This window comes from Medicago sativa, chromosome 7 (assembly GCF_051527215.1).
Source record: "Medicago sativa cultivar Bolivia chromosome 7, Bolivia_mono, whole genome shotgun sequence".
In the NCBI taxonomy this organism is placed as follows: Eukaryota; Viridiplantae; Streptophyta; class Magnoliopsida; order Fabales; family Fabaceae; genus Medicago; species Medicago sativa.
This window is the reverse complement of record NC_140755.1, coordinates 48,449,687-48,514,040: the sequence shown is the minus strand read 5'-3', so window position 1 is coordinate 48,514,040 and position 64,354 is coordinate 48,449,687. Positions and strand designations below refer to the sequence as shown.

At 36.6% G+C, this 64,354-nt stretch overlaps 3 protein-coding genes and 3 pseudogenes across 5 annotated transcripts; 2 read left to right on the top strand and 4 right to left on the bottom strand.

Annotated features, from left to right (window-relative positions):
* The first annotated feature begins 1,144 nt into the window (after positions 1–1,144).
* Positions 1,145–1,669, top strand: LOC146906365 (uncharacterized). The gene is made up of 2 exons (XM_085728801.1): positions 1,145–1,426; positions 1,469–1,669. Exons 1-2 carry the CDS (start codon positions 1,145–1,147, stop codon positions 1,667–1,669), a joined length of 483 nt encoding a protein of 160 aa, XP_085584927.1.
* Positions 1,670–4,578: 2,909 nt separating this feature from the next.
* On the bottom strand, positions 4,579–8,393 carry LOC146906364 (uncharacterized; annotated as a pseudogene).
* Positions 8,394–10,068: 1,675 nt separating this feature from the next.
* Positions 10,069–10,729, top strand: LOC146906363 (uncharacterized; annotated as a pseudogene).
* A 1,032-nt stretch (positions 10,730–11,761) lies between these two features.
* On the bottom strand, positions 11,762–14,176 carry LOC146906362 (putative helicase CHR10). The gene is made up of 6 exons (XM_085722581.1): positions 14,098–14,176; positions 13,839–13,996; positions 13,606–13,734; positions 13,208–13,388; positions 12,115–12,404; positions 11,762–12,033 (listed from the first exon to the last, which is right to left on the bottom strand). The coding sequence occupies exons 1-6, from the start codon at positions 14,174–14,176 to the stop codon at positions 12,001–12,003; spliced, it is 870 nt and encodes a 289-aa protein (XP_085578707.1). The 3' UTR covers positions 11,762–12,000.
* Positions 14,177–26,568: 12,392 nt separating this feature from the next.
* LOC146906361 (uncharacterized) lies at positions 26,569–30,407 on the bottom strand (annotated as a pseudogene). Its single transcript, XR_015017505.1, has 2 exons — positions 27,217–30,407; positions 26,569–27,056 (listed from the first exon to the last, which is right to left on the bottom strand). The product of XR_015017505.1 is annotated as an uncharacterized LOC146906361 (transcript).
* A 3,843-nt stretch (positions 30,408–34,250) lies between these two features.
* Positions 34,251–42,619, bottom strand: LOC146906360 (putative helicase CHR10). Of its 2 annotated transcripts, XM_085722580.1 has the most exons (17): positions 42,239–42,619; positions 41,164–41,171; positions 40,505–40,583; positions 40,246–40,403; positions 40,005–40,133; positions 39,580–39,760; positions 38,598–38,733; positions 38,357–38,474; positions 38,191–38,280; positions 37,620–37,727; positions 37,332–37,535; positions 37,112–37,237; positions 36,256–36,917; positions 35,503–35,648; positions 35,223–35,387; positions 34,599–34,713; positions 34,251–34,517 (listed from the first exon to the last, which is right to left on the bottom strand). In XM_085722580.1, the coding sequence occupies exons 1-17, from the start codon at positions 42,423–42,425 to the stop codon at positions 34,499–34,501; spliced, it is 2,631 nt and encodes an 876-aa protein (XP_085578706.1). In that variant the 5' UTR covers positions 42,426–42,619; the 3' UTR covers positions 34,251–34,498. The 2 variants fall into 2 exon arrangements, with proteins under 2 accessions (XP_085578706.1, XP_085578705.1); XM_085722579.1 differs by lacking the exon at positions 42,239–42,619 and having other exon boundaries at positions 41,092–41,171.
* Positions 42,620–64,354: the final 21,735 nt, after the last annotated feature.

Sequence of the window (64,354 nt, the reverse complement as noted above, 5' to 3'; positions counted from 1 at the left end):
TGCGAGTTGCATTGCTCGCAGTTGCGAGTTCTGGGTTCTAGCTCGCAGATGCGGGTGTTCTTGCTCGCAGATGCGAGCGATGAATGTCAGTACGGCCAGAAACCTAAAAATCACAACTTTTCACCTATATTCATGATTCCTTCATCCAAATAGCATCTAATTATCATCTTACGTCATATCTAAGGTCTGTACACTAATTTTGCATCAATCTAACATCTGTTCTTGGTTCATTCATCAAAATTGATCCTAAACCTAATTCTCAATTCTCACCAAAACTTAACCTAATCCTGCTAAATTCATCCTATAGAATTATACCCTTAATAATATTGAAAATTAGTCTCACCCTTACCTGATAATAGCAGAATCGCAGCCCTCCTTGGTTCTTCTCTCTTTCTGACTTTTCTCCAAAAACGTACGTACTCCTTTTCCTAACTTATGTCTGTCTATTTATCTCTCCTTTTTACTCTTCTCACTACTAATTGCTCATCTCACCACGCAGCCCAATCTTTAATATTTTTATTTTATTTCTCATATCTTATTTTATTTAATAATAAAATAAGTCACACCAACATAACAACTTCACAACATCAATATACTTCACGTCATTCTAGAAAATCACATAATTTATCTATAAATCATGCAAACTATTTAAATTCTTAAATCATATAAATATATATATATATATATATATATATATAAATCCTCATTAAATTAAGTAAATAATTAAGACGGGCGTTACAGGACTTGCTTTCTTGTATGAGCAGTTGAATCTGACCTCAGACGCAAATGTTGGCTCAGTTGGTGGTTACATGAGCTTGCTTATGGTAATATATTTTGTCTTCTTTTTTTAAGTTAAACGTAAATGTATAGTTTCTTGTATGACATGTATATATTTTGTCTCTTTGTTTTGCAGGGATGGGTTATAGCTCACTTCAGACATGTGGTTATGAGGTCCATATATCTAGATTACGACCGGGAGGACCCGTATGTGGGTAGATGGAAACCACAAAGGGGGTTTAAACATGCTGATCACTTCAGAGGTTTGTTGGATTCGATGGAGCATTGTCATGTCACCTAGAGGCCGTACGAGCACCGACGAGACGTGATGCCTTTTCATGACGCGTGCTGGTACTCCGGATGGATCATGGCGGGCAGACAGAGGATGGTGCGTCACTTGCCGGAGCGGGTGCTGACGCAGTACGGACATGCTCAGAAGGTTCCCCGACCTCTTACTACGGTTATGCCTCTTGCCCCAGCAGATGTGGCTGCTGCCTTCTTAGAGTTTGCTCTGCATGTCGTTCCCCACCAGCAGAGGGGTCGCCAGGTCCCGGACGGCGAGCCTTGGAAGCATTCGGATAGGTACGTTAGGTGGTTCTACCGTGTGTCCCATCCTCTCATCGTCAACCCTGCTCTAGAGCTTGATATTGTCATGCTGAGACCTGTCTAATAGGATATTCTTGTTGACCAGGAGTGGGCCAGACATCCTCCTGATCCATTGCAGGTCATCAGCAGCATGCAAGGCAGAGTGGAGCATGCGATGCAGATTCCAGAGGTGGTTTCTAATCCACTCTTCTTTGGCATTTTGGAGGGCCTCCGTACCGACTATAGCGTGTTTGAGCAGCAGCCGGTTCCGAGGAGGAGGTCTAGGAGTCCACAGGAGGACCAGTAGTGTCTTATTTTAGGACTACATTTTATGACTTTTTGGATATTTGTAGTATTTTTATCGACTTTTTGGTATTTACATTTAGGTCTAACAGCTGGTTGTATGATATTTACATTTGCGCGGTTGCGCCTCTTTATGACATTTGCGTTAATTTTCGTTAAAATTGCATTTCTAAATTATTATTGAATGAATGCATGTTCTCTAAATTATGAGTTTTGGTTGAATCAATGAATGCATGTACTGTAAACAGGGAATGAAGGAACAAGACAGTAGCTAGTGCCACTGCCAGTCTGTTCTGGTGCCACTGCCAGTCTATTCTGGTGCGAGAAGTGCACCAGCAGCAGCGTGAGTTAACTCACGCTTGTGTTAAAGCTTGCGTGAGTTAAGTCACGCTAGTGTTAAAACTAGCGTGAGTTAAGTCACGCTACAGATCCTAGGCATGGGGCTTGCTCTGAACCATTGTTTACACTAGCGTGACTAAAGACACGCTACGTGACTTAAGTCATGTGATATTTTGTACTAGCGTAACTTAAGTCACGTTACGTGACTTAAGTTACGTACACTTTGTACTGGCGCATGTTAAGTTGCGTACATTTTTACTTTTCGGATTTTGATGACATTATGTTGTTTGTATTTTCATGACATTTTGATGAAATTGGTTCATTACTTTGTTCGTTTAATCATTGTTTGTTAAATTGAGCCAATTTTGTTTTGCCATTTGAACACATTATGCGCCAATTAAGTTATGTTATTTGCGATGACATTATGTTTGTGTTTTTAACATATTACATGACCAAAAGTTGAAGCTTCTGCCCCTGATATAGCATCAGGGCGCCTCGGTAGTTAACTACCGATGAAATATGAAACCGGCGGTAGTTAACTGAGGTTTTCCTCGGTACTTAACTGCCGAGGTTTTCCTCGGTACTTAACTGCAGCCGGTTTCATATTTCCTCGGCAGTTAACTACCGAGAGGGTATTTCGGTATTTTACTCGTGTTTCTCAGCCTAACAAGATGTGTCAACAACAATTTTCACAAATAATTAAGTTTGTTTGGATAAAACTATATAAAAAGAGATTTTTTGTTACATAGTTTGTTCAATTTTTTAAATCATATTTTCTTTCTGCTCTAAAAAAAAAATCTATTTTTTGATAAGTTGCTCTTAACAGCTTCTCATTTGAAACTGTTTTTAGATTTTTTTTTTAGATTCTGATTTTTTAAGAAAGCAGTAACAACTAACAAATGGATGCAACATTGCTTAAAAGTGATTATTTTGTTAAAAAAAGTGATTTTTTTCCTTAAAAAAAAAAATAACTATAACAAACAGGATATTAACATAATAAACCACCATATTTATTCTTCTATCTGTATGGTATCAAAAGTGAAATCTTAGTTGTTCACGACAACTCTAGATGGTTGGGTGATGGGAAGACTATCAATTTCTGGTTATATAATTGTCTTGGTGAACCTGTAGTGTTTTTTTTTTTTTTTAAAGATGGTGAATCTTTAGTTGATGAGCATTCAATCGTGATCTTCATGCCAAGGTGAGTGATTTCATTAGAAATTACTTCTGGTATATCCTGAACTGTATCCTGTTAAATTACTCGAGTCAGTTGATTGGATTTTCAAGATCGCCATCCCCAAAATTAAAAGGTCCTGATAAGATTTCTTGGAATAATTCTATTGATTGTTGATCCTACTTTGAAAGGAGCTTTTAAAATTTCAAAGACCTCGTCGGGGTGCAGATTAATATTAACTCGATTTTTAATATATTCTTCTTACTTGTGAATTGTGATAGGGTTTGCTGCTATTTCGTATAGTAGAAACACTTGCAAGTTCCATAATAGGTTTATTTCTTGGAAGACTTCCATCAACACTATCATTTCTAATGTTTCTTTGAGTGACAATTACACTAACATTGCAACTTCACCTAGCATGTCTGAATTTATGATTCTTAAAGTTTTATATATTAAGATTCATCATCATAATGCTCATAGGATCAAACAAGTGTTGTGGCTTCCACCTATATACCCATGGCAAACCTGGTAGCCTTTCTGACTCTAGTCTCACTTGGTGGGATAGCATAACAGTATCGATTAAGGACGATTTTAATCGTAATAGATTAGGTTTACCTAAGTTTAGATTTTGTTTTTGTTTGTTCCTTATTTTGTAAACTTTGCACTCTATTCCCTTCAACAAGGTTTTACCCCTTTGAGTTTTTCTGGGTAAGATTTTTAAAGAGACGGTAATGTAATAACTTTTTGTGTTATTTTGGATTTTAGCGTAGTCCCCCAAGTTTGTACATTTTATTGTTTGTTATGAATAAATATTTCAGTATGGCATAGGAACCTTATTTCTGATCTTCATGTTGAAGGGTTTTAAGATGTTGGAGATGCCAAACATTATATGTTTATACTTATGATGGAATTTAGTAGAATGATGTTCAGAAAATGCATGTTGTTAAAGGCATGAGTGTAGTGAAACTGAACACTTGGAAGAAACTGCCATTTGTAAATTATGAGTATAGTACAACTTCAAAACACTGGAAATATATATCCTATACATTGCATGCAAAAATAAACCTGTAGAAGTAACATCTGCTAATATGCACACTAAAACACCTATGAAACATCATCAATTTCTCTTAAACACATGCACAATGTCCCTGCAGTTCAAGCTGCTGTGCATGTTGTGCACTTGCCACCACCAAAGGAAGCGAAGAGAAAGGATCTTCTATTATCACTAAAAATACCATGATTAAGACGATAACCAAGAGAAAGATCAAACTGGAATAGTTGGTAACACAAATAATTCTGAATTAAAAACACTTCAAAAGATGGTGATCGTAGGCATAAAAGATTATCAACTCATGAATTTTAGATTCAAGATTTAACTAAGAAAGTAATTAATAATAAACTTTTCTATCAAATTATTTTGATATCAGCAAGACAGAAATCCACTATATTGAATCGAAATCCATTATTCTGACATTACAATTTTTTGTGAAGCAACTTATAATACAAACAAGTCAAAAAAGGTTTACAAAATTAAAAAACAAGGAAGAATAAGTAAAACTCAAGCATATTAACTAAGTATAATCTTCAGATATTTGTGTGAAACCACTTTGACATTACAAGCTCCTTGACACCTGCTCCATGGTCGGGCGAGATTGTGAACTTTCAGTCAAGCATGCAAAAGCTATCATTGCAATCGATACTAACTCCTCGACAATGGGATTCAAAGGATGAGGGAGACGTTGGTCGAACATATCTATTACTAGCTTAGCATCAGGTATAGAGCCAATGGTGTTCAATAAGGATATAACATCTCCAGGATGTTTTCCAAAAAGTATTTCCAATGCTAATACTCCAAAACTGTAAACATCACACTTCTCATTCACTTTGGTTGTGTATGCAAGTTCTGTATCAAAACAAAAATAGGAATCATGTACTAATCAAATAGAAAAATTAAACATAAGATATAGATAATTATGAAATTGTTTGGTTACAAAATTATTAGCAAGGACGAACAAAGTAAAATATTACTTGTGTATTAATAAGATGAAAGAATGGGAATTAACCTGGAGCAGCATATCCAAATGTGCATGCAAACGAGGTTGAGCTCGTTAAATTAAGATCAAGAAGCTTAGCTGTTCCAAAGTCAGAGACATGAGCCACACATTCCGAATCCAGAAGAATATTCTTGCTTGATATATCTCGATGAACAATTGGAGGCGAGCAATCATGATGCATGTAGCATAAAGCATTGGCTACATCTTTGATGACATTCACCCTGTTATTCCAATCAAACGCAATTGCTTCTTCATCATCTTTCAAAATCTTTTCCAAACTACCTTTCTCTACGAACTCATAAACCAAAAATGACAACTGAGAATGTGAGCAAAATCCATACAACTTCACAATATTACGATGTCGAATTTCGGTTAGAGCTTGGATCTCATTTGTGAATGATTTTAGATTTGGATTTTCTCCATTTGCCACTGAATGGAGCTTTTTCACAGCAACTACTTGACCTGTGTGCAACTGTGCTTTGTAGACCCTTCCGTGCCCTCCAACTCCAATCAGATGTTTCTCATCAAAATCTTCTGTGGCTTCCACAATGTTCTCAAACACAATTTTTCCATCAAAGTTCCATATTGTAAATACATTTTGCGGTACAATGATGTTCCCTCCAACCTGGTTTTCATTGGTGGTTGATCTTTGGAAAAGATGATTCGAGAATTTGAAGCAAAATAAGGCTATAACTAGAGTTCCAACAGCTACAAAAGGTAAAACTATCAATAAGACTTTCTTTGTATGATGATGATGAGATTCGATGCTTGATGTTGGGCATGGCTCTAAGCCAGAGACATTACCACACAAGCCTTTATTATTTCTCACCACTTCAATTGTAGCATTGCTGAAAGCTCGAATATTGGGGAGTGGACCCTCCAATTGGTTATAAGATATATCAACAGATGTCAAGCTTAACATTTGATCAAAGCTAGAGGGAATAAAACCAGAAAGATTATTATGTGAGATATTCAATGTTTCCAAGTATTTCAACTGTGTAAGCATTGATGGGATTGTTCCATCCAAAAAATTTCCACTGAGATCAAGGCTTCGAAGACCTTTAAATTGTCCAAATTCAAGAGGAATATTTCCTGTGAATTTGTTATGGCTCAAATTTAAGTTCAATATCTTAGGCAAATTTGCAAGTTGTTTTGTGATGAAGCCACTTAGATCATTTTCTGCAAGGTCTAAGGTCTCAAGCTCTAAGGATGATATTTCTACAGGAATGTTTCCTGAGAGATTGTTGTTGCTTATCAAGACCTTGGACAAAGATAAGTTGCTTAACTCCTTTGGAATTTTTCCTGTGAGATGGTTTGAAGATAAGTCAAGTGAACCCAAATTGGGTGCCTTTCCTATTTCTGGTGGTATATGGCCTGATATATTATTATTGGAAATATTGAAGGTTGTCAGGTTATGGAACTTTTCCCAATTGGATGAAAGGTGTCCATAAAAATTGTTTTGACTTAATTGCATGTAAACCAACTTTGGAAATACACCAAAGTCTTCTGTTATATTTCCAGACAGTTGGTTTTGTTCAAGTCTAAGTCTTATAATGCTAGAGCAGTTCTTCAAACTATTTGGAACTCGGCCAGTGAAGTGGTTATTTTGAGCAGCGAAGTATTTCAAATTCCCACCAATGCAAATGTTGTGAGGCAGCTGACCAATGAAGTCATTATCATACATTTGCAGTTCTACCAAATTGATAAGCAAATTCATTTCCTTTGGAAGCTTCCCACTGAAATTGTTTTTACCAAATGTAATATACTGTAAATCACTCCAGTTTCCAACTGTAGGTGGGATTTCACCAGAGAGAAAGTTATTGTCCAAATTAATTGAAACAACCTTTCTCAGCATTCCAATTTCACGAGGAATCGAACCAGAAAGATTGTTGTCATTCAACCATAACTCTTTTAGGTTCACCAACCCCCCAATTTCCACAGGAAAGCGACCAGATAAGTTATTGTCAAAAAGATGTAGATGATCTAGCTTCCTTAACTTTCCAATTTCACGAGGAATAAAACCAAAAAGATTGTTGTCATTCAACCTTAAATCTTTCATGTTCGCCAATCCCCCAATTTCAGCTGGAATACTACCAGATAAGTTATTTTGAAACAGGTATAAATATTCTAGCTTTTGTAACTTTCCAATTTCCTTGGGGACGTGGCCAGAAATTTGGTTGTGTACTAAATTTAGATATGTCAAGCTGTTGGCCAACTTTCCTATAGAAAATGGAATAGCCCCTGTGACATTGCATTGATCAAGAGAAAGGTATGACAAATTTACCAACTTCCAAAGTTCTTGGAGGATGGGACCATTAATGGAAATACCACATTCACCAAGATCAAGAGTCTCTAGCTTATGCAAGTTCACAATTTCTTGGACAGACACAAAACCATTAAATTTATTTAACTGAACTCTAAAGAAGGTTAAGTTGTTCAAATTCCAAAGTTCTTTTGGAATGTTACCATAAAGGTTGTTTCCTCCTAAATACAAATATGACAACAAGGTCAGATTCCCAATGGAAGTTGGGATAGTCCCTGTGAGATTTGCATTTGAGATACCAAGTTCTCTCAGATTTCTTAATTCACCTATTTCTTCAGGAATGGAACTACTAAAAAGATTATTATCCAAATATAAAGTGTGAATGCTAACCAACTGTGTTATTTCATATGGAATTGTTCCTGAGAGAAGATTGAAACTAAGATCAAGATGAGCAAAGTTTGGACAACATTCCAATATGGGCAGGAATACTTCCATTTAAGGAATTGTGACTTATGTTTAGGGTTTGGATATTTTGAAGTGATGAGAAGTTAAGACTTTCAAGCGTACCTTTCAATCCCATATTTGTGAGATTTACCTTAGAGACAGAAATGGAATCTTCATTACAAGAAATTCCAAGCCATTTGCATGAATTATTGCCACTCCATGAAGATAACAAAGCTTGGCTATTGTTGTCAAGACTTGTTTTCCACTTCAACAAAGCACTTGATTCTCTACTTTGTAAAGTTGCAGATGAAGTAGTGAAGGCACAAAAACAAGTTGAAAGCAGCAGCCAAAAGGGGAAGAGCTTTTTGGACTGAAGGTTTGAAAATAGGAACACCATGGCGGGATATGTTTATATGGTGAATACTCTAAGATACATGTGTTTGTGTAGTTTGTTTCATGCAGTATTTCACATATTTATAGAGAGAAGTTATAAAACAGGGGTATTAATGACAAAATCTACCCTTCTAAACACGACATTTATGGACTTAGTTATGATCTAGTTTGTTGGGGTTTTATTTTTTTGGTTGAAAATAGAGAATATGTTCAGTGGTGGGGATTGAAAATAGAGAAAAATGATGAAAAAAATTCGAATTAGGTGTGGATGGTTTGCAAATGGATTCCTTGCATTAACACTCTTGAAATAGTCAATCTTGATATCGGTAAAGATATGAAGTTATGCCCATTGAAAAGTTCTTGGTTGGCTACAATTGTTTGTTGTAGGGAAAATTTTGTAACTTAAATTGTTATTTTAAAATTTACCTAGATTCACACTATTATGGTTAATGATATAATTTTTATTTTATATAGGCATGGATATATGAACACTCTGAAAACTGAATATTATATTTTATGTAGGCTATTCTAACCTAATGGGCCTGACTAATGACTAATAGGCCAATTACAAATTACTAATAATAATAGTAAAACTTTACTATTTACAACACTCCCCCTTAAGCTGGTGAATGAATATCTATCATTCCCAGCTTGGAAACAATTCTTTCAAAGTTTTTGTTGTTCAGATCCTTAGTTAGAAGATCTGTAAGATTGCCTTGGGAAGAGATATATGGAGTGAAAATTAGACCACTATCTAATTTTTCTTTGATGAAGTGTCGGTCAACTTCAATATGTTTGGTTCTTTCATGTTTCACTGGATTATGAGCTATGATAATAGCAGATTTATTATCACAATAAAGTCTCATTGGTTCATCACTCTTTATCCTCAAGTCTTCTAGGATGCTTTTCAGCCATAGCAGCTCACATATCCCTTGTGCCAGTGCCCTGAACTCTGCTTCATCACTAGATCTAGATACCACAGTTTGTTTTTTACTCTTCTAAGTCACAAGATTACCACCCAGAAAAGTGCAATAGCCTGTAGTTGATCTCTTATCCACAATTGACCCTACATAGTCAGCATCAGTATATGCTTCAAGTCTCATGCTTCCATTTCGTTCAAACAATATCCCTCTACCTGGGGTTCCTTTCAAATATAGAACAATTCGGAGGGCAGCTTGTAAGTGAGTCTCCTTTGGTTGGTGCATGAATTGGCTGACTAAGCTTACAGCAAAGGCCACATCGGGTCTAGTATGTGATAAGTATATAAGTTTGCCGACTAACCTTTGATACATTTCCTTATCAACCTTAATATCCTCTTCTGCATTCCTCAACTTTACATTTGGATCAATTGGTGTACTTGCATGCTTGCATGCGGCCTTGCCAGTCTCCTGTTGAAGATCAGTAAAATATTTCTGTTGGGATATGAAAATTCCTTTCTTAGAGTGAGCCAATTCAATTCCTTGCAAATACTTCAATTTTCCCAAGGTCTTGATGTCAAATTCATTGGGCAAGTGTTGGGCTAATAGTTGTTGCTCCTCTTCATCATCACCGGAATAACAAGTTGTTCACTCTAAATTAAATCATTATATTAGAATGGCTTATAAAGTACAACCACTAATGTGTTTATATAGGCTATTCTAACCTAATGGGTCTGACTAATGACTAATAGGCCAATTACAAATTACTAATAATAATAGTAAAACTTCACTATTTACAACAAACACCTTGAAAATATTTGTGTCAGGAATTATAATGTGAATTATAGAGAGGACCGTCCATGCGCTAACCGATTCACATAGAAAAGGGGTCATGCTATACTAGATTCTTACAAGGTGTCCTTGGATCGCATTGTAGTTGATGACATCAATCTCAATCCATATAATTGTGCAGCAAATCATGTTCTCATCAAGACTTGCCGAAGCACGTGTTGAGGCAATTTGGCTATGTTCAAAGTATCCCCAGACATCGCTTTATTGTTGCACCATACAGATGGAGCATTTTTTAGATGGAACTAGTTTTTTAGGATTATGATCTGCATCTAATAACTGAAGAAGACTGTGAGCAAGTTGTGGACACTAATTGGCATGCAGATAATGGATACTTGGTGTGGTTCTACAAGGTTTCTCGTCCTTTTTTGATTCCTTGTGTTCCAAATAATCTGCTGAGGCCTGCTAATTTAGAGGTTGTGACAGGGTCAAAGAGACGGAAATTAATTCCACTGAACAGAATCCGGGGCTTGCAGTCACTCCTTTGTACATTGCTATAAAGCAGATTGTAGTTGTGACCACATCTGCCACTCAGTATCATTCATTGAGGCGTAAGCGAAGGAATGTCAGACAATATAATTCACAGGGCACAATGATGTCTACAATTTGTTGTTTTAGTAGTTTGTTTTAAGCGACCTTATGTATCTTGGTTTTAGTAATTTGTTATGACATAATGTTCTGACTTCTGATTGACTCATTGTACCCATTTTGGTATCTTGGATTTTTAAAATGAATGTCTTGTATGAAGTATTACTTTGTCACATTTTGTATCTCGTTTCCCCTGCTAGGTTGATATTTATTTACTGTGACCAGGGAAAGATGGTTGGTTATACTTGTGGACAATGGCTCCAAATTGTTGTCTGTGGACAATGGCCACTACTTGTGAACAATGGCTCCAAACTAACTGTTTGTTAATATTATGAAGACAGAGCAGAATGCTTCAAATGAGTCAGAGATCTCAATAGATTGGATAATAAGACCTGTCATTGTGTGTTTGTATTTGATTTCCTGATTTACACATCTGGTAGACATTTACCGAAGTGTCCGGTATGTAACTACCAAAGGTTCATTTTAGAATCCTAAGATCAAAATCAGGCAATCTTGAGCATAACATCCTCATCCGCACCATCTCCATCATCACATAATTGGATCGTTTTTATGTTTCTTCGAGTGGTTGATCTCCTTTTTCGATATCCATTAATTCATTAACCTCACAACCAAATACTGACATTTGTCATTAAAAAAAATCGATATATAAAGGGCAACTTTGACAATTCGGGAGTCTATGAGCAATTAAGGGGCCAATAGAGCAGTTCATTCCCCCTTCCATGTTTTCTTCTTTTTCTTTTAGACTTTATTTTTTATGATAGAAACCTTCCATGTTTTCTCCTCTATCCTCAGTCATAAGTAGAAAAATTGTTTGTCTGCAAGCGTATGTTATTCTAGAAAACCACTGGTTCCTATGCTATGTTAGTGTATTCTGTAGGTTTGGACATTCACTTTCGGGAGTTTTACAACTATGGGAGGACACCTTTGCTGCATTTTCTTTGAAGTTATGCTTTTAATCGCAATAAACACTAGTTAAACACCGATTTCAGTTGATTCTGTCATTGGATATTCAACGGCAAGAAAATCATTTCATGAGTTGCAAAAACAGATTTGATGGCATGGTCAGTCAGATTTGACACAATCATTTAGTCAGGTCTCACATGTAAATTATGTTCTAACACTTCAAAGGATTTGCAAAACATTACACTTTTTTTTTTGACAAATGCAAAACATTACACTTGTGTTGTCCGAAATTATATTATATACATACATGTGCACATATAGGGTAATAGGGAAACGTATCTTCAAGCTCTTTTTTCCATCTCAACTATCCCTCTTGTGTCTGGAAACAGCCTAGATCCTTAACGTTATCTTCGGTAATAATACCTGTAAGAAATTGATGATCAGATATCCGTTATCAAATGTTCTTAAATCTGATTTTGATCTGATAGAAAGATTACAACTTACACGTATATATTTACGTTGTACATGGAGGAATATTTTCTTAGAAGCCATTCTATGGTGTACCATTGAGAGCGACCAGATCCATCTTGATAACCAATCCGTGGCATGTGTATTAAAAAGTCCAAGGTAGTATCTAATTAGAACAAGTACAACATACACAGTTGTCTCAGTGAGAGGTGGCAGCACTAAACTTCCACACTCCATAAGCTTTGATTTAGTTCGTCGGAGCATAAACGCAGCCAATACACTTCTTAGGATTTGAAGTCTCTCCTTTACCTTTGGAGAATCATGAACTGTTATGAAGCAAAGCTGCCACAATCAGAAGACGCTAAAAGCAAGACAATAATTATGTTGCCAGTTTAATAAGTTTATTTATTCAATAATCACATGGCACTCAATTGGATGATAAACCGTCAACACTAACTGTTTGAAATTTCGCCTTCATTGTGGTCCGTCCCTAGCCGTCTAATTGCAGCATTTGGGTTACTTTCATTGCAGCCTCCAACATTTTCATCGTGTTGGGTGTGAATGGGCAGATTTATTCCCACATTGCCTAGAGATATGGCTTTCGTAGTGTTTAGAAAGCTTGGCCAGCCCTCACCTTACAAGCCAGTTTTGTAAGGTTGATTTAGGCCCAATCCAAATTTTAAGATGATATCAGAGCCTATCCTATAACTGATGTTGGGGTTCAAGCATAATCCACGCTCCGAGCTCATTGGACCCAAGCACGAAGGGGTGTTAGAAATTCGACCGTCATTGCAATCAGCCCCTAGCCACCTAATTGCGGAATTAGGAATGCCTTCATTTCCACCTCCAAAACCTTCATTGCGTTGACTGTGAAGGGGTGGATTTAGTCCCACGTTGCCTAGAGATATGGCAATAGTAGTGCTTATAAAGTTTGGGCAGCCCTCACCTTAAAAGCCGGTTTTGTAGGGTTGAGATAGGTCCAATCCAAATTTTAAGACTAGTATACAACAAATGGATCAATGTCTACAGTAAAGCAATCAGATTCTATAAGTGTGCAGCAAACTTCTAAGAGACACAACAATTAACAAGCCAGTAATGATAAATTATAGAACAAAATGATAATACTGACCTGAGGTAAGATCACTGATGTCCTTGAATGTAGAAAGGAACTGATCTAGTGTCCCAAAAACAGATGGCATGCAAAAATGCATCAACGCCCACAGTTCAGAAAGGTTGTTCTGAATAGGAGTGCCAGTCATCAACAACCGTCTCGGCATGATATAGCGATCTTTGAGAACATTAAATAAAACCTGTAAAGTTTAAAAAGTTTAACCACTACAGAGGCCGAATGACTAAATTGACTATCAAACTGTCTGAAATGCATGATTTGTTCCTATTACACCTAAAGATAGTCAAATATGATTATTGATGATCAATAAAAATGAAAAGTGAAACACAAATTTAACATTAAGAAGCAAATTCTTAATTGAATACTATAAATAGGCATTTAAGTTATTTTTTACATACACTTGACGGGTTTTTAAGCCTTTGCGCTTCATCGATGATTGCATACTGCCATGGTATTTGAGAAAGAAAATCCTTATCCATTAGTGCAATGTCATATGATGTTAACAGCACATCGAATGGCAACATGAACTGCCAAAACATTTGATTGCAATAATTATCTTCATTAGGAAATAGAACTGTTGAAAGAAAAGCCATCCAGATTCAACGACTCAATGAAAATATAACAAACTCACATTATGTGTTGGCTGCTTTGTTACATGTTCATGTGTTTTCCTACGTAAACTGCGCCTATATTCTTTATCACCAACATATTTGAAGACTTCTAGATTAGGGGCATATTTGACTATCTCAGACACCCAACCATCTGTCACACTTAACGGACATATAACCACTGTAAAAAGTAACAGGAAAGCAGGAAAATGTATAAGTGCTTATTTCAATAGAAATTTCGTGAAAACAAAACTATCCAAATCAAAGTTTTCATTCACTCACAAAATGGTCCATGTGACAACTGGCGCACTTTCAAATAGCTTAAAAATGAGATAGCTTGCAATGTCTTGCCCAATCCCATCTATCGATATTTATACACAAAGACAGTAACATAAACACATCAGGAATCATATTTTTCATTCCAAAAAATGTACTATGAGACTTGTTTTGAGTTCTTCATATGCTGAATTAGAAAAGGTCGAGACTCGGAGTTTTCAAAAGCACGTGCAATATGTATCAGTCGTTAACAATTTTAAGATAAATGCAACTTGTTGCATATGAACAAATGAGACACATGACAGTGACTATGACTAACTATTAACTATGAAGCTCAAAAGCAACATAATATAACAGAAAACTGTACATGCCTCAAACAAATTGCCCTCAGTTCATAAGAAAACATGACACAAATATATTATATGCCACTGCCAGTAAATAGAAATTTCTGGAAAGATGTGATATTTAAGAAGCGAGAAACCACTCCTCTATTAAGTACATAAATGTTGAATTTACATAATAATGATAAATAACACAGAAATTTTGTCAGATAATCATTTAAGAAGGTAAATTTTATATGACAGTAATAACAATTAGATTAAAAAATTGTCCCTTCCACATTTCATAGAGGCTCTGATACAGATTTGAATAAAGAGTATATACCTCATCCCCTGCAAATAATGGAAACATTATTATTACTAACATAATAAAAAAACTGTTTCTTCAGAAGTAATATCAAAACCACCTAGTCATAAACCTTCAAAACAGAACAACAAAAATAAAAAGAACACAACATTAGTCAAATCCCATTTTCTTTCTTCCTTTGTTACAAAGAAAATCCCACCTATGTTGTGTTGTGTGCTATACATAGCTGTCCCAAGCCCCGATAAAGGAAGAGGGTTGTGTTAGGCATTGACAGTAACCGTAAAACTTAGTCGAATCTTTATAGCATAGATCAACAGTGTAATAGTGTTGTTTTGTTACAAAGAAAGTTGTTGTGAAAGTGACTCAAAATTGGAGTTTGGAGGCCAAAAATTGATGTTTGCTGAAAGTACAAATCGGGGCCCGAATGGCAAAAATCGGGGGCCGATTTTGGCTGTCTTTGGGAGCAGTTTGGTACTGGAAAAATCGGCGCCCGAATGGTAAAAATCGGGGCCCGATTTTGCGTGCAGATTTTTTTCAGAAACGTATTTTTGGGCCAGATTTGGTACAATTTTATGGGAGTTTTCTTTTACTATAAATATAGGCATTGTATCAGTGTAAACCTTGAGAGAGAGGGGGCTGAAACAAGGGTTTAGAAAGGCAACAACAAAACTAGGGTTTGTATAGAGTTTGTCTCTTTGGAACAAATACTAGGTTTTGAGGGTTGATTCACCTTGGGAAACACTATTAGGATTGAGTCTCTTGGTTACGGGAAGAGGCTGGGATTTGGGTAGAATTAGGCGGGAGACTTATTCTTGTAATCCATCTCTTTTGTAACGTTACTCATCATATAGTGGAACGGAGGGCTGCTCTCTCCCCCAGACTAGGTCAATTTGGACCGAACTAGGTAAACAGATTCTTTGTGTTCTCTCTTCTTCTTTTCTCTTGCTGTGTTGTTTTCTACTTTTGGCTTGTGATTATAACTGTTCTATTCACTTTGATTTTTGGTTGCTTAATTATCCCTTGCTCCACACATCAAGTTGTTATTGGTGTGAGTTTCTCATCGAATCCGCAACAATTGGCGCCCACCGTGGGGCAAGGTCAAAGGATAATCTAGTACCATGGGTTCGAAGTGGGATATTGAGAAGTTTACCGGAGATAACGATTTTGGGTTATGGAAGGTAAAGATGGAAGCGGTGTTAATACAGCAAAAGTGTGAGAAAGCTTTGAAGGGTGAAGGTGCGTTACCGGTCACCATGTCACGTGCGGAGAAGACCGAGATGGTGGACAAGGCCAGGAGTGCCATTGTCTTGTGCCTCGGAGATAAAGTTTTGAGAGAAGTAGCAAAGGAACCAACCGCGGCATCAATGTGGGCAAAGTTGGAATCTTTGTATATGACAAAGTCTTTGGCTCATCGGCAATTCCTAAAGCAACAACTCTACTCATTCAAGATGGTGGAGTCAAAGGCCATCATGGAGCAACTTACGGAGTTCAACAAAATCCTTGATGACTTGGAGAATATTGAGGTGCAACTTGAGGATGAAGATAAAGCTATACTCTTGTTGTGTGCTCTACCGAAATCTTATGAATCGTTCAAAGATACCATGCTCTATGGCAAAGAAGGCACTATTACCTTGGAAGAAGTTCAATCGGCTTTGAGAACCAAGGAGTTGACCAAGTCCAAGGACTTGAGAGTTCATGAAAACGGTGAAGGCCTAAGTGTCATAAGAGGGAATGGTGGAGGTAGAGGTAACCGGAGAAAGAGTGGTAAAAAGTCAAAATCTGAATGCTTTAACTGTCACAAGATGGGTCACTTCATGAAGGATTGTCCGGAGATTAATGGTAACTCCGCACAAATTGTCACTGAGGGTTATGAGGATGCAGGTGCTCTGATGGTGTGGTGTTGTTTGGAGGATGAAGGTGATGTTAGTCACCTTGGGATTGATGCTTAGTGGAGCGGTGTTCGTCTGGAGAGACGTTAAACACTCAACATCAGCCTGGAGAGGCGGTGGTAAGAATACTCATGATCAGTCTGGAGAGGCGGAGGCAACAATACTCATGATCTACTTGTTGAGGTGGAGTTTCAAGGTTGAAGACATAGTGGGATGTACGCATTTGCTAGTTGAGGTAGAGTACGCTCAGCTTGAGGTGGAGTTGAACACACCGGTAATGGTACGACTATGGAGGACCTTGGGTGCTATGCTCTATGGTGAGCAAGGGATTTCTTCATAAGGTTGAAGAATGTATAGCACGACTTGCGGGATTACTCTAAAAAAAGGCCAAGGGTGATTGGATGCAAGGAGACCTTCAAGGAAGCGGGAAATGTCCTGTGTTGAAGATGTCATGGTGAATGCTTGTGGGACTACCTAAAATACCTAGCGTAGTTAGACTGCAAGGACCTTCGAGAAGGCGGAAGACATACCGAGGGCTGAAGGGATGGGAGGTGTATACTTGTGGATTACTCTAAAAGCCAAGGGTGATTGGGAACAAGTAGATCTTCAAGGAAGCGGGAGATGTCTCGTATTGAAGAGGTATGGTAAAGGCTTGTGGAACTACCTAAAATTCCTGGCGTAGTTGGACTGCAAGTACCTTCGAGAAGGCGGAAGACATTCCGATGGCTGAAGGGATTAGGGTGCAAACTTGTGGAGCTACTTGGTGTAGTGGGAAGCAAGGGAAAGAGCAGCAAGGTGTTGATGTTAAATGGGCATCATCACTAATTTGGAGTCAAGGTGGAGATTGTTGTGAAAGTGACTCAAAATTGGAGTTTGGAGGCCAAAAATTGATGTTTGCTGAAAGTACAAATCGGGGCCCGAATGGCAAAAATCGGGGGCCGATTTTGGCTGTCTTTGGGAGCAGTTTGGTACTGGAAAAATCGGCGCCCGAATGGTAAAAATCGGGGCCCGATTTTGCGTGCAGATTTTTTTCAGAAACGTATTTTTGGGCCAGATTTGGTACAATTTTATGGGAGTTTTCTTTTACTATAAATATAGGCATTGTATCAGTGTAAACCTTGAGAGAGAGGGGGCTGAAACAAGGGTTTAGAAAGGCAACAACAAAACTAGGGTTTGTATAGAGTTTGTCTCTTTGGAACAAACACTAGGTTTTGAGGGTTGATTCACCTTGGGAAACACTATTTGGATTGAGTCTCTTGGTTACGGGAAGAGGCTGGGATTTGGGTAGAATTAGGCGGGAGACTTATTCTTGTAATCCATCTCTTTTGTAACGTTACTCATCATATAGTGGAACGGAGGGCTGCTCTCTCCCCCAGACTAGGTCAATTTGGACCGAACTGGGTAAACAGATTCTTTGTGTTCTCTCTTCTTCTTTTCTCTTGCTGTGTTGTTTTCTACTTTTGGCTTGTGATTATAACTGTTCTATTCACTTTGATTTTTGGTTGCTTAATTATCCCTTGCTCCACACATCAAGTTGTTATTGGTGTGAGTTTCTCATCGAATCCGCAACAAAAGTGAAACAGCAACAGTTATTGTTGTCTTCAAACATCAATATACTAGGCTTTACATTCCATGAAAAATAGTTCTACCTCACCAAACATTGATTAAACCATAAGCCTATCACTCAAACTGTTCAGTTGATTGAATAGTGAAAAACTTAAAAATAATTTGGAGTGTATATTTCTTTATGTTTGGATAGCCATTTGAGAAACTGACTCTGAATGAGTTTTTTTTCTTTTTGGAAATTCGGTATCCGAAGATAGGACCCACTAATGCAGGGGACCAATCCCACCATCCACTAGCGGAGACCTAATCGAAGTCGGGTCAAAGCTCTGTATGGATTGGCCCATAACAGACATAATGTCCCCCAAAAGGACCTAGAGAGGACTCAATATGGGTTCCACATAATGTGAAATTGATTTCATTAACATTGTTTATGAGATTTTTCACTCTAAAAACAATTTTAAGTCTTTAAAATATAAACTAAAAGCACATTTACACGATCTACTTTTTATAACCTGTAGTCAAACCAAGATTTTGTGGAAAAATCAAATCTGATACAAAGTAACCAAACATAAGTAAATCACATTGTCCAAAGGAAAACCACTTTTCATGTCCCCCAAAAGACATGCCACAGCACACACTATCTCTAGTTCAACATCTATAACAAATATCAAATTGATTCTTCAAGGATAATGCCATAAGCTTCAATTTCAAGAAATATATTGACATCAAACAACCAATTTAACGCATTTATAAAAGGAGAACTAGGAAGATCACACATGTGTGACATATACTTAGGATGGCTAAAATCAAAACTAACTCTAAAATTTCATTTCATATTTTACATTAATCTTATAAATTTCAATCATTTTCGTTTAAAGTTTATTTTTCTCCTTTTGCAAGACCAAAATAATCAACACGATATATACAACCACTTTGGTCCCTATATGTGTTAGTTGTTGTAAGTATAGTTCCCAAATGTATCGAAATTGCAAACATGTCTAAAAATATCTCTTTTATTAGTTACATTTTGGTCCTCGAATCTATTTTTAGATAATCAATTTAGTCCACCTATGTGTTTTTCGTTAATCAATTTAGTCAAAAATTACTAACATAAGAAGCATTAGGGATCTGTTTGCAATTTCGATACACTTACATATTACACTGACAGTGTCTCACGCATTCATAGTCAAATGATTGTTTGCTCTGCAATCTTTCCTTCAAATTCTCGAGGTTATGGATTGGAATTCTGCTCTTTACCAAACAGTTATGCTCATTCCCAAAGTAAAATACATATATACCCCTACGCATGTTAACTCAAGTAGCGTGAGTTAAGTTGCGCTAGTTATAACTGTAACGCAACTTAAGTAGCGTAGCGTGACTTAAGTTGTGCAACGTTATTTAAGTCAGTTAACAGCAACACAGAACCTCCATTCCTCCATTTCTCAACTTTTCAAAAACGAAATTTTCACCCCCAAATCCAAATTTCACCATTCTTGTGCCATTCAACCCAAATTTCGTCCACAATATCAAGTAAGTGATTATTATACTATTTCTTTGCATTATTTTGGTTGAAATTTTCGAATTTTTGTAGAAAATGAACATTTTTAGGTTTTTAAAAAATTATCTTGCATGTTAAAGATTATGATTGTTAGTGATTATTTAACTTAGGAATTGTTGTTTAGATGTTGTTTAGGGTACAATGTGGTAGTTTAGGGTTTCGAAAATGTTAGATTACATAGTTGTTTGAAAAATGCACACTATGTGTTCGGTGAAATGTCTCAATGATAATTTTTTTGTTTTATTGGATTGTTAAGGATGTAATTAGTTAGAGTTATGTTTGTTAATGTTGATTATAGTTAATTTGACTGCAATGTGGTAGTTTATGGATTCAAATGACACTGTCGACATTATAGTGTTATTGTTGTATTGTTAAAGATTACACGTGTGTTGCTTTCGAAAATATGTGAAAATGTGTTAAATATTTTTTGATTTTTGTGCAGATATGTCTGAGCAGGACAGGCCTGATAGGCTTAGATTAGGGAGGATGGCCCCTACTAGTAGTGAACGTTGGGAGAAGCAAGCACTACAGCCTCCGGAGGGTCGAGGTTGAGGGAGAGTGGGGGCCACGAGTCTTGCTACTGTTGATGCTGCGGGGGGATCGACGTCACAGACGGGTGCATCCCAGATTGTGGACCCGCCACAGTATCAACATCAGTTTCAGGAGTTGGCTTATCTGGATCAGCATTATCAGGAGCAGGCTGGATTTCAGTCGGGTTATCACTATCAGGAGGGGGTATGAGTATCACACTCAGTTTCACGAGGGGTATCTGCCTGAGCATCAGTTTATCGAGCCTGCTCAGCAGCAGCATCCTGAGCAGCCTCCTCAGCAGTAGAATCCTGAGCAGCAGCATGCAGAGCCTGTTATGGAGGACAAGGATGGGGGCTTTCCAGGGGGGCCTTACGAGTTGTCACTTTTACCGGACTTCGGTAAACACGTGGCATGCAAGCTTTGGAACGATAAAAATGTAAGTATAAATTGCTTTATTTAATTTAATGATATTTTACTATTATGTGAAGTTTATTTTACGTATAATATGTTATGTTTATTTAATTTAAGTATAACTACGTAGAATATGTTATGTTATATATAGTTTATTATTATATCAAGTTTATGTTACGTAGAATATATATAGTTTATTATTTCATGTTTATTTTACGTAAAATATTTATAATTTATTATTTCATGTTTATTTTACATATTTAATTATATTTTTGTTGTATTTTAGTTGCAAGCAGATCGTAAGATGAAAGGCATCTCGCACGGGAGGAAACTGAAGCTTTCTGCCTTGTCCCTTCCATTGCCGGTAGATGCTAACCCTTGGTTCTGGGAACCGGTTGATGCATCGGTTCTAAGGCCCTCCTTCTGACTGGTTACGAAAACATCTCCCACGGTTTAGTGTGTGCCATGGCTGAGAGATGGCATCAGGAGACCAGCAGCTTCCATCTGCCTGTTGGGGAGATGACCATCACACTGGATGATGTCGCTTGTCTCCTAGGCATCCCGTTCGCTGGATGGCTCATTCAGGACGAGGATTTACATCATGACCATGCTATGGATATGCTGGTGACCCACCTTTTGTTTCCGGTGGAAAATGCGGTTGGGCAGGTGACTGATTTTGGTGGGGGAGGATTTATCAGAGGAGGAGGAGCAGGAGCTGAGTCGTATTAGGCCCACCTGTGTCAAGGCGTTCTTGTTGCTCTTGCTTAGCTACACCCTTTTTGCCAGCAAGAACAGCAAAATCGTTAGTCTGTTGTGGATGCTTGCGATTTGGGATTTGGCTAACATAGGCATGGTCATGGGGCGCGATGGGACTTTCTTTCTTGTATGAGCAGCTGAATCTGACCTCAGACACAAATGTTGGCTCAGTTGGTGGTTACATGAGCTTGCTTGTGGTAATATATTTTGTCTTCTTTTTTTAAGTTAAACGTAAATGCATAGTTTCTTGTATGACATGTATATATTTTGTCTCTTTGTTTTTGCACGGATGGGTTATAGCTCACTTCAGACATCTGGTTCCGAGGTCCAGATATCAAGATTACGACCGGGAGGACCCGTATGTGGGTAGATGGAAACCACAAAGGGGGTTTAAACATGCTGATCACTTCAGAGGTTTGTTGGATTCGATGGAGCATTGTCATGTCACCTGGAGGCCGTACGAGCACCGACGAGACGTGATGCCTTTTCATGACGTGTGTTGGTACTCCTGATGGATCAGGCCGGCAGACAGAGGATGGTGCGTCACTTGCCTGAACGGGTGCTGAGGCAGTACGGACATGTTCAGAAGATTCCCCGACGTCCTACTACGGTTATGCCTCTTGCCTCAGCAGATGTGGCTGCTGCCTTCTTAGAGTTTGCTCTGCATGTCGTTCCCCACCAGCAGAGGGGTCGCCAGGTCCCAGACGACGAGCCTTGGAAGCATTCGGATAGGTACGTTAGGTGGTTCTACCGTGTGTCCCATCCTCTCATCGTCAACCTTGCTCCAGAGCCTGATATTGTCATGTCGAGACCTGTCTACCAGGATATTCTTGTTGACCAGGAGTGGGCCAGACATCCTCCCGATCCATTGCAGGTCATCAGCAGCATGCGAGGCAGAGCGGAGCATGCGATGCAGATTCCAGAGGTGGTTTCTAATCCACTCTTCTTTGGCATTTTGGAGGGCCTCCGTACCGACTATAGCGTGTTTGAACAGCAACCGGTTCCGAGGAGGAGGTCTAGGAGTCCACAGGAGGACCAGTAGTGTCTTATTTTAGGACTACATTTTATGACTTTTTGGATATTTGTAGTATTTTTCTCGACTTTTTGGTATTTACATTTAGGTCTAGCAGCTGGTTGTATGATATTTACATTTGCGCGGTTGCGCCTCTTTATGACATTTGCGTTAATTTTCGTTAAAATTGCATTTCCAAATTATTATTGATTGAATGCATGTTCTCTAAATTATGAGTTTTGGTTGAATCAATGAATGCTTGTACTATAAACAGGGAATGAAGGAACAAGACAGTAGCTAGTGCCACTGCCAGTCTGTTCTGGTGCGAGAAGTGCACCAGCAGCAGCGTGAGTTAACTCACGCTTGTGTTAAAGCTTGCGTGAGTTAAATCACGCTAGTGTTAAAACTAGCGTGAGTTAAGTCACGCTACAGATCCTAGGCATGGGGCATGCTCTGAACCATTGTTTACACTAGCGTGACTAAAGACACGCTACGTGACTTAAGTCATGTGATATTTTGTACTAGCGTAACTTAAGTCACGCTACGTGACTTAAGTTACGTACACTTTGTACTGGCGCATGTTAAGTTGCGTAGGGGTATATATGTATTTTACTTTGGGAATGAGCATAATTGTTTGGGTAAAGAGCAGAATTCTATAAATTGGGAATAAAGTTTTTTTTCCAAATCAATGTGTATAGGTGAAAGAGAAAGGAAAAAAAATGGTTTTAGGCATGTTTGCTAAATATTGGCCCATTCTTTATTATTATTATTTTTTTTTTGAATCGGGAGTAATGAAAACATTATTAATTAGAGTTATAATTGAGAAAAAGAACAATTAATATTCACTGAAGAGTGAAATGAGTCAATTATTTCAAAACAATTTTTCTTTACAAGTTATTTTAAGACGGAGGGATCATATTTTAATGGAGAGACTATTTTGATTAACGAAGTGTATCTATTTTATTGTTTTAAGAACTTTTATTTCAGTTTTTTATGTTTATTTAAGTTTTCGCAACCTTTTATGTTTTCTATTGTTGGTTTGAATGACAGGTGGTATGAAGATGTTCAAAGATATAGCGCTGGAAAAAGGAGTCAAGAGCTACGTTGTTGAAGATCTCTCAGTACGGGTCATACAAGTTTACGACCTTGGGTCGCTTATTTGCAACTCTTAAGGACTAAGTTTACATGAGCTGACTCCATTGAGTGTAGTACGAGGAAGAAGGAATATGTTGATTCCCAAAGATAAGGTTGGCAGCTCTGGTGATGTAGGAAGCTACCATGTTGCGACGTAATAGACTTGGTTTATTGGATATGCATTAAAATGGGTCTAGAACATCTTGTGTTTGGAAAGATAAGGGAGTCTCAAATAGTAAACCAAAGGGATAAGGTATATTCATATGTTTAATGGTTATGGCAAAGACCATCACATGGTACTAAAAGGGCCTAAAAGATAAGAAAGAACTTGTAATATAAAAGGACAACAAGCCTTCATTTGCAAGGGTGTGCTAGTGGTGTGTTGTGTTGTGCTCAATCGAATAAAGACTAAAGGCAACAACCTCCAATCAACCCTAGCCACCAACTTAGATATTCAAACCATTCTTCTTCATCTAATATTTTCATTCATTTCATCTTGAAAGCATAGTAATTAGATCTTAAAGGTTTAGAGTCATTAGAGTAAATTATTTAGTGAGCGTTGCAAAGACTCACCTTCATCCTCAAAGGATTGTAATTTCTCTTTAGTAAACTCTGCTCTCTTTATATGATTTATAAAATTATGTTTTTATCTCTTATATTCTTCCTTTCTATTTTTGTGTTTAAGTTCATTATGAGCTAAACCATATTTGTAGTTAAGAAATGATTATGTAATAATTATTTTTGCAAGTTCAGTTTGTTACAACCTTTAAAGCTTCTTTTAAACAAATTATTTTAATGTCAATCTTTGAAAGTAAAACTTAGTTACTTTTACATTCATTGCCAAATTCCTTGAGACCAAAAGGAGATAGGAATGTACCGTCACTTGCCCGAAAGGGTTTTGAGGCAGTACGGATACGTCCAGACCGTCCCTAGACATTCGTAGGATGTTGTAGAGCTGTCACTGGCTGAGATTGTGCAGGCTTTAGTCTACTTCCACACTCACACGCTTAAGGCGGCCGATTGGGGTGAGCATGTAGAAGAGCAGACATGAGGCATGGCGAATGGCTATGTACGATGGTACACCGTTGTGTCTCACCCTTAGATTTTGCCACTTCTTCCGGGAGATATTCCGAGGCCTCCAAATGAGGAGCAGATCATTGCAGAGCAGTGGGAGTCGTACGAGGCGAGAAGCTCGCCTAATACCTATGACATGGTTAGCGGCGTTGTTGCCCATGCTGATGCGTTTTTGAGTCAGCAGGTGATGAGCATGACCCCTAAGCAGTTGTATGCGGCCTTGCATGATGTTAGGCAGCAGATCGTGCCGATCATTACCAGGAGGCGAGGCCAGAGGCCTAGGAGGAGGCACCAGCAGCATCAGCAGGACCTGGACCAGCAATAGGATTAGGACTTGTTTTTTACTTTTCGGATTTTGATGACATTATGTTTGTATTTTGATGACATTATGTTGTTTGTATTTGGATGACATTTTGATGAAATTGGTTCATTACTTTGTTCGTTTAATCATTGTTTGTTAAATTGAGCCAATTTTGTTTTTCCATTTGAACACATTATGCGCCAATTAAGTTGTGTTATTCGTGATGACATTATATTTGTGTTTTTAACATATTACAGGACCAAAAGTTGAAGCTTCTGCCCCTGATATAGCATCAGGGCGCCTCGGTAGTTAACTACCGATGAAATATGAAACCGGCGGTAGTTAACTGAGGTTTTCCTCGGTAGTTAACTGCAACCGGTTTCATATTTCCTCGGCAGTTAATTACCGAGAGGGTATTTCGGTATTTTACTCGTGTTTCTCAGCCTAACAAGATGTGTCAACAACAATTTTCACAAATAATTAAGTTTGTTTGGATAAAACTATATAAAAAGAGATTTTTTGTTACATAGTTCAATTTTTTAAATCATATTTTCTCTCTGCTCTAAAAAAAAATCTATTTTTTGATAAGTTGCTCTTAACAGCTTCTCATTTGAAGCTGTTTTTAGATTTTTTTTTAGATTCTGATTTTTTAAGAAAGCAGTAACAAACGGATGCAAACATGATATTAACATAATAAACCACCATATTTATTCCTTAAAAAAATGATTTTTTTCCTTAAAAAAAAAAACTATAACAAACAGGATATTAACATAATAAACCACCATATTTATTCTTCTATCTGTATGGTATCAAAAGTGAAATCTTAGTTGTTCACGACAACTCTAGATGGTTGGGTGATGGGAAGACAATCAATTTCTGGTTAAATAATTGTCTTGGTGAACCTTTAGTTTTTTTTTTTTTTTTTGAAAGATGGTGAACCTTTAGTTGATGAGCATTCTATTGATCTTAATGCCAAGGTGAGTGATTTCATTAGGAATTACTTCTGGTATATCCTTAACTCTATCATGTTAAATTACTCGAGTCGGTTGATTCGATTCTCAATATGATTGTTCGGAATAATTCTGTTGATATTGTTGATCCTACTTTCAAAGGAGCTTTTAAAATTTCAAAGACCTCGAGGGATTAATGTTCTTTGGGTTAAGTTTATCTAGCATAATGACATTACTTAGAGATTTATTCATAATAGGTTTATTTCTTGGAAGACTTCTATCAACACTATCATTTCTAATGTTTCTTTGAGTGACAATTACACTAACATTGCAACTTCACCTAGCATGTCTGAATTAATGATTCTTAAATTTTTATATATTAAGATTCATCATCATAATGCTCATAGGATTAAACAAGTGTTGTGACTATCAAACAAGTGAAGAGAAAGGATCTTCCATTATCACTAAAAATACCATGATTAAGACGATAACCAAGAGAAAGATCAAACTGGAATAGTTGGTAACACAAATAATTCTGAATTAAAAACACTTCAAAAGATGGTGATCGTAGGCATAAAAGATTATCAACTCATGAATTTTAGATTCAAGATTTAACTAAGAAAGTAATGATAAACTTTTCTATCAAATTATTTTGATATCAGCAAGACAGAAATCCACTATATTGAATCGAAATCCATTATTCTGACAATACAATTTTTTGTGAAGCAACTTATAATACAAACAAGTCAAAAAAGGTTTACAAAATTAAAAAACAAGGAAGAATAAGTAAAACTCAAGCATATTAACTAAGTATAATCTTCAGATATTTGTGTGAAACCACTTTGACATTACAAGCTCCTTGACACCTGCTCCATGGTCGGGCGAGATTGTGAACTTTCAGTCAAACATGCAAAAGCTATCATTGCAATCGATACTAACTCCTCGACAATGGGATTCAAAGGATGAGGGAGACGTTGGTCGAACATATCTATTACTAGCTTAGCATCAGGTATAGAGCCAATGGTGTTCAATAAGGATATAACATCTCCAGGATGTTTTCCAAAAAGTATTTCCAATGCTAACACTCCAAAACTGTAAACATCACACTTCTCATTCACTTTGGTTGTGTATGCAAGTTCTGTATCAAAACAAAAATAGGAATCATGTACTAATCAAATAGAAAAATTAAACATAAGATATAGATAATTATGAAATTGTTTGGTTACAAAATTATTAGCAAGGACGAACATAGTAAAATATTACTTATGTATTAATAAGATGAAAGAATGGGAATTAACCTGGAGCAGCATATCCAAATGTGCATGCAAACGAGGTTGAGCTCGTTAAATTAAGATCAAGAAGCTTAGCTGTTCCAAAGTCAGAGACATGAGCCACACATTCCGAATCCAGAAGAATATTCTTGCTTGATATATCTCGATGAACAATTGGAGGCGAGCAATCATGATGCATGTAGCATAAAGCATTGGCTACATCTTTGATGACATTCACCCTGTTATTCCAATCAAACGCAATTGCTTCTTCATCATCTTTCAAAATCTTTTCCAAACTACCTTTCTCTACGAACTCATAAACCAAAAATGACAACTGAGAATGTGAGCAAAATCCATACAACTTCACAATATTACGATGTCGAATTTCGGTTAGAGCTTGGATCTCATTTGTGAATGATTTTAGATTTGGATTTTCTCCATTTGCCACTGAATGGAGCTTTTTCACAGCAACTACTTGACCTGTGTGCAACTGTGCTTTGTAGACCCTTCCGTGCCCTCCAACTCCAATCAGATGTTTCTCATCAAAATCTTCTGTGGCTTCCACAATGTTCTCAAACACAATTTTTCCATCAAAGTTCCATATTGTAAATACATTTTGCGGTACAATGATGTTCCCTCCAACCTGGTTTTCATTGGTGGTTGATCTTTGGAAAAGATGATTCGAGAATTTGAAGCAAAATAAGGCTATAACTAGAGTTCCAACAGCTACAAAAGGTAAAACTATCAATAAGACTTTCTTTGTATGATGATGATGAGATTCGATGCTTGATGTTGGGCAGGGCTCTAAGCCAGAGACATTACCACACAAGCCTTTATTATTTCTCACCACTTCAATTGTAGCATTGCTGAAAGCTCGAATATTGGGGAGTGGACCCTCCAATTGGTTATAAGATATATCAACAGATGTCAAGCTTAACATTTGATCAAAGCTAGAGGGAATAAAACCAGAAAGATTATTATGTGAGATATTCAATGTTTCCAAGTATTTCAACTGTGTAAGCATTGATGGGATTGTTCCATCCAAAAAATTTCCACTGAGATCAAGGCTTCGAAGACCTTTAAATTGTCCAAATTCAAGAGGAATATTTCCTGTGAATTTGTTATGGCTCAAATTTAAGTTCAATATCTTAGGCAAATTTGCAAGTTGTTTTGTGATGAAGCCACTTAGATCATTTTCTGCAAGGTCTAAGGTCTCAAGCTCTAAGGATGATATTTCTACAGGAATGTTTCCTGAGAGATTGTTGTTGCTTATCAAGACCTTGGACAAAGATAAGTTGCTTAACTCCTTTGGAATTTTTCCTGTGAGATGGTTTGAAGATAAGTCAAGTGAACCCAAATTGGGTGCCTTTCCTATTTCTGGTGGTATATGGCCTGATATATTATTATTGGAAATATTGAAGGTTGTCAGGTTATGGAACTTTTCCCAATTGGATGAAAGGTGTCCATAAAAATTGTTTTGACTTAATTGCATGTAAACCAACTTTGGAAATACACCAAAGTCTTCTGTTATATTTCCAGACAGTTGGTTTTGTTCAAGTCTAAGTCTTATAATGCTAGAGCAGTTCTTCAAACTATTTGGAACTCGGCCAGTGAAGTGGTTATTTTGAGCAGCGAAGTATTTCAAATTCCCACCAATGCAAATGTTGTGAGGCAGCTGACCAATGAAGTCATTATCATACATTTGCAGTTCTACCAAATTGATAAGCAAATTCATTTCCTTTGGAAGCTTCCCACTGAAATTGTTTTTACCAAATGTAATATACTGTAAATCACTCCAGTTTCCAACTGTAGGTGGGATTTCACCAGAGAGAAAGTTATTGTCCAAATTAATTGAAACAACCTTTCTCAGCATTCCAATTTCACGAGGAATCGAACCAGAAAGATTGTTGTCATTCAACCATAACTCTTTTAGGTTCACCAACCCCCCAATTTCCACAGGAAAGCGACCAGATAAGTTATTGTCAAAAAGATGTAGATGATCTAGCTTCCTTAACTTTCCAATTTCACGAGGAATAAAACCAAAAAGATTGTTGTCATTCAACCTTAAATCTTTCATGTTCGCCAATCCCCCAATTTCAGCTGGAATACTACCAGATAAGTTATTTTGAAACAGGTATAAATATTCTAGCTTTTGTAACTTTCCAATTTCCTTGGGGATGTGGCCAGAAATTTGGTTGTGTACTAAATTTAGATATGTCAAGCTGTTGGCCAACTTTCCTATAGAAAATGGAATAGCCCCTGTGACATTGCATTGATCAAGAGAAAGGTATGACAAATTTACCAACTTCCAAAGTTCTTGGAGGATGGGACCATTAATGGAAATACCACATTCACCAAGATCAAGAGTCTCTAGCTTATGCAAGTTCACAATTTCTTGGACAGACACAAAACCATTAAATTTATTTAACTGAACTCTAAAGAAGGTTAAGTTGTTCAAATTCCAAAGTTCTTTTGGAATGTTACCATAAAGGTTGTTTCCTCCTAAATACAAATATGACAACAAGGTCAGATTCCCAATGGAAGTTGGGATAGTCCCTGTGAGATTTGCATTTGAGATACCAAGTTCTCTCAGATTTCTTAATTCACCTATTTCTTCAGGAATGGAACTACTAAAAAGATTATTATCCAAATATAAAGTGTGAATGCTAACCAACTGTGTTATTTCATATGGAATTGTTCCTGAGAGAAGATTGAAACTAAGATCAAGATGAGCAAAGTTTGGACAACATTCCAATATGGGCAGGAATACTTCCATTTAAGGAATTGTGACTTATGTTTAGGGTTTGGATATTTTGAAGTGATGAGAAGTTAAGACTTTCAAGCGTACCTTTCAATCCCATATTTGTGAGATTTACCTTAGAGACAGAAATGGAATCTTCATTACAAGAAATTCCAAGCCATTTGCATGAATTATTGCCACTCCATGAAGATAACAAAGCTTGGCTATTGTTGTCAAGACTTGTTTTCCACTTCAACAAAGCACTTGATTCTCTACTTTGTAAAGTTGCAGATGAAGTAGTGAAGGCACAAAAACAAGTTGAAAGCAGCAGCCAAAAGGGGAAGAGCTTTTTGGACTGAAGGTTTGAAAATAGGAACACCATGGCGGGATATGTTTATATGGTGAATACTCTAAGATACATGTGTTTGTGTAGTTTGTTTCATGCAGTATTTCACATATTTATAGAGAGAAGTTATAAAACAGGGGTATTAATGACAAAATCTACCCTTCTAAACACGACATTTATGGACTTAGTTATGATCTAGTTTGTTGGGGTTTTATTTTTTTGGTTGAAAATAGAGAATATGTTCAGTGGTGGGGATTGAAAATAGAGAAAAATGAAGTAAAAAATACGACAGATGAGGATCCAAATCCATCCAAGTACATGCTTTATACTGTTTCAGAACTGAAAGAGTCAACTGTTTCCATTGACTGCAAATCTGCAATGCAATACCGGTCTTTCTTGGCAATGTTTTCGGAAGACTTGAGCCTTGTGAAATGGGTCAATATTAACGTGATTTATGGAAAATGCTACTCCATCGGTCCCAAATTGTATGTCACTTTAGGGAAAAAAAAAATTGTCCCAAATTATATGTCACTTTACAATACCAATGAAATATTAATGTTAATTTTCCTATTATATCCTTAACTATTTATTACTCTCTTCTTTCAATTCTTTCATTTATTTTTCCTATATCATTTATTAAGGATAATTTTGTAAAACAACTCATAATATCTCTTTCCCACACAATATTTATTACTACCTCCGTCCCTAATTATAGGACCCTTTTGAAAAAATAACGGGAATTAAGATAGTGGATATTTGTATTAAATATGTTTGTAATTACTATTGGTTTTACAATTTTATCCTTTAAGAGAGATGGTTGGTTTATGTTTTCAACATGTTATTTATTGCTTATTGAAGAAAAAGATGTATAATAAATAGGGGCATGTATGTAAAAAAATAATTAATGTAGTTGGAAATAGCAAAGGGGTCTTATAAAAAGGGACAAAAAAAATTCTCAAAAGGGTCTTATAATTAGGGACGGAGGTAGTACATTTCTTAATATGTGTGAAGTGCCCAAAACGTCATACAATTTGGGACGGAGGGAGCAACAAATATTTGTGTGAAGTTCATAAGACTAATGATACAAGCTGGCCCCATCTTGACTTATGTATTTAATTTAATCCAAATATGATGAAAAAAATTCGAATTAGGTGTGGATGGTTTGCAAATTGATTCCTTGCATTAACACTCTTGAAATAGTCAATCTTGATATCGGTAAAGATATGAAGTTATGTTATGCACATTGAAAAGTTCTTGGTTGGCTACAATTGTTTGTAGGGAAAATTTTGTAACTTAAATTGTTATTTTAAAATTTACCTAGATTCACACTATTATGGTTAATAATATAATTTTTATTTTATATAGGCATGGATATATGAACACTCTGAAAACTGAATATTATATTTTATGTAGGCTATTCTAACCTAATGGGCCCGACTAATGACTAATAGGCCAATTACAAATTACTACTAATAATAGTAAAACTTCATTATTTACAACACTCCCCCTCAAGCTGGTGAATGAATATCTATCATTCCCAGCTTGGAAACAATTCTTTCAAAGTTTTTGTTGTTCAAATCCTTAGTTAGAAGATCTGTAAGATTGCCTTGGGAAGAGATATATGGAGTGAAAATTAGACCATAATAGCAGATTATGAGCTATGCTAATAGCAGATTTATTATCACAATAAAGTCTCATTGGTTCATCACTCTTTATCCTCAAGTCTTCTAGGACGCTTTTCAGCCATAGCAGCTCACATATCCCTTGTGCCATTGCCCTGAACTCTGCTTCAGCACTAGATCTAGATACCACAGTTTGTTTTTTACTCTTCTAAGTCACAAGATTACCACCCAGAAAAGTGCAATAGCCTGTAGTTGATCTCTTATCCACAATTGACCCTACATAGTCAGCATCAGTATATGCTTCAAGTCTCATGCTTCCATTTCGTTCAAACAATATCCCTCTACCTGGGGTTCCTTTCAAATATTGAACAATTCGGAGGGCAGCTTGTAAGTGAGTCTCCTTTGGTTGGTGCATGAATTGGCTGACTAAGCTTACAGCAAAGGCCACATCGGGTCTAGTATGTGATAAGTATATAAGTTTGCCGACTAACCTTTGATACATTTCCTTATCAACCTTAATATCCTCTTCTGCATTCCTCAACTTTACATTTGGATCAATTGGTGTACTTGCAGGCTTGCATGCGGCCTTGCCAATCTCCTGTTGAAGATCAGTAAAATATTTTTGTTGGGATATGAAAATTCCTTTCTTAGAGTGAGCCAATTCAATTCCTAGCAAATACTTCAATTTTCCCAAGGTCTTGATCTCAAATTCATTGGGCAAGTGTTGGGCTAATAGTTGTTGCTCCTCTTCATCATCACCGGAATAACAAGTTGTTCACTCTAAATTAAATCATTATATTAGAATAGCTTATAAAGTACAACCACCAATGTGTTTATATAGGCTATTCTAACCTAATGGGTCTGACTAATGACTAATAGGCCAATTACAAATTACTAATAATAATAGTAAAATTTCACTATTTACAACAAACACCTTGAAAATATTTGTGTCAGGAATTGTAATGTGAATTATAGAGGGGACCGTCCATGCGCTAACCGATTCACATAGAAAAGGGGTCATGCTATACTAGATTCTTACAAGGTGTCCTTGGATCGCATTGTAGTTGATGACATCAATCTCAATCCATATAATTGTGTGGCAAATCATGTTCTCATCAAGACTTGCCGAAGCACGTGTTGAGGCAATTTGGCTATGTTCAAAGTATCCCCAGACATCGCTCTATTGTTGCACCATACAGATGGAGCATTTTTTAGATGGAACTAGTTTTTTAGGATTATGATCTGCATCTAATAACTGAAGAAGACTGTGAGCAAGTTGTGGACACTAATTAGCATGCAGATAATGGATACTTGGTGTGGTTCTACAAGGAATGTCAGACAATATAATTCACAGGGCACAATGATGTCTACAATTTGTTGTTTTAGTAGTTTGTTTTAAGCGACCTTATGTATCTTGGTTTCAGTAATTTGTTATGACATAACGTTCTGATTGACTCATTGTACCCATTTTGGTATCTTGGATTTTTTAAAAAGAATATGTTTGTTATGAAGTATTACTTTGTCACATTTTGTATCTCGTTACCCCTGCTAGGTTGATATTTATTTACTGTGACCAGGGAAAGATGGTTGGTTATACTTGTGGACAATGGCTCCAAATTGTTGTCTGTGGACAATGGCCACTACTTGTGAACAATGGCTCCAAACTAATTGTTCGTTAATATTAAGACAGAGCATAACGCTTCAAATGAGTCAGAGATCTCAATAGATTGGATAATAAGACCTGTCATTGTGTGTTTTTGTGTTTGATTTCCTGATTTACACATCTGGTAGACATTTACCTTTAAAATCCTAAGATCAAAATCAGGCAATCTTGAGCATAACATCCTCATCCGCGCCATCTCCACCATCACATAATTGGATCGTTTTTATGTTTCTTCGAGTGGTTGATCTCCTTTTTCAATATCCATTAATTCATTAACCTCACAACTAAATACTAACATTTGTCATTAAAAAAAATCGATATATAAAGGCCAACTTTGACAATTCGGGAGTCTATGAGCAATTAAGTGGCCAATAGAGCAGTTCATTCGCCCTTCCATGTTTTCTTCTTTTTCTTTTAGACTTTTTTTTTTATGATAGAAACCTTCCATGTTTTCTCCTCTATCCTCAGTCATGAGTAGAAAAATTGTTTGTATGTTATTCTACAAAACCGCTAGTTCCTATGCTATGTTAGTGTATTCTGTAGGTTTGGACATTCATTTTCGGGAGTTTTACAACTATGGGAGGACACCTTTGCTGCATTTTCTTTGAAGTTATGCTTTTAATCACAATAAACACTAGTTAAACACCGATTTCAGTTGATTCTGTCGTTAGATATTCAGCAAGAAAATCATTTCATGAGTTGCAAAAACAGATTTGATGGCATGGTCAGTCAGATTTGACAGTCTCTTAGTCATGTTTCAACATGTAAATTAGGTTCCAACACTTCAAAGGATTTGCAAAACATTACACTAGTGTTGTCCGAAATTATATTATATACATACATGTGCACATATAGGGTAATAGAGAAACGTATCTTCAACCTCTTTTTTCCATCTGAACTATCCCTCTTGTGTCTGGAAACAGCCTGGATTCTTAACGTTATCTTCGGTAATAATACCTGTAAGAAATTGATGATCAGATATCTGTTATCAAATGTTCTTAAATCTGATTTTGATCTGATAGAAAGATTACAACTTACACATATATATTTACGTTGTACATGGAGGAATATTTTCTTAGAAGCCGTTCTATGGTGTACCATTGAGAGCGACCAGATCCATCTTGATAACCAATCCGTGGCATGTGTATTGATGCTTTGCAGAATGATCAAAAGAATTTAATTTGTATCAGTAGGTTTGAAACACCGACTCATCACAATTTAATTTTGAAGATAATGCTAAAACATCTCAGCCTCTCTCTATTTGATGAATTCATGCTGTAAATTGAGTAAAATGCATAAAAGTTGCTCCTTTGAATTTTAAGTAAATTGCATGAACGCTCTCAACTGAAAAAGTAAAAGTTGTTAAAAGGAATCGAACCTATAGCAACTAGGTTCTCTAAACATTTTTCTCAGCAATGAGAAATACGAAGATTCCTTTACATTAACTTGACTATTACACTCAATGTCCACACTTTTGAATATACAATTTCCTACCTATTTTTTCTCGTCTTTAACTTATATGATTGGATAAGGGATATAATACATTGTAGTAATGCAAGATCAAAGTGTCTCATTGACAACACATCAGTCATGCATGTAAGCAAGAAACAAGCTATATAATGAACAATAATAAAATATTAGATAAATGTGGAAGCATGTTACCAGAATTTTGAGCGGCTGAGAACGCTGCCTTTGATAAGCAGCTTTCCAAGTCGACAAGTGAGATATCACTTCGAGGGACTTTACGCCTTGGATTGTAGGATTGAACCACAGCTAAAGCAACCATTTTGGGAGCATTACCATCCAAATTTTGATTGTTACCGTCATCTATAAGTGAAAAGGAACAAATAAAGAACCATATACTGATTCACTATATACTAGAAATCAAACTCCAAATAAGTGTGACAACTGGCATATGTTATAATCTTTCCTATTTTCTCACCTTCAAGCCTTATAAGATGGAGATCACCAAGATGCAAATCCCCATGTTCAGAAGCCCGTTCATATGCATCACTGATGCTTGATGAAAGTTTAGATAGTGCATCAAACATTCCACCATGGCCCCAACGTCCGGAGGTGTCAACACAGCTGTAAAACCAGGTTATATATTCACAGTAAATAATGGAGTCAAAAAACTATGATAGGAAACGATTAATATATACAAAAGGGTGACTTTATTTGGTTGATGACAATATTAGGACAGAATTACAAAGAGATGTAACAATAGTGCTTGCTTTGGCCAATGATATTCTCCTATGGCTCAAAGCTAAATTGAAGAGAATGTGTCCCCTCCCTTCAGTTGCATTTCCTTTTTTCATCATAGCTATACTCAGTCATTTATACTCTTCATTTGTCAATAACAAAATTACCTTCTACTTATATGTTTCCCTCCCAATTACTATTAAGCTCTAAACTTTCATACTTGACCCTAAAACAATATTCATTTGTATTTAATTTGAATGCTGCCATCAATGCAAAAGAGATAGGAAAAATATATACCTAGACACGTATTAGTATTTAGTGCGACATTATCATTTAATCAATTTTTATGCCACACGATGAGCTAATTTCTAATGAAGAAAGCAAACCCACATGGAACAAAACTCCAACAGAAATTCATTTCTTCAAAATATAATTATTAAAAGCTTGGTGTACCAGAGCAAACTATGCAGTCGAGGAAAAATAAAAAGTTAACCTGAATATTAAAGCAGGTTCAGAGGAAGGAATGTTTGTAGGGGCTGTACAATCTCCATACACAGAATGAACAGAACCAGCATCTAATATGTTATCCCCATCTGGTGGGCTAATAGGGTCTTCAACATTCAATGAATGGTATCCAGCAGCACTCCACTTAGACAGCTTCTTTTCTTCTGCCTTCTTCCTTGCAGTCTCAAGTTTTTGACTCTTTTCCTCATCCAAGTTCCTTCTGCTTTTCAAGTCAATAACTGAGTCGCAACTTGATTTAGAAACTTCCTCAAATTTTTTAACCCAAGCAAGATATGATGCCTCATCAAGATCAAGATCACAAGAGAAAGAAGCAGAACCTCTTTCCTTAACATCAAATCCTTTTAAAAAGTTTCTTGGATTGACCTCAAATTTCCTGTCATCCTTATCAAATATTTGTTCATCACGAATAGCAATCACTTTGTCAGCCATTGCATTAATTTCTGTTAAATCCATGTCCTTGTCTTTTCCATCATTGATTTCATTGGGATCAAACATACGTAATCCAACTATGATGGATTTCAAATCACCAGTTCCAACTGAAGATAATTGTTTATCTTCTTGTTCCACAATATTATCGCCTGTAACATTTAGGCTCAGCTGCAATTTTCTTTCTGCCCTCCGCATAATTACCTACAGTGTAACATATGAGTTCATAGAGTACAAATAAATAGCCTCCATAGTCAATGTATAATATATATATATATATATATATATATATATATATATATATATATATATATATATATATATATATATATATATATATATATATATATATATATATATATATATATATATATATATATATACAAACAGAAACATACTTCCTCCACTGTATGTTCAGTAACAAGGTTTATACACAAAACATGATTCATCTGGCCAATTCTATGTGCTCTCTGCAAAGCTTGTCTGTCCACCTGAGGGTTCCAATCTTGCTCGTAGAATATAACCTATAGAATACAATGGAATATAAAAGATAAAAAAATGAATTGGTAATAAGGTTCTAGTTTCAAAAAAGAAGGGTTAAAGCTAGACATAACTCACAGTATCAGCAGCCACGAGATTCAAGCCAACTCCCCCGGCTCTTGTTGAGATCATAAAAACAAAAGCTCCGTTTTGGTTAGCTTCAAAATTCAAGCCCATATTAGCTGATGAGTTGCTGAAACTTCTTATTGCAGCAAAGCGCTCCTCAGCCCTAATTGATCCATCAAGACGCTCGTAAGAATACTTACGTAACTCCAGATAATCCTATATTAGAATAGAAGAACATTTCATCAATTAACCCATTTAAATAATACAAGGCATTCAATACATAGGTAGAAAAAAAATTACCTGCAAAATGTCAAGTGTATGTGTCATCTGAGCAAAAAGAAGAACACGATGTCCATTATGATGTAGCTTTCGAAGAAGTTGGTCAAGAATCAGTAGTTTACCACTGGCCTGACAGAGAAAAAGATGATAAATACGTTCAAAGCAAGAATGATGGTGCAATTGCAAAGCGTCTAAGGTACTTGGGCCTAGTTTGACTGGTAAGCAAGAGTTGGAGCAAGTGTTGGACCATACCCCAATACTGCCCATAATATGAAAGGTTATTGGAAATAGAAAAATATTAATGTTTCACCTTCCAAGTAGTTTTTGGTAAATAATTTGGGAATTAATATTAGTATTTAGAGGTGTAGCAATTATATTCAGGTTCATGTAGCATCTGAGTTATCTATTTCTTTAATTTTCTTTTCTCTGCACTTTCATTGCCCTTTTTATCCTCTTCTATGGGAGATGCAATACTAACAAGCAATTTAAAGTACAAGATAATACAGAAATGTACAACAGTGACTGTATGACATAACAGCCCAGGTAGGATCAGTCTAAAGTTATCTAGTAAAAACATAAGTATGGTAATTACCTGAACCAGATGTTCACCTTCTTCATAAGGTTCAGGTTCAATGCCCTGAAAAAGATAAGGATGGCTGCATGCTTTCCTTAGTTGTATCACCTAAAAGAGTGAATCATATTGACCATTAACTACAAGGTGAAAGAAAGAAAAAGAAAAGAGCAAAAGCTTTACTAACAGTATTCTGTAGTGATTGGTGATTTGATGTTCCAGAAGATAGTGCGACTAGCTTCGGAAGTTCCTTCCTCAGTATTGACATGTAGACCTTTTTTTGCAGGCTAACAAGTGGTACTAACCTGTCATAGGATGGAATTTCAATTTTCAGTGGAACAACTTTTCATGTTTTAGTTATCATAAATTACAGTTCCATTAAAATAAAAAGTCCAAGGTAGTATCTAATTAGAACAAGTACAACATACACAGTTGTCTCAGTGAGAGGTGGCAGCACTAAACTTCCACACTCCATAAGCTTTGATTTAGTTCGTCGGAGCATAAACGCAGCCAATACACTTCTTAGGATTTGAAGTCTCTCCTTTACCTTTGGAGAATCATGAACTGTTAAGAAGCAAAGCTGCCACTATCAGAAAGCGCTAAAAGCAAGACAATAATTCTGTTCCCAATTTAATAAGTTTATTTATTCAATAATCACATGGCACTCAATTGGATGATAAACCGTCCATCCGGTGGTAGCCTCTTCAAATCCTTTAGACCAATTAAACTAATACTAACTGTTTGAAATTTCGCCTTCATTGTGGTTCGTCCCTAGCCGTCTAATTGCAGCATTTGGGTTACCTTCATTGCAGCCTCCAACATTTTCATCGTGTTGGGTGTGAATGGGCAGATTTATTCCCACATTGCCTAGAGATATGGCTTTCGTAGTGTTTAGAAAGCTTGGCCAGTCCTCACCTTACAAGCCAGTTTTGTAAGGTTGATTTAGGCCCAATCCAAATTTTAAGATGATATCAGAGCCTATCCTATAACTGATGTTGGGGTTCAAGCATAATCCACGCTCCGAGCTCATTGGACCCGAGAACGAAGGGGTGTTAGAAATTCCACCTTCATTGTGATCCGCCCCTAGCCACCTAATTGCAGAATTAGGAATGCCTTCATTTCCACCTCCAAAACCTTCATTGTGTTGACTGTAAAGGGGTGGATTTAGTCCCACGTTGCCTAGAGATATGGCAATAGTAGTGCTTATAAAGTTTGGGCAGCCCTCACCTTAAAAGCCGGTTTTGTAAGGTTGAGATAGGTCCAATCCAAATTTTAAGACTAGTATACAACAAATGGATCAATGTCTACAGTAGAGCAATCAGATTCTATAAGTGTGCAGCAAACTTCTAAGAGACACAACAATTAACAAGCCAGTAATGATAAATTATAGAACAAAATGATAATACTGACCTGAGGTAAGATCACTGATGTCCTTGAATGTAGAAAGGAACTGATATAGTGTCCCAAAAACAGATGGCATGCAAAAATGCATCAACGCCCACAGTTCAGAAAGGTTGTTCTGAATAGGAGTGCCAGTCATCAACAACCGTCTTGGCATGATATAGCGATCTTTGAGAACGTTAAATAAAACCTGTAAAGTTTAAAAAGTTTAACTACTGCAGTCCAATAATCTCAGAGGCAGTATGACTAAACTGTCTTGAAGTATTGACTATCAAACTGTCTGAAATGCATGATTTGTTCCTATTACACCTAAAGATAGTCAAATATGATTGTTGATGATCAATAAAAATGAAAAGTGAAACACAAATTTAACATTAAGAAGCAAATTCTTAATTGAATACTATAAATAGGCATTTAGGTCATATTCTACATACACTTGACGGGTTTTTAAGCCTTTGCGCTTCATCAATGATTGCATACTGCCATGGTATTTGAGAAAGAAAATCCTTATCCATTAGTGCAATGTCATATGATGTTAACAGCACATCGAATGGCAACATGACCTGCCAAAACATTTGATTGCAATAATTATCAGTGAACATTCATTAGGAAATAGAACTATTGCAAGAAAAGCCGTCCAGATTTAACGACTCAATGAAAATATAACAAACTCACATTATGTGTTGGCTGCTTTGTTACATGTTCATGTGTTTTCATACGTAGACTGCGCCTATATTCTTTATCACCAACATATTTGAAAACTTCTAGTTTAGGGGCATATTTGACTATCTCAGATACCCAACCATCTGTCACACTTAAAGGACATATGACCACTATAAAAAGTAAAATGAAAGCAGGAAAATGGTTAAGTGTTTATCTCAATAGAAATTTTGTGAAAACAAAACTATCCAAATCAAAGTTTTCTTTCACTCACAAAATGGCCCATGAGACAACTGGCGCACTTTCAAATAGCTTAAAAATGAGATAGCTTGCAATGTCTTGCCCAATCCCATCTGTCGATATTTATAAACAGACGGTAACATAAACACATCAGGAATCATATTTTTCATTCCAAATAATGGACTGTGAAACTTGTTTTCGGTTCTTCATATGCTGAATTAGAAAATCTCCGACACTCGGAATTTTCAAAAGCATGTGCAGTGCTTACCAGTTAACAATTTTTAGATAAATGCAGCTTGTTGCATATGAACAAATGAGACACATGGCAGAGCATGACTAACAATTTACTATGCAGCTCAAAAGCAACATTTTTTTCTTGTTAACAAGCTCAAAAGCAACATAATGCAACAGGAAATTGTACATAACTTGAACAAAGTTCACTCGATTCATTAGAAAACATGACAGAATATTATAAGCAAGTAAATAAAAATATCTACAAATTTAAGAAGCACGAAACCACCTATCTGTAGGGTATATGTTGATTTTACATAACAATGATAATAATAACACGGAAAAAATTGTCAGATAAACATTTAAGGTAATTTTATATGACTGTAATACCAAATAGATTAAAAGTTATCCATTTCACATTGCATAGAAGCTCTGATACAGATTTGAATGAAGAGTATATACCTCATCCCCTGCAAATAATGGAAACATTATGATCACTAACATAATCAAAAATTGTTTCTTCAGAAGTAATATCAAAACCAACTAGTCTTAAAACTTTCATAACACAACAATAAAAAAAAAAAAGACAAATGTCACATGAAATTACTATCAGCAACAACAACAACCAAGCTTTATCCCACTAAGTGGGGTCAGCTACATGAATCAAGCTACGCCATAGTGTTCTATCAAAAACCATGTCTTTCTCCAACTCATTAATCTCTAGGCTCTTCTTAATAGTTTCTCTTCTAGTTTTTCTAGGTCTTCCCCTACCTCTAGTGATTTGACTCCTCTCTATCTGATCTACTATCTACAGAATCCACAGGTCTTTTCACTACATGCCCAAATCACCTAAGTCTAGTTTCTACCATCTTTTCCACTATAGGTGTCACCCTAGCTCACTCTCTCTCTGTAATTCGTTCCCGTCTAGTCTTACCACACATCCAACGCAACATCCTCATCTCTGCTACGCTTACCATATGGTAATATTTTGCTTTTAGTTTGTTATTTGTTTTGGTGAGGTGTCATTTGTGAGTGGAAAGAGTCTAGAACATTCCAACGTATCACTTTGTAATGCCTCAGCAATATAGCTAGGTAATTGATTTGAATAAAAACAACTCACTTATTAATTACTCCAAAATTTCATTTCATAGTACATATTTAGTAGTTCTACATTTCAATCATTTCGTTTTAGGGTTTATTTTCTCTGTCAATATCAAAATAATCACCCCAAAAATATAAAATGTGCTTCAAATTTTAAGATTTTCCGTGTAATCAAACTGAGAAACAAAGTATTAATTGATTAAGGGCCCGTTTGGATTAGCTTATTTTTTAGCTTATGAAAAATAGCTTACGCAAATAATAAAAATTGTTAGGTTAATTCATAAGTTAGCTCACTAACGAAAATTGTATTTTCACAAGCAATTTTTTCATAAACTACTTTGACAAGCTTAAATGAATAATACAAAAACGATTATTTATTTGCATAAGCTATTTTGATAAAGATTGAAAATGAAAGGGTAATATCTCATTCACTCACCAAGAACAACGTTGACGCCGAGTTTATATCTCCTAATAAGCCATGAAATTCCATCGACTTGATGAGGTTTCAGTGTTGCTTTAATCCCAAGCTCTTCTTCACTCGGCGCGGCGTCGCCGGAACTTTCGTCGTCGTCGAGTATTATTTTAGCGGCGACTTGGAGTCTCTGTTCGTATTTCAGGTTCATGGCGTCGAAGCTGAGTTCGAAATTGTGAAATCGGTGGAGAAAGTGAGAGTGAGTGAGTGAGTTAGCGGCGACGTGTCGGTGAGACGGTTTGAGAATTTTTTGTTTCACTTTTTGCCGCAATTTTTTAGATTGTTTTTTGAACCGAAAAGTTGCGAGGGAATGAACTGAACAAAAATTATGGTCAGAAAAGCAGATCAAAATGCTTATTTTTTTTTTTTTTGACATTAAAGACAATTTCGTTAACGAAAGTCTGACAATAAATCAAATGCCGAGATTGCAGAAATACAAGGCGAAGTTTATTCGACCCATATGCAATCTAAATTCTTAAGAGCATATTTAGCTAAATAATGAGCAGCTTTGGTTGGCTTCACGCCTAACATGCAAAAAATTTAAACTACGAAAATTATCTTTAAAATTAATACAATCTCGAATAATAGAGCCAACATAGTTGGGAGATTGTTGGTGAGTATTCAACGCTAAAACCACATTAGAAGCATCTGATTCTGGTATAAGATTCAGAAAAGACATGTCTTTTGCAAATTCCAAACCCTTCATCATAGCTAAGGCTTCTACAACCTCTGAATTTGGTAAAGAAAAGACTTGCCAAGAACTAGCACCAACGACAACACCTTCATTATCTCTCACGACAACACCAGATCAAAATGTTTATGAATTGGGAATAAAGAGAAAAAAATGGTTTTAGGCATGTTTGTTAAATATTGGCCCATTCTTTATTTTTTATTTTTTATTTTGAATCGGGAGTAATGAAAACAATATTAATTAGAGTTATAATTGAGAAAAAGAATAATTAATATTCATTGAAGAGTGAAACGAGTCAATTATTTTGAAACAATTTTTCTTTACAAATGACTAAGTTATTTTAAGACGGATGGAGCATATTTTAATGGAGAGACTATTTTGATTAACGAAGTCTATCTATTTTATTGTTTTAAGAACTTTTATTTCAGTTTTTTATGTTTATTTGAGTTTTCGCAACCTTTTATGTTTACTGGTGTTGGTTTGAATGACAGGTAGTATGAAGATGTTCAAAGATATAGCGATGTGAAACATTATGTTGATGTAAGAAAATGTAGCGTTGGAAAGGAGTCAGGAGCTACGTTGTTGAAGATCTCTCAGTACAGGTCATACAAGTGTACGACCTTGGGCCATTTATTTGCAACTCTTAAGGACTAGGTTTACATGAGCTGGCTCCATTGAATGTAGTACGAGGATGAAGGAATATGTTGATTCCCAAAGATAAGGTTGACAACTCTGGCGATGTAGGATGCTACCATGTTGCGACGTATCAGGCTTGGTTTATTGGATATGCATGAAAATGGGTCTAGAACATCTTGTGTTTGGAAAGATAAGGGAGTCTCAAATAGTACACCAAAGGGATAAGGTATATTCACATGTTTAATGGTTGTGGCAAAGACCATCACATGGTACTAAAAGGGCACTAAAAGATAAGAAAGAACTTGTAATATAAAAGGACAACAAGCCTTCATTTGCAAGGGTGTGCTAGCGGTGTGGTGTGTTGTGCTAAATAGAATAAAGACTAGAGGCAACAACCTCCGATCAATCCTAGCCACCAACTTAGATATTCAAATCATTCTTCTTCATCTCATACTTTCATTCATTTCATCTTGAAAGCATAGTAATTAGATCTTAAAGTTTTAGAGTCATTAGAGTAAATTGTTTAGTGAGTGTTGCAAAGATCCGCCTTCATCCTCAAAGGATTGTAATTTCTCTTTAGTAAACTATGCTCTCTTTTTATGATTTATAAAATTATTTTTTTATCTCTTATATTCTCCATTTCTATTTTTGTGTTTAAGTTCATTATGAGCTAAACCATATTTGTAGTTAAGAAATGATTATGTAATAATTATTTTTGCAAGTTCAGTTTGTTACAACCTTTAAAGCTTCTTTTAAACAAATTATTTTAATGTCAATCTTTGAAAGTAAAACTTAACTACTTTTACATTCATTGCCAAATTCCTTGAGACCAAAAGGAGATAGGAATGGAATTGTTTATTTGATATGAGTTTTGTCCCTAAGTTCTAAAAGAAGATGGGAACAAGAAAGACTGCTTGAACTGAAACAAGATCTTGGCAAAACTTAGAGATGCGCCAAGATCTATCTAGGATTTTTGGCATAAGCTACAGCTCAACCTCTTCTCATAGTGAGAGCTACTGATGATTAACATAGCAATGTTCACATGTTTAACATGATTGTTGGGTCGAAATACCCAAAAGGCCACTAGGTTGTCAGGAAGTTGCGCGAAACTATATCTCTCTATATTTTTTTTTCAAGAGGTTATACGAAGCTATAACTTCCATCTCAGAGTTGTAGCTTTCTAAACCTTGCAAATCTCTATCTTTACCTAGTTAATTCCTTAACCACGTCTTTGTTGGAACAAAATGTGTTTTACATTACCCTTTAGAATTTTGATGATAACAAGGTATTAAAAAATTGTCAATTGGATATGCTAATATTTGTACAAGTGTACAGGACCATAGGCAAAAATTTGGTATCTTTATTAGGTTCTGGAAGAACAAAAGAGAGCTATGGAATCAACAAAAAGGAAGCTTGAAGCATCTGAAGAAAAGTGCTCCTGAAGTCAAATGCTCCTGAAGTGATGACGTCATTAGAAGCAAGTTTGTCAGAAGCACCTCATCAGAAGCTATATCACCAGAAGCTAAAGTTCATCAGAAGATGAGAGACTTAAAGCTTCAAAGGTTGTTCAAAGGATTTAATCTCGTCTAAGCATTGCAGAAGACCAGAAGAGTGAAGCAACGATTATTTTGAAAGGATTTGAAGGCATTGGATGCTTGTTCTTTTAAGAGCGTTGAAAAAGGACAATTGTACGAAGTGTACAACCACTACCTCCACTACTCTGTTTTTTGTCTTTGCTACAGGACAAGAATAACAGCTATGCCTGCAAAGATGTTTCTTCATACTTGGAATGGATTTGAAATTGATCCTTCATATGACAATAACCATATCAGGCAAAAGATCATTGATGATTGATCAAAGCTTCATTCGACTCTATTTTGATGTGCTGGCAATTTCACAACTTCTCTTTCACACCTCTATATAAAGGAGTGAAGAATTAGAGAATAAAAAGGACTCAACAACAATTTACAAGTGCCAAAACTCTGTCAAAATTGTTCTGCATCAAAAGTTCACTTAGAATTTCTTAACAACTTTCATATCTTAGAAATTCTAGAGTCTCAAGAGTCTGTATCTGATTGGTATTGTGAACACCACTGATTGTATATCAAGTGTTCAACCTTAAACAATTTTCTTTGTAATTCTGTTTGAATAGAAGTCTCTTGCAGTTGTGCTTGAGCATAGGAAGTCTCTTGATTGTGTTCAGGAGCATAGGAAATCTCTTGCAGTTGTGCTTGAGTAGTTTGAAGTCTCTTGCTAGTTTTAGCAGTGAGCATTTGTAATCATATATTACATTTTAGTGAACTCTCCTTGGAAGTGCAAGGGGGACAGGACTACTTCCGGTTTGTGGAAGGAACCTGTATAATTGCTTTGTGTCTTTCTTCTCTCTTTCTCTCTCTGTTTTATCCGCTGCATTTAGATCTTGAACATTACTTCAGAAGTGGAATTCTATCTGCTTCTGATCAGTAGTTTCAGCTTAGGAGAAAACGAAGAGAAAACTAACACAATTCAACCCCCCCTTCTTTTGTTTTTCTCACCTTCAATTGGTATCAGAGCCTTAGTCTGTTGTCTCAACACTTAACAGTGTAACAGAAAAAGATCTGAGAAAAACATGTCTGCTGATGACTCCACTTCTGGATCTGGGAACAACAATGTTGTTCCATATGATTTTGGAAACAACAAGAAATCTGACTCTGGTAAAGTTCCTAAGTTCAATGGAGATCCTGAAGAATTTTCTTGGTGGAAAACCAACTTCTACAGCTATGTCATGGGTTTAGATGAATAACTGTAACACCCATACCAGACGTATCTAGAAAGTCTGGCACGTGCGTTAACATTAGTACTGGATACATTAAAATATACAACATAAAAAAAAATACATTCGAATGAATATTATACAACAAATTGCGTTCGTACATTAATAACATAAACATCTCAACCAAATATATAATTTCATCCTTAAAGTCCCAAGCATCCTGCAGCGACACGAATGCACACACTTGCTGAAACATCCATCCGACTTCAAGCTTGAATAACATCCTGCTTATCTGAAACAAATAAGGATTGGGATGAGACATAATGTCTCAGTGAGTTCCCCTAAACCCTAGGCTATAGGTAACCTCAGGGGAAACCTACGGTCACCACGTGCCTACATTACAACCTGACGGTTGATTATACGTGTGTGGGGACTTGTATACTTAGACGGTAGTGCATACTAGAGCCGTCATAATCATAACTTAACTTGTTATAGGCTTCACTTCCTATACGTGTCATGGCGGTTGAGGGGGAATCTAAAACCGCATTGCCAAGAATACACTCTACATATCGAGGCTTAAACATAACATATCATGACACTAATCTAAACCGGACGATTAGGGGAAACCTAAGATCGTCATCGGTATTACGTTCTTTACTTGCTCTAATCCATGCCTTGCACTTATCATGTAGCATCTAATGCTCTTGTTCTTGAACATAAACGTGCATGGAGTCATTTTCGCATAAACATAAACATAACATACATATTCGTATCTATGTTCATTCATTATGTTAGCGTTGAACATACAAACATTATCTTGATTCATTTTACGGAGAGCCCCGGGGTGGAGTAAACCCGAGTACAATCCCATACATACCGAAAATACCTAGCTAAGGTAATCGGACTCCCTCGGTGTCGTGCGGGTCCCTTACGGCTTAAACCGTTCCCCTTAGGTCGAGAACCTCCCGTATCCCCCTGGCGTGGATAACAAGAGACACGAACAACTACGTCTTACTTACTCATTTACCACAGATCCTTAAGCGATCCTAAGTGTGATAAACTACACATACATATCATGGTCTTAACATTCATAAACATTCATGGAAGGTTTCTAACATATACATGCATACTCGTTTACCTCGGATCCGGGGTCGATCCGATTAGTAGTAAACTACCTCTTTATTCATTCATATTCATATCTATACCTGCCATACTTATCATTCTTGCTATCTTTCTAGTTCTCAACACTATGTTGAGGCTCTACATTCATGCCCTTTCTTATTTCATAGCTACCCGAGCAATATCGGCTTAAACTCTCTTGATTCACTCTTGTCATTCATGTTAAGATTGCCATGATTTTCATTTCAAGAATCGTTTGATGTTATGTGCATTGCCTAGATGTTGTTTTGGGGTTAAATAGTTGTAAAACATTGAAAGAAAAGCTTCGGAATGCACCACAGACCTTGAACTGGGCCAACAGGCCAAAGCAAGTTGGCCAAGTCCAGAGAGCTGCGCTAATAGCTCAGCTGGGGTGTGGCTCATCCTGTGAATTTCGCTATTAGCGTAGATTTCGCTAATAGCGTAGCTCTTCGGGTCTGTGGTACCAAATTTCCAATTTTTGACCCAAAACTCATTCCAATGGTTCCTGCAATGCACCAAAACATCCAGCAACATATATATACATTTATAAACATATTACATGGCAATTTAACATCAAATCAACAAGAATTTATCAAAAGTCTATTAGGGTCCTAATCCTCTCATAAACATAAATCAATCCTTTAAACATGAAATTACACAACCCAAAGGGTGGTAAAATATCTATGGAACTCACCTAACATGTTCTTTGCAATATGCAAGCATCAATCCTAGCTTTGATCCATTCTTGATCTTTCCCCTTTTCACCAAACCATGTTTAATTCTTTCCTCCACTTGTTTCTTGCTTGATAAGCTACCATAATCCATGCTTAAACCATGTTTTGAAGGAAGATTGGATGTCTTAGAGAGAAGAGGGAGGCGCATATGGTAGAGAGAAGGAGGAGAAACTTTCTTCTCAAAACCTAGAGAGAGAAAGTGAAAGGGAAAATGAATATTTTAGGTCCAAACATGCTTATATACTCCCTTGCGCGAGATTACTTAAATGCCCTTCGTCTCAGTCGTGTTTACCTGACACTGATACATAAGTCCATACTTGAGTGATATTACATAACAATATCCTCCGTCATACTTAACATTCCTCATTACTTAACCTCTGATACATTTGACTAATAATTCCATTAGCTGACGAGCGGGATATTACAATAACTATGGGACATTCTAAAAGATGGTGTTGGTGACTTAGTCCTTGATGAAGAAGGAGCTGTTATTGATAGAAGGAAACATACTCTTGTTCAGAAGAAACTCTAGAAGAAGCATCACACGATCAGATGAGCACTTGTCACTGCTATACCTAAAGCAGAGTATATGAAGATGAGTGAAAAATCTATCGCTAAGGCAGTGTTTGCATCTCTTTGTACAAACTATGAAGGCAGCAAGAAAGTCAGAGAAGCAAAATCTCTTATGCTTGTTCATCAGTATGAGTTGTTCAAGATGAAGGATGATGAAAGTACTGAGGAAATGTACTCAAGATTTCAAACCCTAGTCTCTGGACTACAAATACTGAAGAAAAGCTTTGTTGCTTCTGATCATGTGAGCAAGATACTAAGAAGCTTACCCGCTAGATGGAGACCTAAGGTTACTGCTATTGAGGAAGCTAAAGATTTAAACACTTTAAGTGTTGAAGATCTAGTTAGCTCTCTCAAGGTTCATGAGATAAGTCTAAATGAACATGAGACTGCTAAGAAAAGTAAATCCATTGCTCTTCTATCTAAAGGGATGTCATCAAAAGCTCTTAAAGTTGTTGAATCTGAAGAAGAATCACCTGATGGAGATTCTGATGAAGACCCTACTGAAAAGATGGCTATGCTCTCTAACAAGTTTGAGTATCTGGCGAGGAAGAATAGGAAGTTTCTGAGTAAGAGAGGTGGTTACAAGAGCTCCAAGAAAGAAAATCAGAAGGGATGCTTCAACTGTAAGAAGCATGGACATTTCATTGTTGATTGCCTGGATCTTCAGAAGGAGAAATCAAAGGATAAGTCAAAGAAATCAAGCTTCAACTCAAAAAAGTTCAGGAAGCAGATTAAGAAGAGTTTAATGGCAACCTGGGAAGATTTAGATAGTGAATCTGGGTTTGAAAAGGAAGAAGCAGAAGATGAAGCAAATGTAGCTAGAGGGTTGGTGGCTACAGTGACATCAGAAGTTGAACCTGACTCAGAATCTAAAGATGAAAATGAGGTATACTCTAAAATTCCCAGAGAAGAACTTATTGAGTCTCTTAAAGAACTTCTTACACACTTTGAACTTAGAACTAATAAGTTGAAAGATTTAAAAGAAAGATATGTTGATTTAATGAAACAACAAGAATCAACTCTATTGGATCTGAAAGCTTCTGAAGAAAGACTTAGAGGCTTTGACTTCATTTGTAAAACTTATGAAGAGAAGCTCAAGTATCTTTGTCAGAAGCTACAAGAAAAGTGTAATGGAAAATCTTTAAGTAAACATGAAATTTATCTTGAAGATTTTATTATATCTGGTATTGACAGAAGCAAAGTTGCTTCAATGATTATAGCATTTACAGAAACAATGGTAAAGGGATTGGATTTTCAAAAGGGAAACCTAATGAAATCAATCTTAAAGCATGTTGTGAATGCATCAAGGAAGGATTAAAACATTCTTTGTACCTGAAGGTGCTAAGTGTGAAACTTTAGTTCAGTCAGAACCTGAAGTTTCTTTCTCTAAGACTAAGAATATTTCAAAGTCAAAGAACACTAAGCCGAAGGCAATGACAAATTCTGACTCTAAGACTTCAAAGATCAAGATTCTATAGAGATCAAAACCCGTTCCTCAGTGTCTGTTGAAATCAGAGTCTGGTATCTTAAAGTCTAAGTTTCAGAAGAACAAGACAGTTACTGCTTCTGGTGAATCAAAACCAAAAGGTGTTGAACCCAAGGTAGTGATTAAATAGAAGTTGTCAAACTTACAGCACAAGGTACAAGAAGTGAAGAGTAAAACTTCTAGTACTAACCTCAAAGTACCCATAAAACAATGGGTACCTAAATCTGAAATTTTCAATGCTACAAATATGCCTAAGAGCAAAGGAAAAGCACAAATCATGGTACCTAGACAGCGGTTGCTCAAGACATATGACAGGAGAGAAGTATATGTTCCTCACCCTTACAATGAAAGAAGGAGGAAATGTGAAGTTTGGAGGCAACCAATCTGGCAAGATCATTGGTACATGACCTATTGGTAACTCCTCTATCTCAATTAATAATGTGTGGTTGTTAGATGGTCTTGAACATAACCTTTTGAGTATCAGTCAGTTTTGTGATAATGGTTATGATGTGATGTTTGAAAAGACCAACTGCACAGTAATCAACAAAGATAACAAGTCCATAGTATTCAAGGGAAAGAGGATAGAGAATGTCTATAAAATTAACTTCTCTGAACTGGTTGATCAGAAGGTAATCTGTCTTCTATCAGTGAATGATAAGAAATGGATATGGCACAGAAGGTTGGGACATGCTAACTGGAGAATAATCTCTAAGCTTAGTAAGTTACAACTTGTCAAAGGCCTACCTGACATTGACTATCATTCAGATGCACTTTGTGGTGCATGCCAGAAAGGGAAGATTGTGAAATCATCTTTTAAAACAAAAGACATTGTCTCAACTTCCAGACCCTTAGAATTACTTCATATTGATTTATTTGGACCAGTTAGCACTGCATCCTTATATGGAAGTAAATATGGATTAGTCATTGTTGATGATTACAGCATATGGACTTGGGTAAAATTCCTGAAAAAGTGAGGATAATGCATATGATGTATTCAGTAGCTTCTGCACTCAAATACAGTCTGAAAAAGAAACGAAAATTTTAAAAGTCGGAAGTGATCATGGTGGAGAATTTGAAAATGAGCCATTTGAAACTTTTTGTGAAAAACATGGAATAGTCCATGAATTCTCTTCTCCTAGAACTCCACAGCAAGATATGGTTGTAGAGAGAAAGAATAGAACTTTACAAGAAATGGCAAGAACCGTGATTCATGAAAATAATTTGGCTAAACATTTCTGGGCAGAAGCAGTGAATACAGCATGTTATGTCCAAAATAGAATCTATATTAGACATATCTTGGAGAAAACAACATATGAACTCTTTAAGGGAAGAAGACCCAATATCTCTTACTTTCATCAATTTGGATGTACCTGTTACATTCTAAATAACAAGCTCTACCTAAAGAAATTTGATGCCAAGGCCTAAAGAGGAATCTTTTTAGGCTACTCTGAAAGGTCAAAGGCATACAGAGTGTATAATTCAGAGACACTCTGTGTTGAAGAATCAATGCACGTTAAATTTGATGACAAAGAGCCTGGAAGGGAAACTCCAGAGCAAGATGAAAGTTTTGCAGATATACAGGTTACTAAAGACACTCCAGAACCTAATCATACTATTGAGTCTGAAGATAGTCCAGAAGCTGAACCCACTCTAGAAGCTCAAGATGAAGTAGCTTCTGATGAAGCTCAAGATGGCTCTCAGCAAGCTAATCAATCCAAGAACACATTCAAGTATAAGTCTTCACATCCTGAGGATTGTAACAACCTACTTCTAATAAGCGGTAAAACGCGCGAATATACAAATATATTCTAGAAATAGATGCTACGTCATCAAAACAAAAGCAACATTCATGTATAAATTGTCAAGTTTCATAAACATAGCAGTGAAACATATATAAAACCATATGAGTAACATCTCCACATCTCATGACAATAAATACATCTCTCAGATACAATCAATGTCTCAACTCCAACTACATAATCAAAATAAGATCCAACATGCAAGTACCACCCTAGATCAGAGCCCTAATCTAGACACTTGCATGCAAAAAGGAGGAACTCCGCTCCTCGGCAACATCAAGCACACAATCTAAGCACCCTGCACTCCATCTACCCGTCCATACAGAAAGGTAGGTGGTAAACCACTGATGGTTAGCATTACATCATCATAATCCATATAAGTTTTAACAAGAACATTGGAAATGAAAGATATATATATATATATATATATATATATATATATATATATATATATTCAAGAACAAGTCATACATGTGTTCACAAGTATTCACGACACTCACATCATTCAATATCATCATTCCAAGTTCGTATCAACAAGTGTATCATACACATATCACAATTTCAACCATGTCAATTAACAATTAACAAGTCCAATCATCATGCACAACTCAAATGTATTTCAATTCACCAACAATGTATGCAATGACTCTAGACTCATCTAGATGCATGCGGTACCATATCACCTCAAGGTCGTCACCTTCGATGCAACAAAAACATCATAATCACCTCAATTGGATATAAAATCCACCACCATCAGTTATGAATGCATGAACATATGACTCAACTACAATGCATATGTTCACACAAACTAATCACCTCAACATCACCAACACTTATACATATGCAATCAACAACAATTCACCACCACTTAACATATGTACAATCACCAACAACATCCATAATTCAAGCAACATATAGTTGTCACATATATACACCACCAATCATCTTCACATAAGGTATAACAACTATCCATAAAGGATTCATATACAATTGGCTCTTAAAACTCAATTTCAATCAAGTTCGTCTCTCAAAGTTACAACATTAAAATAATTGTGCATTTAAGCCAAAACAAAGTAAACAAGTTCAATTGCCTATGCCATGTATTCTCGCAAGTCACATATGCGTGCAGTAGAGGTTACATAAGCATTTAATCGGCCAAATACGATGAATTCATAAAAATCACAAAGTTCGTCTCACCGAAACACTTTTCAAGAAATTTTCCATTTTCTAAGCAAAACAAGTTAAACCCAACACATCACAGTTTGAAAATTATAATTGAACTTATAGAACCCAAGTTTGAAAGTAGGAAACAATCCATAAGGTTTGGGTTGACTTAAAAGTGATTATGCGGAGTTTTCGTAAAATTCCTTTAAGGCATCCTTAGAGTATCTTCCTCATAACTTAAAATCCAAGAATCATTTTCAAGTCAAACCAACACCATTGGAAAGATAACAAAATTATCTACAACTTCCATGTTTACACCAAAAACCAAAACAAAACACAAACGAGGGAAAAAGATGCAAGAACGCGAAACAGGGGGTGCTGCCTGTGTAACTCGCCATTGCTGCTCGCATCCAACTCGCCTCGCGAGCGCGGTGGCAAGTTATGACAGTTCAGTCTCGGGAAAACCTCCATTTAAACTCCAAAACCCCAATTTTGACTTCCTAATGCCCAAATTTGATCCCAAGGTTTGTCCAAACATTTCTAAACATGAAAAGACATCAAAATCATGTAAAACTTGCATCATAACATCCTTACAACAAAATTCATCATTTGACCCAATAACAACACAAATCATCACGAGCTCAAAGATTATGATAACCCAAGGGTCCATTCATCAATAACAACACCTCACAACATCAACAACAACAACTAATCATGAATTCATCACAATTCATCAACAACAACATCTCATATCAACAATTTTTGGGTGAAACACAAAGCATACATATGTACATGATTTAAGCTTGCAATTTCATCATCAACAACTCAATTAACATTCAATTTACATACCCAATCATTGCATCACAACATAAGCACGAATTTCACAATTAAAATCAATTCATCAATTTCATAAAAATGGGTAAAAGGGAAAAGTTATGAAATTATGAGTGAAGCCTAACCCTCTTACCTCTAGCACCAAGAATCTCTAACCCAAGCCTCAATTTAGCTCCTAGATGATGAATTCCTCTTCTAGCTCTAGCCTCCAACCCCTTTCTCTTGTTCTTCCTCTTCAAACCCTTATTTCTCTCTATCTTAATTGAAAATGAAATGAAATGTTGGTAAATCCCCAATTTCACTACCAACTAGTGTTTATATAAGCTCTACTCAATTGGGCCCAACTCACAATGTCTTAATGAGCCTAACCCATTTCTATTCTAACCCCAAAATGTTACTACTCACTTAACGGTAAAATATAACACTAACGGTTACTTAATGGTAAACTAAATAATTACCCCACTCTCCAACACTTAGTAAAATGATAACTCTCACTAAGCACTAAAAATAACCTTCAGCAAAAATTACAGAATTACCCCTGTTCTCAAAATGACCAAAATGCCCTTAAGTCCAAAATGACTAAAATACCCTTCTAACACCGAGTTTTACAATTCCCAACCAAAAATACACACAGAGGCAAATAATCACACAAGAGCACATATAACACAATTAAGAATAATAAAAATAGATCTAATCGAAAAATCGGGTTGTTACAAGGATCTAATAATTGGGAACAAATAGAGTTCTAGAAGAACAAGATCATACTTCAGACAAGAAGAGTCTATGATAGGATAGTTATCAGTGAATGAACCTGCTACAGTTGATGAAGCGCTATCAGATGATGGATGGATAATAGTTATGCAAGAAGAGCTCAATCAGTTTCAAAGAAATGATGTGTGGGATCTGGTACCCAAACCTCAGCAGAAGAACATTATTGGAACAAAATGGGTATTTAGAAACAAGTTGAATGAACAAGTTGAAGTAGTCAGAAACAAAGCAAGACTTGTTTCTCAAGGTTACAGTCAACAAGAAGACATTGATTATACTGAAACATTTGCCCCAGTTGCAAGATTGGAAGCAATCAGGTTACTTCTATCCTATGTAGTAAATCATGGCATAATATTATATCAAATGGATGTAAAGAGTGCATTTCTCAATGGATTGATATCAGAAGAAGTGTTTGTCAAGCAACCTCCTGGTTTTGAGGATCATAAGTATCCTGCCCACGTTTATAAATTTAAGAAATCCTTATATGGCTTGAAACAAGCTCCCAAAACTTGGTATGATAGACTAAGTAATTTCCTGATTAAAAAAGATTTTAAGAGAGGTTAAGTTGACACAACACTCTTCAGAAGAACCCTTGAGAAAGAAATTCTTGTTGTGCAGATATATGTTGATGATATAATATTTGGTTCTACTAATGCATCTCTTTGCAAGGAATTTTCTTAGTTAATGCAGGATGAATTTGAAATGAGCATGATGGGAGAGTTAAAGTTCTTCCTTGGAATTCAAATCAATCAAAGCAAAGATGGAGTATATGTTCATCAAACAAAATACATAAAGGAGCTTCTGAAGAACTTCAAGCTGGAAGATTGTAAAGTGATGAATACTCCAATGAATCCAACCTGCACCTTAAGCAAAGAAGATACTGGAACAAAAGTTGACCATAAGATGTATAGAGGTATGATTGGTTCTTTGTTATACCTCACTACATCTAGGCCAGATATTTTATTCAGTGTATGCTTCTGTGCAAGATTCCAGTCATATCAAAGTATTAATTGATTAAGGGTCCATTTGGATTAGCTTATTTTTTAGCTTATGAAAAATAGCCTACACAAATAAAAAAATTGTTAGGTTAATTCATAAGTTCTCACTAAAGAAAATTGTATCTTCACAAACAATTTTTTCATAAACTACTTTGACAAGCTTATATGAATAATACATAAACTTACAAGAAATGGCAAGAACCATGATTCTTGAAAATAATTTGGCTAAACATTTCTGGGCAGAAGTAGTGAATATAACATGTTATGTCCAAAATAGAATCTATATTAGACCTATCTTGGAGAAAACAACATATGAACTCTTTGAGGGAAGAAGACCTAATATCTCTTACTTTCATTAATTTGGATGTACCTGTTACATTTTAAATAACAAGCTGTACCTAAAGAAATTTGATGCCAAGGCCCAAAGAGGAATCTTTTTAGGTTACTTTGAAAGGTCAAAGGCATACAAAGTGTATAATTCAGAGACACTCTGTGTTGAAGAATCAATGCACGTTAAATTTGATGACAAAGAGCCTGGAAGTGAAACTCCAGAGCAAGATGAATGTTTTGCAGATATACAGGTTACTAAAGACACTCCAGAACCTGATTAGACTATTGAGTCTAAAGATAGTCCAGAAGCTGAACTCACTCTAGAAGCTCAAGATGAAGTAGCTTCTGATTAAGCTTAAGATGGCTCTCAGCAAGCTAATCAATCCAAGAAGACATTCAAGTATAAGTCTTCACATCCTGAGGACCAAATCATTGGGAACAAAGAGAGTCCTAGAAGAACAAGATCATACTTCAGACAAGAAAAGAATATGATAGGATAGTTATAAGTGAATGAACCTGCTACAGTTGATGAAGCACTATCAGATGATGGATGGATAATAGTTATGCAAGAAGAGCTCAATCAGTTTCAAAGAAATGATATGTGGGATCTGGTACCTAAACCTTAGCAGAAGAACATTATTGGAACAAAATGGGTATTCAGAAACAAGTTGAATGAACAAGGTGAAGTAGTCAGAAACAAAGCAAGACTTGTTGCTCAAGGTTACAGTCAACAAGAAGGCATTGATTATACTGAAACATTTGCCCTAGTTGCAAGATTGGAAGCAATCAGGTTACTTCTATCCTATGCAGTAAATCATGGCATAATATTATATCAAATGGATGTAATGAGTGCATTTCTCAATGGATTGATATCAAAATAAGTGTTTGTCAAGCAACCTCCTGGTTTTGAGGATCATAAGTATCCTGCCCACGTTTATAAATTTAAGAAATCACTATATGGCTTGAAACAAGCTCCCAGAGCTTGGTATGATAGACTAAGTAATTTCCTGATTAAAAAAGATTTTAAGAGAGGTTAAGTTCACACAACACTCTTCAGAAGAACCCTTGAGAAAGACATTCTTGTTGTGAAGATATATGTTGATAATATAATATTTGGTTCTACTAATGCATCTCTTTGCAAGGAATTTTCTTAGTTAATGCAGGATGAATTTGAAATGAGCATGATCGGAGAGTTAAAGTTCTTCCTTGGAATTCAAATCAATCAAAGCAAAGATGGAGTATATGTTCATCAAACAAAATACACAAAGGAGCTTCTGAAGAACTTCAAGCTGGAAGATTGTAAAGTGATGGATACTCCAATGCATCCAACCTGCACCATAAGCAAAGAAGATACTGGAACAAAAGTTGACCAGAAGTTGTATAGAGGTATGATTGGTTCTTTGTTATACCTCACTGCATCTAGGCCAAATATTTTATTCAGTGTATGCTTGTGTGCAAGATGTAACAACCCCATTTTTCGCTAGATTTATTTTATTATTTATTTATGTGTGTTATATGTGCTCTTAGTTGGTGTTGAGAAGAATTAAGGTAAGGGGTTAGACTTTAATCATAATTAATAGTTGTAGATTCTACCCTAATTCTTTCATTAAGTGATTAATTTGAATTTAGTTGTAGAAATTCGTGCTTAATTGTGATGATATGATTATGTACATGGGTAGTTATGAACATGATGAGTTTTTGTATGAAATTGAGGATGAATAATGTTGTTGTTGTTAGATTGATGATGAATTCATGTCCCAATGTTATTGTTGTTGTTGTTGTTGTTGTTAGATATGTTGTTGTTGAATTGATGCATTGGGTATCATTAATTTGGTGAATTGATGATGAAATTTGTTGTTGTTGTTGAAAGTTGATAAGTGTTGGCGAATTGATGAATTTTTGATGTGTTGATGTTTCAATTTCAAAACTTATGCATGTTTAAGTGTTTTGAAGCTTATATGACCTATAAACATCTTTAGGATTACGTTTTGGGGTTTAGAATGATCAAAATTGGGATTTTGGGGTGAAAAGGGGTTGAAACCCAAAAGTTGAATTTCTGGGCTGATGAACTTCGCTTAAGTGAGCTCCAAGCGAGCTCCAAGCGAAATAGACCAGAGCTTTCTGGAACTATTTCGCTTAAGCGAACCAGACTTCGCTTAAGCGAACTAGGCTCAGTTCAGCCATTTTGAATTCTTGTCTCGAGTACTTGTGGACCAATCCGAACCTTCCAAAATGATTCTTTTAACTTGTTTAACCTCTGTTTATACCTTTAATCCCACTGGAACTTCATTGGAATCAAATTGGACTTGGATTTGTGAAATTCACTTAACTTTTGAAAAATGGTCCAAGAACGCTGATTTTCCGAAAACTTGTTTTTCTCCGGAAATTGAAGTAGGATTAAGGTTGTATATTGTTTATATGATTTCTAAAATTGGTTGTGATTGGTTTCATCAAGTCTTAACATGTTTTGCTTTGAAAATGGGATTCTTTTGTAAAAATGATAAAATGAGATGAACTTTGTGAATTTCATGATTTCGTCGTGCTGAGCCGGTGAAACGCCAAGGTATACTCTACTGCACTTAAATGTAGCCTAGAGGTATACTTAGTTGAGGCATTGGATCTTGTTTACTTGGTTTTGGTTCAATACTTCAATTATTTTGAAAATGAGATACCGATAGACGAACTTGGTTGAAAATGATTCTTTCAAACCAATTACCTTATAAATCTTTCATGAATGATTTTATATGATTAATTGATGATATGTGGATGATTGTGGACGATTGAATATGATGTTTATCATGATATGATGTGTTGTTCCATTTTACTTGGTTTATGAAAAGTATATGGAAATGTTATGATATTTGGTAAAGAGATGTTGATGTGTGTGATGATGACTCTTATGTAAATTGTGATTATTGAATGTGTGGACATGTATACTTGATAATGCAATGTTGTTGAGATATTGAATGTAATTGGAGATGTACTTTTACATTGTCGTTGTTGTGGTGAAGTTGTGCATTATCGGGTCATTGTTGTATGTCCATGCATCATAATCATATCGAGTCATATGTGAAATGTAAAAGAGGAGGTGTACTTTTACATAGGTGATTTGTAAGAGAGGAGGTGTTCTCTTGCATAAGATGTTTTTGTTGCATCATGGGTGACGACCTTGAGGAGATTTGGTACCACATGCATATATGTGTTGAGTATAGGCGCATTGCATATTGAAATGATGTTTGTTGTGACATATGAACGATGTTTGTTGATGATGAACATGTTGATAAGTGCTAGTTGTGATGCTTGGATTTGATTGTATGAATATAGTTATGGAAGTTAATTGTTCATGCAATCTATTTAAGAATTGAATTAAATTATTTGTCAATTATTGTTTATTGATTATGATTAATGTAATGCTTACCCCCAGTGGTTTTGCCGCCTACCTGTCTGTATGGATGGGTAGACGTTGTGCAGGATTAGTCGGTTGGTGAGTGCTTGGTGGATGTTTGGATGGTGGGAGCTTTCTCCGCTGTCGTGTCTTAGAGTCTAGGACAGGCTCTGATTAGGCTTTAGTGTCTTATGTCCGATGTTGATTTGGTTTTATTTTCCATGTGTTTAGGACTTGGAAGATTTATATGTTGGTGTATTTTGACCATGCATTGTATATGTTGGAGCTATTTGATTTGTTTCCGCTGCGACTGTTGAGATATTTTATATATATATATATACATGTATGTTTGGATTTTGGATTTTGTGTTAGACGTAACGTCTATTTCTTAAATATTTGTTATATTCGCGTGTTTTATCGCTTTAATAGAAATAGGCGTTACAAGTTGGTATCAGAGCCGTGGTTAGTCTTGTCCGGACTAGTATGCGTTGATTTGTCCTGTTTGTACGCGGATGGTAATGAGTTACCTTCGGTACTTGTTTGTTGTGCTGTTGTTCTTATCTGTTGGTTGGTTTTGTGTAGTCTTGAGATGGCTGGTGGTAGAGATGATGCGGCGATTACGCAGGCTTTGGCTTCGATGGCTCAGGTGTTGGCTCAGGCCAATGAGCAGGCGGCGGTTGGTCATCGTGATCCTGGAGAAGCTGAGAAGCGGAGGCTTGATCATTTCTTGCGAAACAGTCCGCCGACGTTCAAGGGTAGGTATGACCCGGATGGAGCCCAGACATGGGTGCAGGCCATGGAGAGGATCTTTCGTGCTATGGTGACTAGTGAGGATCAGAAGGTCAGATTGGCTACTCATATGCTTGCTGAGGAGGCTGAGTATTGGTGGACCAATGCTAAGGGAAGGCTTGAGGCCGGTGGTGGAGCTGTGACTTGGGCTAGGTTCAAGACTGAGTTTTTGAGGAAGTACTTTCCTGAGGATTTGAGGACCAAGAAGGAAGTGGAATTCTTGAACTTGAAGCAAGAGAACCGTTCACTGGCTGAGTATGCGGCAAAGTTTGAGGAACTTTCGAGATTTTGTCCGTACATCAATGCGGAGGATGCTATGGTTTCTAAGTGTGTGAAGTTTGAAAGCGGTTTGAGGCCCGATATCTATCACTACATGTGTATTCAGGAGATCCGAGACTTTGACACTTTGGTGCACAAGTGTCGTTTGATGAAGCTGGAAAGGTCAAGGTGAACCATTATAAGGCGATGAATGAGAAGAAGGGAAAGAGTCATGGGTTTAGGAAACCGTACAACAAGGACAAGGGAAAGAAGAAAGAAAGTGGTGGATGCTCCAAGTTGAATGTTGCTGAAGTCAAGTGCTTCAAGTGTGGCACGTTTGGTCATTTTGCTAATGATTGCAATAATGGTGATAAATGCTACAAGTGTGGGAAAGCAGGTCACAAGGCTTTTGAGTGTACTTATGTTGGGAAGGAGATCACTTGCTACAATTGTGGTGAGAAGGGGCATATCAGTACTAAGTGTACCAAGCCGAAGAAGGCGGCGGGGAAGGTGTTTGCACTGAATGCGGAAGAGGTGGAGCAACCGGATAATCTCATCCGAGGTATGTGTTTTATCAATAGTACTCCTTTGATTGCAATTATTGATACTGGTGCTACTCATTCTTTTATTGCGGCTAGTTGTGTTAAGCGTTTGGATTTGGTTGTGACTCCGTTGTCGTGAGGGATGGTTATCGTCACCCCAGCTAGTGGTTCGGTGACTACTTCATTAGTGTGTGTTAAGTGTCCTGTTAGTTTTGGTAACGTTGATTTTGAGTTGGATCTTGTGTGTCTTCCGTTGAAGCATATGGACGTGATTTTTGGTATGGATTGGATGTTGACTTTTGGTGTTAACATTAATTGTTTGACCAAGAGTGTAATGTTTTCTAAGCCAGTAGCTGAAGAAGGTGAGAAGTTCTTGACCGCGGAACAAGTGAAGAAGTCCTTGGATGGTGAAGCTAGTGTGTTTATGATGTTTGCTTCCTTGAAGGAAAGTAGTGAGAAAGGAGTTAGTGATTTGCCGGTAGTGCAAGAGTTTTCAGAAGTTTTTCCGGACGACATTACCAACTTACCGCCAGAGAGGGAAGTGTAGTTTGCAATTGATTTGGTACCAGGAACGAGTCCTATTTCGATTGCGCCGTATTGCATGTCTGCTTCAGAGTTGGGTGAATTGAAGAAGCAGTTGGAAGAGTTGGTTGAGAAGCAGTTTATCAGGCCGAGTGTTTCTCCGTGGGGTGCTCCAGTGTTGTTGGTTAAGAAGAAGGATGGAAGCATGAGGTTGTGTGTGGATTATCGGCAGTTGAACAAGGTGACAATCAAGAATCGGTATCCGCTTCCAAGGATTGATGATTTGATGTTCAGCAAGATAGATTTGAGATCAGGATATCATCAGATTAGAGTAAAGGCGGAGGATATATCCAAAACTGTGTTCCGAACAAGGTATGGACACTATGAGTATTCTGTGATGCTATTTGGAGTATCTAATGCGCCAGGTGTCTTCATGGAATATATGAATAGAATATTTCATCCTTTTCTCGACCGTTTTGTGGTGGTGTCTTCGAAGTCAGAAGAAGAGCATGCCGAGCATTTGAGGATTGTGTTGGGAGTCTTGAAGGAGAAGAAGTTGTTTGCTAAGTTGTCGAAGTGTGAGTTTTGGTTGCGGAAAGTGAGTTTCCTTGGTCATGTGATTTCTAAAGGTGGTATTGTCGTGGATCCGTCGAAGGTTGATGCAGTGTTGCAATGGGAATCACCTAAGTCTGTTTTTGAAGTTAGAAGCTTTCTTGTATTGGTAGGTTATTATCGGAGGTTCATTGGGGGATTCTCTAAGTTGGCATTGCCATTGACGCAGTTGACTCGGAAAGGGTAAGCTTATGTTTGGGATGCTAAGTGTGAGAAGAGTTTCCAAGAGTTGAAGAAGTGGTTGACTTCAGCTCCAGTGTTGATTTTGCCGAATCCGAAGGAATCGTTTGTTGTGTATTGTGATGCTTCTAAGATGGGTCTTCGTGGTGTGCTTATGCAGAATCGTCAGGTTGTGGCTTATGCTTCGAGGCAGTTGAAAGTTCATGAGAAGAATTATCCGACTCACGATTTGGAATTAGCAACTGTTGTGTATGTGTTGTAGATTTGGAGGCATTATCTGTATGGTTCTAAGTTTGAAGTGTTCAGTGATCATAAGAGTTTGAAGTACTTGTTTGATCTGAAGGAGTTGAATATGAGGCAGAGAAGATGGTTGGAGTATCTTAAGGATTTTGATTTTCAGTTGAGCTATCATCCTGGAAAGGTGAATGTTGTTGCTAATGCCTTGAGTAGGAAGTCGTTGCATATGTCTGCTTTGATGGTTAAAGTGTTGGAATTGATTGAGCAGTTTTGAGATTTGAGTTTGGTTAGTGAGTTGACACCGGAGGGAGTAAGGTTAGGGATGTTGAAGCTGACGAGTAATATTTTGGAAGAGATCAAGAATGGTCAGAAGGAAGATTTGGAACTTGTTGATCGTGTGGTGTTGGTTAACCAAGGTAAAAGTGGAGACTTCAGATTGGGTGATAACGGTGTTTTGATGTTTCGTGATCGTGTTTGTGTACCCGATGTTCTTGAGCTTAAGAGACGGATTTTGGATGAAGGTCACAAAAGTAGTTTGAGTATTCATCCAGGAGCGACTAAGATGTATCAAGATCTGGAGAGGTTGTTTTGGTGGCCTGGAATGAAGAAAGAGATCGCAAAATTTGTGTATGCTTGTTTGGTTTGTCAGAAGTCTAAGATTGAACATCAGAAGCTGTCGGGTTTGATGCAACCGTTGTTTGTGTCAGAGTGGAAGTGGGATAGTATCTCTATGGATTTTTTCGGAGTGTTGCCGAAGATTGTTAAGGGCTTTGACTCGATTTGGGTGATTGTTGATCGGTTGACGAAGTCGGCACATCTTGTTCCTATCAAGACCGGTATGTCTGTGACGAAGTTGGCTGAGATCTACATTGAGCAGATTGTTAGATTCATGGTATTCCTTCTAGTATTGTGTCGGATCGGGATCCGAGGTTTACTTCTAAGTTTTGGGAGAGTTTGCAAGCAGCTTTGGGAACTAAGTTGAGGTTGAGTTCTGCTTATCATCCCCAGACTTATGGTCAGATGGAGAGGACTATTCAGAGTTTGAAAGATTTGTTGAGAGCTTGTGTGTTGGAGCAAGGTGTCAGTTGGGTCGAATGTTTACCGTTGATTGAGTTTACTTACAACAACAGTTTTCATTCTAGCATCGGGATGGCACCGTTTGAGGCTTTGTATGGTCGGAGGTGTAGGACTCCGTTGTGTTGGTATGAGTCAGGTGAAAGTGCTTTGTTAGGACCGGAAGTTGTACATGAGACTATGAAAAAGGTTAAGATGATCCAAGAGAAGATGAAAGTGTCTCAGAGTAGGTAGAAGATTTATCATGATAAGAGAAGGAAGGACATTGAGTTTCAGGTTGGTGATCATGTGTTTTTGAGAGTGAATCCTGTAACTGGTGTTGGTCGTGCCTTGAAGTGTCGGAAGTTGACTCCTCATTTTGTTGGACCGTTTGAGATTGTTGAGAAGTTTGGGTTGTAGCATATCGGATTGCGCTACCACCGTCTTTGTCGAATCTTCATGATGTGTTTCATGTGTCTCAGTTGCGGAAGTATGTGTATGATGCGTCCCATGTGATTCAAGTGGATGATTAGGAAGTAAGAGATAATTTGACCGTTGAAACTTGGCCAATTAGAATTGAAGATGGAGAGGTGAAGC

Excerpts from the sequence above, each read along its gene's own strand:
- LOC146906365 (XM_085728801.1), top strand. The coding sequence starts at position 1,145 with ATGGCGGGCAGACAGAGGATGGTGCGTCACTTGCCGGAGCGGGTGCTG. Across the intron at positions 1,427-1,468 it reads CTGCTCTAGAGCTTGATATT|GAGTGGGCCAGACATCCTCC; the intron begins GTCATGCTGAGA and ends CTTGTTGACCAG.
- LOC146906362 (XM_085722581.1), bottom strand. The coding sequence starts at position 14,176 with ATGGGATTGGGCAAGACATTGCAAGCTATCTCATTTTTAAGCTATTTG. Across the intron at positions 13,389-13,605 it reads GGCTTAAAAACCCGTCAAGT|GTTTTATTTAATGTTCTCAA; the intron begins GTATGTAAAAAA and ends TAAACTTTACAG. Across the intron at positions 12,405-13,207 it reads CATCAGTGATCTTACCTCAG|TTCATGATTCTCCAAAGGTA; the intron begins GTCAGTATTATC and ends GCTTCATAACAG.
- LOC146906360 (XM_085722580.1), bottom strand. The coding sequence starts at position 42,425 with ATGAACCTGAAATACGAACAGAGACTCCAAGTCGCCGCTAAAATAATA. Across the intron at positions 38,475-38,597 it reads CCTCTCACTGAGACAACTGT|GTTAGTACCACTTGTTAGCC; the intron begins GTATGTTGTACT and ends ATCCTATGACAG. Across the intron at positions 37,238-37,331 it reads ATCTCGTGGCTGCTGATACT|GTTATATTCTACGAGCAAGA; the intron begins GTGAGTTATGTC and ends TGTATTCTATAG.